At 41.0% G+C, this 72,089-nt stretch overlaps 2 protein-coding genes across 2 annotated transcripts in view; both read right to left on the bottom strand.

The window, feature by feature from the left end:
• Positions 1–35,384, bottom strand: part of LOC107216153 (neural-cadherin-like) — a 53,651-nt gene extending 18,267 nt beyond the window's left edge. The window contains exons 1-18 of the mRNA XM_019005858.2: positions 34,373–35,384; positions 21,543–21,737; positions 20,873–21,098; positions 19,377–19,581; positions 18,879–18,990; positions 15,514–15,763; positions 14,455–14,597; positions 13,950–14,122; positions 13,434–13,602; positions 11,782–11,952; positions 8,299–8,471; positions 8,028–8,195; positions 6,870–7,119; positions 5,508–5,635; positions 4,131–4,317; positions 3,849–3,992; positions 2,233–2,516; positions 1–1,291 (exon numbers count right to left, since the gene is read on the bottom strand). The exon at positions 1–1,291 is cut by the window's left edge and continues 327 nt beyond it. Coding sequence (XP_018861403.2) covers positions 1–1,291; positions 2,233–2,516; positions 3,849–3,992; positions 4,131–4,317; positions 5,508–5,635; positions 6,870–7,119; positions 8,028–8,195; positions 8,299–8,471; positions 11,782–11,952; positions 13,434–13,602; positions 13,950–14,122; positions 14,455–14,597; positions 15,514–15,763; positions 18,879–18,990; positions 19,377–19,581; positions 20,873–21,098; positions 21,543–21,737; positions 34,373–35,384 — 5,281 coding nt within the window. The remainder of the gene's footprint in view (positions 1,292–2,232; positions 2,517–3,848; positions 3,993–4,130; positions 4,318–5,507; positions 5,636–6,869; positions 7,120–8,027; positions 8,196–8,298; positions 8,472–11,781; positions 11,953–13,433; positions 13,603–13,949; positions 14,123–14,454; positions 14,598–15,513; positions 15,764–18,878; positions 18,991–19,376; positions 19,582–20,872; positions 21,099–21,542; positions 21,738–34,372) is intronic.
• A 3,974-nt stretch (positions 35,385–39,358) lies between these two features.
• DPY19L4 (dpy-19 like 4) lies at positions 39,359–71,818 on the bottom strand. The gene is made up of 19 exons (XM_015618983.3): positions 71,762–71,818; positions 68,137–68,244; positions 67,057–67,181; positions 66,241–66,331; positions 64,348–64,469; positions 63,371–63,516; positions 61,637–61,760; positions 60,953–61,087; positions 59,657–59,788; positions 59,469–59,567; positions 58,210–58,283; positions 56,223–56,381; positions 54,501–54,620; positions 53,313–53,433; positions 51,867–51,923; positions 49,458–49,540; positions 47,588–47,720; positions 46,996–47,154; positions 39,359–44,695 (listed from the first exon to the last, which is right to left on the bottom strand). Exons 1-19 carry the CDS (start codon positions 71,769–71,771, stop codon positions 44,531–44,533), a joined length of 2,163 nt encoding a protein of 720 aa, XP_015474469.3. The 5' UTR covers positions 71,772–71,818; the 3' UTR covers positions 39,359–44,530.
• Positions 71,819–72,089: the final 271 nt, after the last annotated feature.

The following is a 72,089-nucleotide window of genomic DNA, read 5'->3' as shown; positions in this document are numbered from 1 at the left end:
CGACCTGTGGAGAAGCTGTGTTTTCCCAAACCACCGGGTTATAATGTGCCTCAAACTCTGGCCCATTGTCATTTACATCCTGCAGAGTCACTAAAACAGTGGCACTGCCAGTCAGAGGGGGTTGTCCCATATCAGTGGCAATGACAATGAGCTGGTACTGAGCCACTGTCTCATGATCCAGCACTCCTGCAACCATCAGCCACCCATCACTAGCCAAAGAGAACTGGCAACCTGGATCAGACTTGTTTAGCAGGTGGAAAGAAAACCTTCCATTCAGGCCAGAATCCAAGTCAACAGCAGAAACCTGAATAACTTTGGTACCAACTGGTATATCTTCTCCAAGTGCAGGCACTTCATAGAACTGAGGATAGAATACAGGAGCATGATCATTTGAGTCCTCCACGTAGATCACACAGTGAGCGATGCTGAAGAAATCCATGTCCTCTGCTTTCACAGTCAAATTGAATACCCTCTCATGAGGCTTCTCAAAGTCAATTCGTTTGCGTAGTCGGATAAACCCACAGTTGTTGACTTCATCTGTCTCTATGGAGAACTTGCGGTCATTGTCCCCATCAATGATGCTGAACGTCACCATGGCATTTTCTCCCTCATCTCTGTCCACAGCAGACACCACCACCACTTCAGTGTTAATACTTGCATTCTCAGAGACAAACGCTGTGTAAATCCTCTGCAGGAAGACTGGAGCATGATCGTTTACATCAGTCACCAAAATAGTGGCGGTGCCTGTCCCAGTGAGCCCTCCTCCATCTCTGGCCTCGACCACCACTAGGTACTTGTCCTCCTTCTCACGGTCCAGGGACCCGAGCACCGTAGAGATGGTGCCACTAACAGGATCAATGGAGAACAAGTTCAAATTAATTTCATTTTTGACGTTCTGAATGATACTGTATGTTAGCACAGCATTTATACCGGCCTTGGGGTCATCGAGGTCCGCCGCTGTCATTTCCATGATAGCAGTGTCAGCCGGAGAGTCCTCAGGGATGTGGCCGGTGAAACAGCCATCCGACACACAGAGGAAAAGGGGTGCGTTGTCGTTCACGTCCCTCACGTGTATGATCACATCTGCAAAGCCAGTCAGTCCCTCTCCGCCCTCATCCGTTGCAAGGACAAGAAAGCGCCACGTCGATCGCTTCTCTCGGTCTAACCTTTTGTGTGCGCTGATCTCACCTGTGTTCTCATTGATGCTGAACTCGCTGCTGGCTCCCTGTCCGTGCAGGGAATAGTTAATGGCATTCTGATCTGCTGCTTGGTCAGGATCTGTTGCAGAAACCTGGAACAAGCCACAGCAGGCAAGTGTTTATATTAAAAAAAAAACGGGAGATCACAGTTCTCTTCTTGATGGCAGCTGCTACAGTGCAGGCTAAATGAATAGCGAGCATTTTAACAGCAACCATCTACTGGTTTGAGTCACTCAAATACTCTCAGTTAACATCATGCACAGCCTAGAGAAACAAAGAGAGGGCATTTAGACAGATTAATACATTCTATTACCCAGTATGTTTTGGGAAGAGAAAAAAGTGTAGGAAGAATCAAGTGAAAATAACAGTTCTGCTGAGCAAATATGTCTTGTGAAATTCTTTGGAGCTGGAATACAAAGGTAAGCAGAGGCTGGTTCTCTCTGAGTGAACAGACTGCTGTGAGAACAGGCCATGCATGCAAACTGATGATCAGCACAGGCCAGAGAGAACTCCCAGCTCCTGATTTGCATCCAGGGATTGTTTGGGAGATTGCTAGTTTGCCCTATCGAGAACCGCTCTAACAACAAAACAATGAAGATGATTGAGCTGGAGTCAAAGAACAGTCCCTGGTAATGTTTATTTGGTAGCATAAATTTAACCATTACATGCATGAGGTACACATGCCAACCATTCTGTGCTTATGCTGTTACTCAAAATGTGCCAAATCCTCTTTGTAAAGGAAAGTTATCACATTTTTCAACACTTAGAATCACAAAATTTTAGGATCAGTTTGGAAAAGACTCTTAAGATCAAAAACCAATTAAGTAAATGTTATTTATGTTAGTCAAGACAGCAAGTAATGCAAAATTACCAGGCTTACTTCATTCTGTTCTTTACAGAAAGTTGCTAGCGAAGTCTTAATACCAGGCCTCGCCCACCCTAAATAAACTATCTTTTTTGGATTTGTATGTTTGGATGGGATTGAGCTGAACACAAAGCCAGGTTTTGCCCTGCTTTGTGGAAACTGCTTTACCTTTAGGACAAGTATAGGTAGATCTGTGAGCTCCTCCAAGACACTGCCCTGGTATTCATTCTGAGTGAAGACTGGTGCTTCGTCATTCTTATTGACAACATTGATGATGATAAGAGTGTGGTTTTCCCATTTTCCATCAGAAGCTACAAGCCGGAGCTCATAATGTTGTTCTTGTTCATAATCCAGAGGCTGAGCAATGAAGACAGTTCCAATCTCAGGTTCCACATCAAAAACCCCTCTCACATTTCCTGAAGTGATCTGATACCGTAGTTTGGCATTTGCACCTATAAGAGAAAGAAACAATTGCCCCCTTTGTTTACTCTATGAATGCTCAATCCAGCTATACACAATGGACATGTATCCAAGAGAAACCTTATTTTCCCAGACTGTTGTGGTGTGTGTGTGTGGGTGTGTGTGTGTGTGTGTGCGTGTGTATGAGATAAAACATAAAAACATACACAGAATGACCTGTGTATGTAATTTGAAGGTTTTGTGTGTGGTAGATGGGAGGCTGGATTTGCATTTATATTTACAAGTATAATTTACAAACACAGACAAGCACTTGTTTATTGATAATAGAGAAATTGTGTGCCTCTAAATTATTGTTCATTCATTTGCCAGTAATGAAAAAGTACATACAATGAAAATACAAGAAGCTGTTTTTGGTCAGTGTTTCCTAAGCCTCTCATTTCAAATGCCAGTATTCCTTAACTTATTTTTTTTAAACCACTGGGTGGTGCTAAAATATAACAGAAATCCTCTATTTTGAGAAAGAACTCAGAACATTCCACCTGTGCAACAGCAGTTGTTTGATTGCTGCAAAACTTTTAGGAAAAGCAACAAAACTTTTAGGAACAGCAACAAATAGTTTAGTGCTTTCTGTTTACTTATTTGGAAAGGTAAAAATTACATTGCATTCCAGTATACAAAGTAACTTCCTAAATTGAATAGGTGAACTGCTAGAAGCATAAAGAACTTTTAGCTTTTAAAGTTGTGAGACAACTGTGAATGAGAAGATTAGAGCAATATGGATGGCTAGAAAGTGAAAAGGCTGTGCTCAACATTAGTGCTTGGAAGGACTTGGCTGCCTTTGCAGCAAGAGTTTGAGCATCACAAATGGCCTCTTTACACCTCCCTCAGCGGCACTAAGAGGCACAGGCATTGCAGCACAGCCACAAAAAGGAATGGCCAGCTCTCACCTGCTCCGAGCAACACATCTCTCTGGTTCTCATCTGGGCTCTGGCACCAGCTTGCCTTCTTTTAATCAATGGATTTGTTTCTCTAGAGCAAGTTGACCTGTCCCAGCTCACAAAAGTAACCAAAATACAAAGACAGGGACTGACTAGTGGTACATGCTGTTGGACAGGCTCTGCCCATGTGGTCTCACCTCACTGTAGGGGCAGCTTCACGCCATCAGAGCTGGTGTTAGTGTGACAGTGTGACACAGTGTAAATAAAGAAAATGCTCACATGTGCCCCAAACTTCTCTCCCTACTTTTACAAATGTTTGAGATGTGGAATTGTCTCCTGAATACAGAGAACTGTTGGTCCATGAAGGAAGTAGCCCCACGTACAAACACACATTAACACTAAAAGGACTTTAAAAGGCCCACTCACCCTCATCTTTGTCATCTGCTGTTGCTGTCACAACAGGACTTCCAACATCCCTGTCCTCGTCTATGCTGACCTCATACACTGACCGAGGAAATGCCGGAGCGTTGTCATTCACATCGCTGACAAAAATCCTCACGTAGGCTGTGTCTAACAAGGAGATGCGAGAGGAACACGCAGAGTAGAAAAGGCAGAGGTGGAATACCTTATATTATTCCAAACAGCTCACATACCTGCCAAGCCTCTGAAAGTTAAAAAGCCCAATATAGAATTCCTTCTTAGTTTTACCTGTGTTGGGCTGCCCGTGAACACCAGGTCTAGCAGATTCTGTTAAGTCCTGAGACTGAACTTCAATCAAGTAAGAGGCTCTTTTCTCTCTGTCAAAAGATGCCTGGGTGGAAATAATTCCTGTCTCAGGTTCAATGGTGAAGAACTGATAATCTTCATTAGCATCTTTTAATATTAAGTAGTGAACCTAAAAAAGAAATAGTTAAAAGAGGTTACATTTTCAATTTTCATTTGTATGTCCAAGTGTTGTGACCTCCCCCTTCCTCAGTAGCCTCCTGGTTCTGTCTGCAAAGTAGCAAAACCCTGAGGAAAGACAGATCATCTAAACATAATTTTTATAAGTCTTTTGTTCATTTTGATATAAAAAGTGCAGAATTCTCAATGAGAAGAACATCTGTACCAGTGATATCAAGGCCCCTCAAGCCCAGTATCTCCACCAGTGGTCAGTAGGAGCAGTTAAGAAAGATCATGAATAACAAAAGGAGAGAGAATATGTAGACTGGCATTTTCCCTGGTGTCTCCTCAGCTTCTAGTAATCCACTGTGCTTCTGATCTCAAAAAAAAAAAAAACAAACCAAAAAACCAACCAAACAACAAAAAAAAAACCCTAATAATTTGGGTCCTGTTCAACAAGACTGCATAAATGCAAACATCCACCAATGAAAGCTATTCACATTTTCCCTTTAAAAAATGTTGTTCTCTGGAAAAACACCATTTCCATCTTCACCCTCAAGTCATGCCCAGAGCAGCACCAGACTGTTCTACCACACAGGCTGCTCTTCAGAAACTGCAAAATTACATTTCCAGAACAGAAGATCTCCACTACCTAGAGTTTCTTCACTAAGGAGCTAGTAGGATTTTTAGAAATGACTCAGGAAAATGCAAAGGAAATGAGTAATTCCCTTCAGAATTCTGCTTTTTCCTGGGGTTGGGCCATTATTACTATGACAGTCAAATGTTGGTTTGACTGATAATGGTATTTAATTGACTACATTTAAATGGTTGTGAATAACTGACAATAATCACTGATGCTCACTTTAAAAATGAACTAAAGAGCCAAGAGTTTGGAAACATGTCCTGCAGCCACATCCACTTGTCCTGACATGCGAGCAACCCTGAGAATCATGCAGCAGTGCTTTGTCATGGTTGCTGGATCAGGATGAGCTGCCACGCTGCAGGACCCTGAGATCACGAACAGCATCTTCTCAGCCTGCATCCCATGTGCTGTGCATCAGCCATGAGATAGACAAACGTTTGACAAGTCTTGTAAGAAGTGCTGGTGGCTCATTACCCTGCCATCTGCTGACTGCACATTCTCACTAATTACAATACTACAACTTGAGTATCGCCAGGAAAAGAGCTGGATTAAGGTCAAACCTCTCCATGCAGGCCAGAATCCAAGTCCATAGCTAACACCTGAACCACGGACGTGCCAACATTGGCTCCTTCTGGCACAGACACCTCGTAGTTAGAAGACATGAAGAATGGAACATTATCATTGACATCTGAAAAAGGAGGTGATGAGGATCATGGTAAGAAAATATTTGAAGACGTTTTTGTTTAATGTGTTTTTTTTTCCCCCTATTTGTATCTTGCTTGGAGGAAGAACTTACATTGTTTATAGTAATAAGCAGTCCTGCTCTGGATTTTCCTATTCTCATGGTAGCAGTCAGGGGGCATTTTATAGACACTGGGAAGTTTCTGGGACATAGTGGTCTAATCCCAGCTGAAATACTGGCTAATGATTTGACCATAGATATACTAAGTCCATGAATACCAGGACCAGGTGGGCTTTCATCCACAGCTAAGTTACTGGAAAAGGTTTTCTTCTTATGAGAAGAATGAAGTTTCTGCCAAATTCTAGTACCAATGCACTACTTTTCCCAAAGGAAAAGCCTTCTGGGACAGGGTCCCTAAGTCACAATGAGGCTCAGACCTTGTTCTACAGCCTGAAGGGGTTTTGCATTAGTGGATTATGAAAGACAGGATGATGCCATGATAAAGTGAAGCAGGAAAGTTGGATTCCTTTCCAAATTACTGTCGCCCCGTTCTCATTTCTATGGTGGTAGGCAAGACAAATGTTTTTGCTAGAGTTCACTTACTCATATTTTCATCTGAATGTCTAAAAAAAGTAACTCCATTAATCCTGCAAAATGCAGGGATTAATGCATTTACAGTTTTATGTGGGTCTACAGGAATAGAGCATTATGAAAAGATCCTACTATAAGGAGGTTTGGATCAAATTTTTGAAAATTGTACCTATCATAAGGACTCTTGCAATTTCATTTCTATAGTTTTAATTTCAGTGTGCAATGAAAAATTCTGAATGCAACAAAAACCCCTAAACATATATCCAACACAAACCCAGCCTACTTGGGCTGTTTCTCTTCCTATAGCACAGACCATTTCCAGTAATACTCATCTCCTTTCAATAGCTTGGGAACAAGTACTAGATTTCTCCTCCCTTCAAAAGGAAAATCTTTTTAATTACCTTTACAGAACCAGGAACTAGTGCTGTCTAAACATTCAGATAGCCCATTTTCACAGTATCACATCTCCACATTTGATAGTTGTACTTAGGAATTGTCCCAGACAGACCTTTTTAATGACTGCAGAGCTTTTTAGAGTATATAAATATACAAAGCATTCTGAGGTGGCTTGGCATTTCACAGATGCTACCTTAGTTTGAAGCATTATACTAAAAATAAGAATATTGTTCTGAACAGCAGCAAAGCTTACCTGTTATATTCACACAAACAGTGGCAAAGGAAGCTAAAGGAGTCATTGCTACGTTTTGTGCCCGGACTGTCAGGGTGAAAAACTTAGTTGTCTCAAAGTCAAGTGGTTCAGCGACTAGAAGAGAAGCAGATCCATCAGCTCTGTTTGGCTTCAGATAGAAACGAACTGGCATGTTAGTCTCTGGAACTTGACCCTCCTCCAGATTATACGTAACCCTGGGATCACCAAGAGGGGATGTGGCTTTGATGGTCTGAAGAAGAAAAAAGCCACCACATACATTCATGAAACACGGGGTTGGAAGTGTTACGTGTTGAGTTTGATGGCAGAAACATACATATATGTACATTCTCCAAGAACACACGTGCCTGTGTGACTCGGGTAACAGACAAAATAGAAACATTTACAGAGCTGAGCATTATTTTACAAAATCTAGGTTTGATTCAGGTGTTTAATCTATGGGAAATTTATCTGCCTGTAAATGTGCCAAGCCAGAACCACAGCACAGCTAAAGGAAATCCCTCCTCTCTCCTTCCAAAGCAAAAATGATCCAGACCATTTCTCCATTGAGCTGTACATCTTACACAGCAAGTTACAAAAAAAGAACCCAAATCCCAAATTGTTTCCAAATGCTTGAATATTATGTGCAGGAGGAGGAAGGCAGGAATTATGTGGCAATATATAGAAGGCACTGGCCTTAAAGACTAAGTATGAGTTAAGAAGGAATTGGTTTGAGTTAGAAGAGTCCAAAGCAAACTATGTCACTCCATGCTCTTGTGCTAAACTGAGAAAAGCTTTAAGAAAGACACAAGCAGATAGCACAGACCACTGAGGATGGAGGAGTGAGGAGCTGGCTCTTGGAGGGAACACTCAAGGATTTCCTTCTCTGGCAATGCACAAGTCTTGTTCCTGTGGAAGCACACCTTGAGGGCCTTTAGTGTAAGAATTCACTGGGAAAAGTGCTGCCAGCTGAAATGCCAGCCTATTCTGTGACAGGTACACCTGATAAACTTTAACAGGTACACAGCAGTGAAGGCTCATGAGGGAACAGTGCAATGCAGTAAGGCTGCAGAGCGGGCACCCGCGTACTTCTGACTTAGAGCATAGCAGAGGAAGAAGTGGAAATGAAGAGATAGGGCAGTAATCACGCTTTTAACATACCACAATCTTGGTGTCACGAATGGTGTTTTCGGGGATGGTTACCCAGTATGTGCTCTGCTCCCACTGGGGTGGCTGGCTCAGTGCACTAGTGACAGTCACCGTCAGCTCCACGGTGCTGCTTCTGTTGCCGCCATCTGTCGCTACGATATAGCGGCTAATGCGCATTGCCTACGAAACAAAGACAGAGCATACTTGAAAACCACTTTGTACAAACCAAGAGATTGCAATTAAGCCTCTGCAATGGATTTGAGGGGTTGGAGTCTCACATTACCTGGGGTAGTGGGCAATTCACATACACCCAGCCTGTGCTGGGGTTGATCTGGAAGTATTCCAGTTGATGTTCTAACATTGAGTAAGTGACAGCAGCATTCACACCCTGGTCACTGTCGTGAGCTGCAACTCGGAGGAAACTTGTCCCCACCGGAGTGTCTTCACTAAGGAAGTCTTTGAAAAGACAAAGGTATTGTCAGCAGGTCTGCTCTGGTTTATCAGTCTGTATTTGTAAAGAAAATGCCCCTGTAAAACATCATTGTTCCCTTCATGGGAGATTAAACGTTTCTGTACTGAGGCAGGCTATAAAGTATTGTCACCAACAAGTGCCTATAGTCCTCTTTTAGCTTCCCCTTCCCTCTCTGCTGCCACGCTGGGCTGTTAAGTGAGCTGCTGGTGATGCAGATTTACTGACATTGCTGCTGCCAGCACTTGTGCCTCTCCACAGCAGCACTGGCAAGCCCCACAGAGGCTCGCATCCCCCCTGCTTCGGATCACAGCCCAGCCTGCTGGGCTCAGCTGATGATAAAAGCAGTCTGGTATCAAAGGGAATTCTGTGTGCATTGAATTAATCTTGAATATGAGTGGTGCCGGCAGCACTGCCAGCGGGAGGCACTAGGTAATTGCAAAGCATAAAGACTCAGGTCACAGCAAAGATACCTCCAACCCCACAGTGTTTTGGACAAGCTGCCCAGGGCAAGGACAATCACCATATCCCTTTAATATGGTTTCACTCCCTGTTCCCAGAAATCCACCTCTGTCAGAGGTCATGTCTTTCTGCCCGTAGTTCTAGAGTCACCAATTCTTCTTTGAACCTGCTTGGATAATTATGATCTAAAAATCTGGTGGCAAAATCACACATTTGAAGAGCCCACTGCACAGAAGGGTAATTAATTTCTTCTTCCTAAAACCTAATTTCTGGAAGGGACACCTACAAAATGATGGGAAACCACGATCAGTCATTTCCTGCTCCCCTTCACTCTGCAAGTTACAGTTTTATATGATGCTATCACATCCCTGCCAGCTTCTTTCTTCCACACTTGTCTTTATATTACACTGATTTTTAGACCAACTCTACCCTCAGCCATCCCATCCCAATTCCTCCTTCAAGTAGCTGCATATGCTTGCCTTATTGTGTTTTTGAGCTGTTTCCTTGTACTAAAACTCCATTAGCTCAGTGTATTAAAACTGACAGTGGGAAGGCTGTTGCAGCTGAGTTTAGGCAACCCAGTCAGTCTGTTAATTCATGTCTTGTTCAGAAACCTTTTAATATCTTTGATGTCCCTTATATGTGTCTCCTTTAGCATTTTTGAGGTGGGATAATTGGAACTGCACACTATTTTTGGAGTGGTCATGTTTTCTGTTTTGGTCTTCTCCTTTAATGTCTACAGTCTGTAGTAGTGGTGCAGTACAGCTTTAAACAACAGCAACCACTTGTTCCATGAACAATAATTTGAGATTTAATTGGCTTCACTCATCCCTGTGTCATTTAATTGGCTTCACTCATCCCTGTGTCATTTAATTGTCCTGGGATTCTTGTCTTTGGTATGTCAGTAACAGACAAAGCTAATCTCACAAGAGATTTATCAGCACTAAAATAAATTAATGAAAATTGACTTAACTGCCATAAATCGCTGTAAAATACTCCTTTTTTGTGTTTATGTTTGTGTGTGTGTGTATTTATGTTGTTTTTAACAGTCAAATTCTGTTAAATTGCATTGTAAGAAAAAAGACAAAACTACTTGGAAGGGTGGTACTCTCTTATTTCGTGTGCTTTGCTTGCTGCTGACACAACTTGAACATTTACTGTACCATTCCTACTACAGTTAAGCATTTCTATAATGTCTGTTTTGCAGACAGATGATAAGATGCATGGCTAAATCAGGAATTTCACCAACATCCTAGTGCTGAGAGTAAAGAACCAGCAGTTTCCAGGATGAATAGAAACCTATGACTAATGGCATTTGATCTTGTTAGGGAAGAAGCTATTTTTAATTCTCTGACGTTCAAGCATTGATTACTTATGTAGAGATGTTAGGAAAGTGCTAGACATAATGTGACCTCGTTATCTGCAGTTTTGCCATCTCAAAAAGCTGCCTTTGCTTCTGCTGGTACCCTCTGTTCATGAAAAATAAAAAAAAAAATCTGCCTGCTCCTCAGAAGTGTCAAAGCTACCATAATTACAAATGCAATATCTCAGCTATTGGAAAAGAAAAAACCTGGGCAGTTACACCTGAAGGACAAGTGTGATGGTAGAATAGAAAGGTTCATCTTTGCACAAGCATTACCTCAGGGACTTGTCTGCTCTGCTCAAAAATATTTCTCTCCAGAAAGATCATTCCTACTCAGCTTTTCAGTGCTGCATTGGTCAGGTTTGCAGAAGTTGCTGGTAAGAATGTAGAAATGCCTGTTCCAAATCTACACATTTTAATGAGTTTGGTACTTAGAATTAGTCACTACAAGATACTTTCAAAGGTGCAACACAATTTTCCTTCTGTCCTCGTACATAGCTCTGAAGTGTGGATGTATATTTAGTTTGTTTCCCAGCAGGTCACTTCTTGTTAAAGCTCCAAAATATAAGCATCCAACTTATTTTTGAATCCTTCTAAAATGCTGGTATCTGTGATGTTAAAGACAATTTTCTTATAAGCCATCTTCATTTTAATAAGGCATTGGTCATTGCTTTGCCCTCCATGACATTTCCACACAAGTGGCAAAAAAAACTCCGAAGTGAAGTTGTTGGCAAATGCATCAGGAACAATTATTTTTTTTTTCATTTTCAAGCAATTATGCAAGGAAGGACCTGTTCTAGTCCAACAACTAGAGATTATGCTCATGATTTGTGGATGACATTAAATGTAGGGAGTCCAAATGTAATGAAATGCAGGACTCTACTGGAGAAGCATCAAATCAAATTAAACAAAAGACTGATGTAAAGCATATCATGTGGAGATGAAGAAGGGGGTGTCACCAGGGCAAATGGGAAGAGCTAGCTCAGCAGGACACATACAGCAGACATTGGCTCCCAGCCAAAGGCAGCCTAGAAACCAAGGATTTTGTGCTGTTTGACAAGACATAAATGCCACTTCAGTCTATTCAAACAGAGGTGCTGTGCTACAGAGACACAGATGACAATTGTACTTCTAGCCAGGGTTGATGATTTCCCAGCTGTCATGTTTTGTTTTGGGACATCAACTAAAAATTCAGTGTGGAAAAATGTTGGGCAGAGAAAAAGTGCAAAGAGAAGGATTCAGATCTGCCTCATCTGTAGGAGTGAAGTACATCAATGTTTTTAAGAGAACTGCAATGACTAAAGAGGACTGGCTAATTCTTCACATTTCCACTGATGATGGGTTAAACAGTAACTGGCTTAGCAGCAACAAAGGAAGATTGGTGGCCCAACAAACTGACCACTGTTATGAGGAATAACCTTCTAACAAGATTGATGTGGCGGTTCTGGGACAAGCAGTTAGGTAACACTCACACTGATAGCGGCTGTTCTCAAACTTGGGGTCGTTGTCGTTGACGTCAGCGATGAGGACGGTGACCTGGCACACGCCGATCAGCGGCTCCTGCGCCTGGTCAGTGGCAGTGACAGACAGAGCGTACTCCCTCTGCTTCTCCCGGTCGAAACTCTGCGTGGTGGTGATGACTCCTGCAAACACAGACCCCTCCTGTTCTGCATGTCACAGCCTCAGGGCTGAATTTGCAGAGAGGAATCTGCACATCTCCTGTGCAAAAGGAAGCTCTGACTGCATGCAACACAGCTGTGAAGCTTGATCCTCACCGACCCTCCAATGTTTACCTTGGACTAGACCAACTCTTGTCTTTCCTCTCCTCACATGTCATCTTTTTTCTGCTGCCCTGGTAAGAAGCTCAGTCTGAGCATCTTGTTATCTCATGGCTCATGGAGCACAGAAGGACTTTCTCCTTCTCACTGAAGGGCCTCTCTAGGTTTACTCCAGTGGTAGCCCAAGTAACTGAATCAGCTCATTGTCACTTTCAGGAGGGGTCACACCACAGAAGACACCAAAGTAATCTCTGCTACAGGAGTTTGAGGCTGCCTCATTGAACAGATTAAAATTGGGTAAAATCATACAGTGGATAAATCAAACAATTTTCTCCAAATCTTCAGGATTTCCTCCTTACTAATCAAGTCTCTCCCTACCTTAGCTATTTTCTTCTGGTTAGCAGATTTCAAACTGGTTTTCTTCAGGCCACTTCTAGACCTATTTCTCTGCTATGCTCAGAGTTCTTCAGCTCTCTCGTAATCCCTTCCAGTCTCTTGCACAGTCCTGGACATAACAATTTCCCATTTTCCTATTTTGACTATAGAAACATCAACAACTATATAACATCTTCATTTGAAATAAATCATATTTTATGACATTGTTGCCCTGTTCTGGTATGAGGGTTTTGCCTGCAGTGCACTGGATCTCCTATTTGTGCATGAGATGAGAAATAAACTGTGGTCACATCATAGGGAAGAAGTTAACCTGTAAAAGTCACACTTTCTGCTCTGCATTTTTAAGCTACCCTTGATCCAAACATGGAGGTAAGTGATACAGAACACATTTTTATCTTCTAATTGAACTGGGGTTTGTTTCCCTGTTTAATTTGCATTTGGGTCCCCCAATATAAGAAGGATGTGCGTCTGTTGGAGTGAATCCAGAGGAGGGACATGAAGATGATCAGAAGGTTGGAACATGTCTCCTGTGAAGACAGACTGAGTTGGGATTTTTCAGCCTGGAGAAGAGAAGGTTCCAAGGAGACCTTACAGCACCTTCCAGTACCTAAAAGCGGCCTACACAAGAGCTGGAGAGGGTCTGTGGACATATAGTGATAGGACCAGGGGTACTGGCTTTAAACTGAGGGAGAACAGGTTTAGGTCAGGGAGAAATTCTTTACTGTGAAGGTGGTGAGACACTGCCCAACAGAGGTTGCCCAGGGAAGCAGTGGAAGCCCCATCCCTGGAAGTGTTCAAGGCCAGGTTGGATGTCTGTCTATAAACTGTCACAGCAAACCATACAGTCACATTGTTAAGCATGAGCCCGCATGGACATACTGATACAGCAGCATTTTCATTACAATACAATGTCATTTTCATTTTTTTCTCAGTAACCTGAAGCTACTGACCTGTGTCTGGGTCAATGCTGAAGCCTTGGGAAGCTCCATCTCGGTGCATGAGCCCATACTTCACCTCTCCATTGATGCCAAGGTCTGCATCATAGGCTTCTACCTGTAGCACAGGTGTGCCTGGAGGCTGATTCTCCAGAACCCAGGTGCTGTCACTGTAGTAAGCGCACTAAAAATACACCCAAACATCCGACCCTAAATGTTACACAGAGTCACATGAATTTGCTGCACAGTGTCAATATTTTTTCCAGCAGGTCTGAGAAAAACTTGGAAGAAAATCACTACTATTACTTATGCACATGAAGAAATCAATCTCTAAGGGAGAGGAAGGAAAAAAGAGAATGAAGGCTTTGCATTTCCTCTATGAAGAAAGCTGACTGCTGCTCACTTACAGGTTCATTCTGCTCTGCACACACAGACCCTTCAGCTCACCAGCAATCACCAGTAGCTATGGAGACTCCATTACCCCAGTTACAGCTTAGATGAGAAAAGAGTATCTGCAGAAGGACGTCTTACCTCTCTAAAGACAGGCTTGTTGTTATTGATGTCGTTAACTCCTACAATCACCTCAGCAATGCTGCTGAGAGGAGTGGGCCCCCCTGAGGCATTGTCATCTATTGCAGTGACATTCAGGGTGTACTGTGGCCCTTTCAGGCTGGGTGGTGGGTTTCTGCGGAGTTTAATGATACCTGAATTTGGAAGCATAAAGTGTCACATTAATTTCCTGTGTAAACACAAAATCAAGTGAGCATCACATTTCTCCATCACAGTATCGCTGGCTCAGTTTGTATTTTGGTTGCAAAGCATAGGAACCTGTCATCTTATTCTGTGTAGCCTTGGAGCAGGATCCCAAGTTTTGGCTGATAGTTGGAAAACAACCATCATATCAAAGAACTAATCCTCACTGATACAAAGTATCCCCATTTGCAAATTATATAAATATGGTTTTTGACATATGGGTGGATCAGAGTCAGTAGAGATTAGACAGTAAATAACTGTTCTCCAAAACCTCTTTCCTTACCTTTCTGGCTATCCAGCTCAAAGTTGCCCTCCTCATTGCCTCCTGTAATCAGATAAAGAAGCCCATCTCCATCAGGGTCCTCTGCCCGAACAGTAGCCACCAAAGTGCCGGGACCAGCGTCTTCCGAAAGGAAAGTCCTGTAACTGATGGACAGAGGGAGCAATGGCAGCACACAAAGCATCAGAAAAACCATCACCATGTTAGCCATCAGCAAGATTATGAATTCATTATGAGTGGTTTTTTAAAGCTTTGGTCATGCAACCATGGAATCTTAAACTGGTTTAAGAAATGACTTAGTTCTTCTTTGTTCAACATAGGATACTTATTTTAGGATTGTAATCCTGTACTTTTGGTATACATAATTTTGAAGGATCTTTTGGAGGATAACAATATGCACCATACTGTGTTGTACTGTAGAACTGGATCATATATCTTCTAAACTTGAGAAAAAGGGCTAGTATGTGTCATGCAGTGTTTCTTATATCCCTATATATTAATGGAAAGCATCAGATACTACAGAGATAAATGTAAAAAGAATATTTAATTTGGTAAATAAATATATGTATGTTTTGTATTTAAAACATGCTCATACTTCAAAATTGTGAAAAGAATATAAATTGTATTGATTAGGGACAGGAAAGAAAAAGAAGTCTTAAACAAGCAGGGGCCCATGAAATTAGCTTAAAATACAATCTGTTGATGCTAAAATTAAGTTTTAGTGTTTGCTAACTACCATATTTATTTGTCACCTATTTATACATGGATAATCACTTTGAGACCTAGGAGTCAACACAGTCAAAATCATTCCCTGGATAGACAGGTCTTTGATTCATTCTGTTATCTCTCTATAAAGTCAATATACCAGTATCACAATGATGTATTTTTTTTTTAATGATCTAGAAATGAAAGTCCAGCTCCTAAAGCCTTTCTATATAGAAATTACCCTTCAGTTTCACTGGTACAGTTGCACACAACAAGTGACCATTTAGGCAAGTGCTATTTAGGTTACACTTGTGAACATGTAACCAGAAGCAAAAGCAGGAGTTCAAGGTGCCTTACACGGACTGGGAGAAGACAGGAGCCTCGTCATTCACGTTGGCCATTCGGATGCGCACAGATGCCGTCCCCGTGCGAGGGGGATGTCCTTTATCGACAGCTATCACCACAAACTCATACATGTGGTTTGCTCGCTCAAAGTTCAGCCTCTGGTTAGAATTGATGACCCCGTGACGTGTGATGGAAAAATCAGTGCTCTGGATGAAGTAAGAGATCTCAGAGTTGGAGCCAGAGTCGCAGTCTGTTGCAAGCACTATTAGAGAACACATTTAACAGAACAGTCATACTGCAAAGGAGGTTTGATTATACTGTTTCCCATCAAGCCAAATCTGTTTTTTTTGTTAGTTTTTGAGAGAACAGGCATCATCTAAATCTCTTTCATCCACAAAAGTTTTGGGGGTTTTTGTTTGTTTGTTTGTTTTTGATTTTTTTTGTTTGTTTGTTTTTCTGGTTAGAGTCTGGGAACTTAGCAGAAGTCTGGGAGTGAAAAATCAAAACAATTCTTCCCTCTGCTCCAACGCAACCTGAGTGATCACAGCCAGGTGAATTTGCAAGAGAGCTGTAATCCTAGCACCGCACAAAATGCTTTGTACAAATTGCAGTCAACACTGGTAATTAGCACACAATCAGTATGCACGTTGGTTGAACATTATCAGTCATAAACCAGTTCCTCGCTCTTTCCAGGAATGCCATGTTCAAATTTAATTAGCTCCCAGCTAGTTATACACTTTTTAATTACCTGGTGCTTCAAGGTATGAAGAGTGATTAAACATTCCTCCCCAGCAAGTGTTTATTCAGTGCGCTGAGTGTCCCATCTGCTCAGAAGCAGCAAACCAGCACAACAAAGACCTGGAGCTCACAGCATAGCATCAAAAAAGTGATTTTTGAGAGGGAAGCTCACCTCTTCAATTACCTTGCAATTTTTCTAGCCTAACAATGAGGCTTTGTATCATACCCACACTGGTAATAAACAAACTCCTTATTCTACCAACAGGATCCAGATGCAGCCGCTGCGGTAGCACACAGCCTTTGGGAAGCAGAACAGTGATTGCAGTGTGTGGACACCCCAGCAAACAGCTGCAGCATCACCCACAGAGGGGTGGCAGAAACAACCCATGCCTATCAGAATATTAACTCAGGATAGGAAAGGAGCAGAGAATGATTTCAAAAGCACACTGAAGAACTGTTCCACTTAGTCACAAAAAATTTCAACTGCATCTGCCTGTGGAAAGTTACTCATCTTTGTTTACAGGATATTTAGAGTAGCTGTAACACTTTGTTTAAAATCTCTCCAAATCCTGCTGTGAATAAATGTTTGTGTGTGTTACAGACTACAAAATCAAGGGCTTTAGAGTTAATCACCCTCTTGCTGCACCAACAGACAAAATATATTAAAAACCCAAGAAAGACTAAAATGACAGTGATTTAAATCTGTCAAATATATTGGGTAAGTATTGTTTTTAGAAAGGCATGCAGAATGTGAAAAACTTACTTGATTTGAAAAATTCTGATTTAATCTACAGTCATTAGTGAGCCATTGTAACCATTCACAAAAATACATTCTATGTGCTCAACTATATGCTTCTTTTCCCCCAGATGTTTTATGGCAAATGGGGAATGTGGTGCTTACTTGTACACGACAGAAACGTGCCTTAAGTCCCAACTGGGAATTCTATTCCCCTTCATTTCATTCCTTCCTGGGAACTGGTGTGCATTGCAAAGGACATTTTAAGGATCATATGCCAGCCACAAGCAGTTCTGTGCTGGCTTTACACGTGTTCTGAACTAACTCAGTGCAAGCTAACTGGCTCAAGAGCTGACTGAGTTGCCAGCTACAGCTCCAAGCCTTGCTCTGCTGGCACAGCGATGCAGCTGAAGGCTGAGGGCCCTGCTGAGAGCACCCTCTGTGCTTCAGACTTCAAGTGGGCTAAAATAAAAGTGGCCGATAACTGAAACCTACATTTGTGTCATCCACAGTTTTAACAAAATCACATACCACACCACCTTTTTCACTGCCATCAACAGCAACTACAGGTGTGTCCAGAATGGCAAAAGCTGTCTCATATTTGCATTTATTTTTGTTTGTGGGTATTTCTGAGGCTGTAACATCCCACCCCTCAAGAACAAGGGTAGGAGCTGTTTGTCTTTTCTTTTTTTTTTTGGCAGAATTAGTGGCACAGGTCTCATCCTGAAAAAGGTACAGCTTCCTTGCAGCCCTAACAACCCTCCTCAGTTGTCCTACAGCAAGTGAGTCTTCACACACCCATTTCCACTGACTGTCACTATACTTCCACCTCACATTTTCTTTTCAAAGGTGGCTTTCTCTTGAAATGTACCCCATGTGGCAAGACAACAGCATGGGATGCAATTGCACAGCTTTGACATTCTGCTTGCTTTGGACATGGGGCATACATTTTTTCCCCCACAAGTGGAATTTTGATGAGCTTTACAAGTCCTCTGGACAGAAGAACATTCATCTCTTTAAGGAAAATCACATGCTTAGGAATTTTAGGATTTGGATATTCTGACCAATTTCTTTCTTCCCAAGAGCAATTAAATCTAAAAATTAAGTATGACAAGCTCTGAACACTCGTATAAAATATTTAGAGAAAGCAGGTTCTGCAGCCCATTACACAAGGGAAGCTAAGCTTCTTACCACCTCTGCAATCTGCAGAATTCAGCTCCAGCTTTAGGAAATTTACATTTTTGTCTTTTTGCTAAGTCTTGCCTTGGCACATACTCATTTCTCAGGGTTCATACCCCCTGAAGTCTTTTAACAGGATACTATTTCAGGCTCTAAAAATGTCATCTGTGCACTCAGGGTTTATATGCAAGTGACACACGGCCATGTTGAAAACAACAGCCATGGGATGATGACTGGTAAGCCACAACCATAAATATAAGTTCACAGGCTTTCAAAATATTTTTCCTTTAGCACTTTGCAAGTCAGTTATACAACATTAATGCCTACTTGACAAAACTACCTGCCCATTTTAAAAAGCCTTGTTTTTTCTTAACACATTAAGAAAAGAAAAACTAATTGCAGCAGCTTCTGGGAGACAAAATTATTACCAAGATGAATTAAAAGACAGCTACAACATTTAAAGAAAACTTAGCCACTTCCTATCAGCTGCTTTAACTGTCCTTGGATACCACAGGATCTCTCCTTGGGCACAGTACAGTGATCCTCACCTGAGGACATTCACAACTCTACTTCCAGGGTACCTAGAAGGCATCCACAGACCGCCAGGAAAGCTGCCATCCACATCTTACAAAGGCAGTGCCTGTGGAGGAGAGCACTTCCTCATGGCCAGAACATGAAAAGGTAACTGGCAAGACTGAATGAAAGGTGACAGGATGGTCCCCACCTTGCAGAAGAGACGTTCCAACAGGAATGGTTTCGGGGACGTTGTCTCTGCTGTAAATGGAGCGCTGGAATTCAGGAGAACAGTCGTTTTCATCAGTGATATGGACCATGACCTGAGGAAAAAGGACACATTGAGAATGGATTTTAGCTTCTACACTGCTAAAAGAGCACCTCTTTCTCGATACTGCAGTGGCAGTCAGTGCTTTTTCTGCTCTTGCATCCTTACACCTCTGATGCTATTCTCCTCACACTACTGCTATAACACAGAGAAGTATTTTCTCCTCCACTCCCAAGACTGGAGTTAAAGCCAAAAAATAATAACAAGAGGTATTTGTAGAGCCTAGATGTGAACCCAAGTCAGAGCCCAGATTTCTGTCTGTACTGCAAGGCCTCCTCCCTGCCCAGCATCTTCACGAGTGTTCCGGGCTATCCATCTGTGTAACTGGTCCTGGAACAAGGGTTTTGAGACCATGGGTAGGACATGAAGAGATTAATGTACCTCAGTCACACTGCTGAGAGTGCTCTCAACTTCCATGGCTTTCAGCAGGAGGTGGTAGAGGTGGTGCTCGCTCTCGTAGTCCACAGGGTGGGTCAGGCTGAGCTCTCCGCTCTCTTGCCTCACCCGGAAGAGCCCAGAGGGGTTGGTCAGGAGAGTGTAGGAAAGAGGCTGGCTCTGGAAAGAAACAGCCTCAACAACTGCGACTCTGCAAAGAATGAGACAACAGCCCTTTGCTTCAAAACAATAGCAACAGAGGCTGTCTCCTCAGCACCTAGAGGAGGAGGATAGGATGAGGAGAGTTGTTTTGCTCACTCCCTGTCAATGCTTGGCTCAGCTTTGTACTCAGACTGGAAACCCCTTTTGCTACAGGGAACCCCTCTACCTTCTCTTCTCTCACCAAACTTATTCACTGACATAGCAGTGCTGAAATAACAACCCAATAAAACATCTTTTTCTTCCCTATTGCAGTCTTTTAAATACTTGACAGCAGTTACTGGTTTACCCCCAGTTTCTCAGTTATAATTTCTCAGAAATAAATGGCCTACTACACTTCTGAGTTTCTCTGTAGTTGTATATTCAGAAAATAAAGGGGTTCAGACATAGATGGGAAACCCATGGAGCACAGGGCTTTCCAGATCCTGCTGTCCACCTTGGCAGGACATCAAAGGAATGTTTGCCTTCCTACTGTGACTTATATTTTGAAGCTCCACCTCTCACACCAGTCTTTCACCAGCACAATACACTTTTAACTCATCTCACTGAAAGCTCCTGGGAAGTAGAGAAATTTCCCTCCTCCTTCTCATTCAGTCTCTCTTAAGGATTAGTGGCACATCTCCAGCAATTTTTCCTAGGTCATCAGTTTATTTTGAGGTTTCCTGCTCCTTAGAGGCCTTATGGCACTGTTCCACCTTCTCCTTAGAGGCCTTAAGCCCATTTTGCTCTCAAGTAGCTGAACAGTGACAATAAACCCAGAGCCAGCTTGAGAGCATCTCCCCACTGTGGCTTGGTTTAGCTACTCTTCATGCAACAGCAGAGCCCCTTGGAGATTGAGCTTTATCTATTTGTACTTTATACTGGTGCTGTTATCTCAAGAGTCTGGCAATGATCTGTCTTTCTAGAAATTTAAATACAAGTCAAATGGGGCACAAACAACTCCAGGTCCGGTTATTCAAAAGACTATTTTTCAAGCATTTGTTTAAATCACCAGGAGATGCATAGCCAGTAGTTTGGATGTTCTAGTTCATGATGAACTCAGTTGCACTAAGACCCCAAAAGCATTGAAATAATTCCAGCATCCCAGACTACATCTGACACGTGGAGACTCATGTCACACTGGAGACACTGAAACATCAGAAGAGGCGTAACTTCTTTTAGAAAACACAACATTATTCTTAAAGTGTAATAGACAAATACATTTGCATAGCCCTGAGAAGCAAAACCGCAAAAGTTTCACTCTGTTGTGCAGGGAAGGAGTCACCAAACCAAGTACAACTTACTTTTCTCCTGCTGGAGTATTTTCAGGCACAAACACACTGTAGGACATGTTAGTGAACTGCGGAGGTCGGGAGCCTGCCAGGATGGAAACGGAGGCGTAGGGGCTTTTGTTGCCGTACTCATCAGAGGCTTCCACAGTGACCACGTACTCCTTGTTCCACGTCAAAGGCAAACCAGTCGTCATGATAACGCCAGTGTCCTTGTCCACTCGGAATCGCTCTTCACCACCTAGCAAGACGTGCACAAAGCCAGCCTCAGACACGCCCCACAGCAAGAACATTGGCACCTCACCATCTCAAGGTAAGCCATCCTCAACTCATCCACCCATGTCCTTGCATGCACTTCTTTTTACCTTTCCAGTTGTTCACCTTATCTGTCACTTACACTGTTTTGTTGGCCAGTGTAAAAGAGACAAGAATGAGTAAGAAATGGAGCCTTAAGCTAACAGTAAAGCTGCCATCAATTTCAAAATAAGCAAAGAAAATGGCAACGAGAAAGATTCCCATCCACATAACTTTTACTTACAGCACTTCCAGCTTCTACTTGCTGTACTTTCTGTACCTTTAAGGATTCCCCAAGGGAAAAATCTACCAACGAAATTATAAAATGGGAACTAGGTATGAAACATCTGCAACTAAACAGAATTTTACCTTTTTTTCAGGCCAGCCCTACCTGCAGTGAGTGTGTAAGTTATGCCAGCAGTGGTGTTTTCACGGCTGCTGTAACGTGCGACGAGCTGGTAGATGAGAGTGCCTTTGCGCGCGTCGGGATCAACACGAGCCAGGTACGGGTATGGGTACATGCCCCAGGACAGGAGTTCCTCTTCTGGGGCAAGGAGTGTCACGTGGCAGAGGTACCAGTCATCATCTGCAAAAGACACATGGATTTCTAGACAGCTTGGTCACAAACTTTGGTTTGAAAATGTTAGTCAGGTATGTTAAGATCTTATCCATTAGTATCTATAAACAAACTGAGAGGGAAGCTTTCACTGCAAAGGACATGTAGAGATTTAATTACAGTATTTTTAGCTCTAGGTAGACCTATATGCAAGTCTTTTTAATTCACAGCAAGTCACTAACAGATGATAAAGGTATATATGGGCTTCTTGAAGAAATTTTCCTAAGCACATTTGTGTTCTGAAAGTGACCTTAAGATTTGACTTCAAATTAAAATGAATGTATTACTAAATGTAGAGAATAAATTTGAATAAAAAGACAAACTAAATGTAGAAAGGGGGGTACGTAGAAAGGAACATGGGAGAAATGCACATTTTCTGCCTGTTAAAATATGATCACATACTTCAACCAACTGCACTGAGGTTGCAGGTCTGTTAAGGGCTACACCACTACAAAATGAAACACCCACCCAGGTGTATGTGTGTCTCATACAGGAAATCCTTCATCTCTACCTTCAAGAAGGTAATTTCACACAGATGGAAGAAGACAGGAACACGTGGACAAAACCAGCACCAAAGGTAAGAAGTAAGCCAGAAATTCCAAACAATTTTAAGTGTATGGTCTCAGGGATGTGCCGCTAAATAAAAGACTACCCAGAGACAGATATTCCCTGACACACCAGACCTGTATTTACAAGCAGCCTTAGCCCGCAGTAAAAATACATGCCAGGCAGATTTCCCAGAGACAATCATTCCCAGGAAGGGAAAAACTTAACTGAAGCTTTGTGGGCTTTTAAAGTATTTAAAATCATTTAAGACATGGTTTCCTTAATTTTTCTTAGATCGCTTGATTTCTGCTTTTCTCATGTACCAGCCTTGCATACAGGAGAACATTGGTTCACTTTTTTTTCCCCCCCTCTGTATTGCTGTGAGGGACAAGGCACAACCCACAGCATGAGGTAATAGCTCATAAGAGAGCTGGAGTGGTCACTGTTCTATCTGTAGCCAAGAAGGAGAAATTGAGAAGTTGAGAAATACATGTCCTAATTCAGCCAATTACAGACAGTGTTATTTTGCTAGTAAAGGGATGAAAACTTGTAGGCATGGGCATTTAAAGATATTTTTGTTCATTTATTGACCTAATTTAGGCAGTTCTCATTTCTGCAGAGATTGAATATCTAGCCAAATATTTTTCCCATTTAGTGAAACCTGGAGAATGATTTAAAAATTATAATTATACAGATTATTCTTAATATCGCTCCTTGTAGGTGATCCAGTTGTTAAGTACCAATCAATAATGAATGAGGTCCTAATTCTGCTGTAGATATCGTAAAACCCACCAAAAGTCAGAAATAAAACAGATCTATGTTTTAAAAATGACAAGTGAACAAATTTCACTGAGTTCAGGACAGCATGTCAGGGGACATTTGTGTTGTTCAAATTAATCATAATTTTCTGGACTCTTAAAAACACCTTCTCTCTCTATGAAAGGTTTATTTAAATAGAAACATAGAAGAATTTAGGTTTGAAAATACTCTAGGATCATCAAGTCCAACCATTAACTTGGTACTGCCAACTACACAACTAAACATAGGATTCAGCACCCCTGGAAATGTTGAAAAAGCATGTGGACATGGCATTTGAGAACATGATTTAATGGTGAACATGGTGCTGGTGTTAGACTGACAGTCAGACTTGATAATTTTAAAGGTCTTTTTGAACTTAAAGAATTCTACAATTCCATGAAACCACATCCCTAAATGCCACCCATTGTCTCCCCATGTCTTTTAGATACCTCCAGGGATGGTGACTCAACCACTTCCCTGGAAAGCCTGTTCTAATGCTTGGCAACCCTTTCTGTGAAGAATTTTTTTCATTAATATTGAATCTAACCCTCCCCTGGCACAACTTGGGGCCATTTCCTCTTGTGCTATCACTTGTTACTTGGGAGAGGAGACTGAGCTGCTCCTGGCTACAGCCTTGTTTCAGGCAGTTGCAGGGAGCAGTAAGATCACCCTGAGCCTCCTTTTCTCCAGGCTAAGCACCCCCAGCTCCCTTAGCCGCTCCTCTCAGGGTTTGTGCTCCAGATCCCTCACCAGCTCCATTTCCCTCCTCTGGACACGCTCCAGCCCCTCAATGTCCTTCTTGTTCTGAGGGGCCCAGAACTGGACACAGCACTCGAGCTGTGGCCTCAGCAGTGCCAGGACAGGGGGACAATCCCTGCCCTGCTCCTGCTGGCCACACTATTGCTGAGCCAGGCCAGGATGCCACTGCCCTTCTTGGCCACCTGGCACATGGTGGCTCATGCTCAGCCCTCACTGAACCTTGGTAAAATTTTGACACTTAGCAAAGCCTCAGAGCACAGACTCATGTGATGGGTGAGGGTGGCAGGACCTCTGGAGATCATCTGGTCCAACTGCTCTGCTCAAGCTGGGCTACCTAGAGCTGGCTGCTCAGGAAAATGTCCCACAAGGCTTTTGAATATCACCAGGGAGGGAGACTCCAAAACTTCTCCAGGCAATCCAGTGAACTAAAGTTCTAGAGGCTGGATTTCAAGAAAGACATGGACCATCTGGCAAGTGTCCAGAGAAAAGCAAGGAGCATAACCAGAAAGAATGCCCTTCAAGAGAGGTGAAAAGACCTGGAGATTTTCAGGAGACTGCAAGAGACATGCAAAGAGTGATTTAAGAGGCTGAAGGACTGAGGTATGAAGTCAGTCAGCTATCCCTAAACTGCACACCAAAAAACAACCAGCTCTCATTCTGAAGGAAAAGACTGGCATTAGGTGATGGGCATGGGATCCCTCAGCATGTTTTTAATGATAAGGACAATGAAGGCCCCCGACAGTGGCCAGAGAGGTGAGACAGCATCCATCACCGAGATCTTTAAGACTAAACAAAGATCTGTTGGTAATCACTTTGTTGTGACAAAACCTGCCTCTAGGCAGGGGCATAGAACCAGCAAGACTATTAAATCCTTTCCATCACACATTAATCTCCCTGCCCTTCAGCTTTTGCATCTCATTGATTTTTGAGGCATGCATGTCCACATGTCACTCATTCCCCTGCAGCTTCAAGGAACTTCTAACATAAACATTCTTTGGACTTTGTGTTTTATCTTTGCTGTTTGCTTAAGGGTAAGAAGTGAGAAAAGGAGTGAATGGCAGTCTAGAAACATCCAGTACCACACATGAAAGGAAAAAGCTGGGATGAAGCCAAACCTGGAGAGCTGTAGTACAGCAGCAGGGGTAATAAACTTCAGCTATAGGGTGGAAAATCTTTTTGCAGCTGAGACCTGGCTCACTCCTTCAGGCCCTCAGCATTTATTTCAGATTTTCACACTTGAAGCTGTTTTCTCCATGTAAGTAAACAAAATTTTAATTTAAACAACCTGCAAGCATTCCAGTCCAAAGCAAAATAGTCCAGGTTATATCTATATAGATCAGAGCTCTAATTCTAGCAAGGCATAAATGGAAGAAAAGATAGTTACAAAGAGCAGATTTTATCAATTCAGGTCCAGAACATGAAAAGCAGTGTTGAACACAGTCTGGAGACTATCAGGTGGGCAGTCAAACAGCACTAATTTCCCCTATGATCCAGAAAGAGCTGATCAGAAGCAGCACTATGAGTAGGGACATTTTTGTTATGGTCGTTCCCCTTTGCACACACAGCAGATGTGAGAAACTCAAGGATTTTAAGGTATTACAGACACATGGCAATCAGATACTGTGTAAAATTATCACACTGTCTTGAAACAAGACAGGGAAACAAAACCAGCCTTGACAAATTAGAGTTTTTCCCCAGGAATGCGTTGTGTTTTCAGCTGTCATAGCTGCAAAGGCATTAACAGATCAAGCCTCTGAAATCAATAGTGTTTTATTTTGTTCCTGACACAACCACAGCTTCCTATTAAAACAAAATGCAACATCACCCAGTGATGTTGCAGTTCACCTATTTTGTCAATATGAATCATCCACTGCAAGGAAGGAAATAATCAGGAAACCAGACTATCGACAGGATAGTCTGGCCTCTGCACCACACTTTGGAAAGAGTCTTGGTAGGCAGGATCAGTCTGGAAGAGAATATTAAAGATTGCTGATTTTCCTGGGGATACTGGTGTATCCCCAAGGCTTCAGTTTTACCTCCTGCTTACACCTGAAAAAGACATGTAAACAAAAGGGATGTCAATCAATCACCAGTTAAGAGCATCCTAAGTAAAAATGTTAGGATGTAGCAAGTGCAAGAACAGGGGGAATGAAGAGATGCTAAGTTTGCATCTTGGAGAGTTAAACCCTCTTCAGCAGATCAGAGTACATACACCCACACCTTCCTTGGACAAGAATATGAAAGAAAAGAAAGAACTGGAAAGGGTTTTGAGACCGCAAATGGCTATTCTTACAAACCTACGTCAATTTCACTCCTTTGATCATTTAGTTTCCTCCCTTACCAAAAGAAGAAAGGTAAGAGAAGAGAATCTCTTTTCCTAAGATTAGGATTAGAACAGTACTGACTGATGTGGGTTTAAGGGGACTAATGTTGGAAAATTAAGAAGTAAAAAATGTGCATTAAAAATGCTAGTTTATGTTTTCTTCCTATCCCCTCAGGCAAAAGAATCATTTGAATTGAAAAGAGAGAGTGTGGTATGTGAAGAAGTTTCTGAAGTAACCAGCCTGAAATAGGACTCCAAGGTGGGATGCCTAGAAATTTCCTCATTGTGCTGTCATGCCACACCACTAGTCCTCAGCTTTGGCTCATTATTGAACCACAGCCAGGAAATCTACACCTGAGAAATGGTTACTATCATGCTAAAACCCCCTTGTCATCTTTAGGACCATAGGCATAATCTGCTTAGGGGTACTGAAACTTAAAAATTTATTGTGGCAGTATTTGATCTTTAACCACAGTTCATCATCACTTTCAGAAATGTTTTGTTTTTTTTTAATTTTGCATTTTAATTACACTGTTAGTGATATTTACACAGTCATGCTGTCCACTCTGCTGCTCACTGCTGCCCAAGTGGCTTTTGAATCTGGTGGTGAATTATTCCTATGAGTTTGAACATCAGCAGCTGGCCAGAAGATGAGCACCCCAAATAAAGGTATTCACTGAGGTAAAGAAGAAGAGAAAGCAGCTTTAATTTGGTCTTGAGGACTAGTCCAGTCAGCAGCACCTATGATGCTCATCCCTCTGCCCCAGCTGCAGCACGTGCTGTCACCCCCATTGAGAGAAGTGCAAGGGCACCAAGAAGTTCTTACAATGGGGACAGACTTCACAACACAGATCTCCCCTTCAAAACTGAAGGCTTAATTTTATTATTTTCTTTTCTCTAACTCCCTTAAGCAAAGTTGTATGGGAGCACCTTCAGTCCAGCTAGTCTGCTGTCATGAATGTGATGGGTCAGCTCCACCTCAGACATTGATGAGAGATTCCTGAACATGATGCTTTTATTGAGTAACAGATTTGGTGTCTCACAAATACTCCTAAGGTTTGGATACAATTCCCAGGAGTATCATACTCCTTTGAATCACACTAGGGCACTGATTGGACTCACACTGGACCAAGCAGTGAGTACTGTGTCCTGAAGGCAATAAAAAGGGTAAAAATAGAAGTGTAATACCCTCACCATCAGTTATGCAAAGAGGCCTCTTTACTCTCTTGGCAGTCCACAAACCACTGCAGCAGCCTGGGGATAAAGAGCCCTCAGCCACAGTACACCTGGGCAATGTGACTGTCTCAGCTAAAGCTATGCTAATTTCAATTTTCCCTCCTCAGCTGACCACAGCCAGCAAGTTTGGAAAAGAGCAGCCTGCAGAAATCATTTTGCATTATACCTATTACATATTTCTTAATATACACCAGCACCTGGACACATTTTCAATGCATACACACCCTTGCCCAGTTTAGGGGCCAAGGTCTTGCTTTTCTCAATACTACTTGTGGACTCTCCCAGAGGGACCTTTGAGCTAAAAGGCAACTGCAGGTGCCACTGCACACATGGACAACAAAGAAAACTCTTCAGCCAATTTTTCACTTTCTGTGTGAATGCACAGCTTCAGTGGGTACCTTCATCACATGGGATGTCTGAGAACCATGGCATTTGCTAGGCAGCAAAGATAATTTCCACAGGCAGATGTCTGTACACCACAGGAAAAGCTGCAGGCAGTTATAGGAACAGGACTTCAAAATCCATTGTATTTTTACTGCTATCGCATCATCTTGCCTGTGGTGTCATCCTCTAGTTTTTAAAATCTGTTTTAATTTTGTTGTCCATTTCTAGAGGAAAGCTCTGAAGCACTCTCAGACCTGTGACTACAGATGTAGCATTTCTGTCTCAACCCTTAAATCTACTGCATCTGCCAACAGCTGCTCATTACCACACTATCAGGAGAATTAGAAACACAGCACCACAGAGAAAGTAGGAGGTACAACTATTTACAGGATTGCAAAAGCTTCCATATAACAGATTCTACACAGAACAAGTTTTTTATTACAGTTTGCCACGTTAACAGCTGACTAATCCTCAGTAAAAATGTTATTAAATACTATACAAAAAATAATTAGTTGCAAGCACATCAGCTGATGAGGAAGTCAGATCACACCAACATATTAAGAGTAGCTGAGGAGTCAACAGCACAGAGGGCATTCAGGGGATCTTTTATGGCTTTTAAAGAAGGAAAGTGTAGTAAGACACAGCTGCAGTCACCCAGCACAGCATCTGCTCTTCCTCATTAAAGTGGTACTTATTAAGTTTAAAGTAGTTTGTGTGGGACATAAAAAAATCTTGTTCCTGAGAGGCTCTAGCAGAGTCTGATTGCTTCAGTGGTTAGGAATCACTTTGCTTTGATGTTCAGTCTTCCTGTGGAAAAACTACAGGCATCTATCAGTGTTGTCCTTTAATATAATTCTCTTCTCCCTGAAGGATGTTCAAAGGTTTTTAAAATAAAAAGTTGCTTGCTCAGGTGCCAAGCAGTAACACCTGTTCCTATGACCATACTTAAAGTGTATAAAATTCTTTCCAAGCTTAAAAAGATAATGTCACAAGCAAAATACAATAATTTTAGAACAGCAAATCTGTCTGACAAGTACAAAAAGATGCCAAAAAACCTCGTAGCAGTATTAACTTTACCACCACTGGGAGCAGCTGTGAGGAGCAGCTCAGACCCAGCAGCACGTGCCCCTTTGGTGAAGCTGGGCAGCAGCACTGTGAAGTTTGGAGTGAAGTTTGGAGCAGCAGCCTCCAAAGGAGCCATGTGCTGGCAACTCTGCTGTGTCCTAAGAAATGAAAAGGTAAAATTGCCAGATCACCTTCCAGTTCTCCATATATAATGAATTGCTAAACAGATTTTCTTCCATAGATGTGGCCCTTGACACTTGGCTACTTCTCTCTCACAAATCAGGTCTATGCCATACATGGGGTTCACTTAGGCAAAAGCTCAGCCACCCATAGGAACTAATGGCTCCTTATTTTGTTGTCATCAAGCACTGCTTTTAGGGCATTCCATCAACACCATTCATGGCAGGAGCAGAGCTCAAAATCCTTTCCATCAGCCTGTTTCCTCAGGTCAGGTTTTTAAAAGCTTTTCTTAAACTTTCTGCTTTACTTTCTCTTCAATTTTGGGCAGTTTCCACCAGCAAGCCAACCTCAGTGCTCAAACTGCAGTGCTGTTGAGTTCTGCCCTAGCCAAGGTCTGACTGCTGTAGCAAGGAACCCCTAAAATGCCCCAAAACCCCAGGTGTGAAACCACTGCTCCCTGCAGAGGACACGGCTCTCCAAGCCCTTCGGAGATGCACAAGCAGGAGCAAGTTCAATTCCACTCCATTCATAGTTGCAGAAAAGAAGGCTTCGTGCACATCTGCCATGGGGAGCTAACACAGACAGACTGCCTGTGCAAAGGTGGCACATGTGTGTTTTGTGCCTCCCATGTGTAATGCAGGTGTGCAAAGGCAGCCCCAGGTCAGCTGGCTCCTGCCAGTAAATGAAAATCAAACACTGCTGTGCACTGCACAGTGCTCCTGGAGTGAGAGACAACACCAGGAGCGTGCAGGGGTGTTCCTGGCATGGTGCAGCTTTGATCTGGGTCTAAAACCAGATTTTTAAATGCCTTCCTGCTGTTGAAATGTAATGAAAACTTAAAATATTAAATCAAAGTCTCAAGACGCTAGTCTTGAGAATAAAGGCTTGAATATTCTATTTTTAAGGTTTCCCACTGCTTTGCTCTCAAACTTGATATGATAGAGACTTTCTAATCATTTAAATAGCCTATGTAACTTACCAAGAATACTTCTAACATAAGCTTTACATTTACCTCTTCAGTTTTAAGCTGTTTGTTGGCTTTTCAACATGTCTGATTTTATCAGACATTCTTAAGACTTATCTATTCCCTCTGTATCATTATATATGTTTACATTCATTTTTCTTTTTTTTTTACAGCAAGGTTTTTCCAAAAATACATACAGATGGGGTAACATAATAACCTTCATCCCTGGCCATTAAAATGGTTTCATCGGTTAAGTGAAGCAAGCTTTTTCTGTCAGTACCTGAATTTGGAGGCATGGTAATGGCATCCACAGATGGTTTTAATCAGTTTGATACAAGGAGGGAACACCCCCCAATGCCATCAGGGAAAAAAAAAAAAGCAGTATATAATAAGACCTCAATACTTGATCAGGTCAAATTTCTGTTTCTGGAGTGAGATTTTTCTAAAAATGTCGGGGGGTGCCAGGAAGCAGTGGGCCATTTCTGGCTCTGGTAACAAAGAAAAGGAAAAAAAACCCCACAAACCTAAGCTATGTCTTGATTTGAAATCATGGCCAGCAAAATACATTAATTACTTGTTAGTTTTTATAAAAGCTGTATTATGTGGATTGAAAGGTTTCTCTTCCCAGTAGTCATCCTGATGGAAGTTTCTTAAAAAAACAAAAGGGACTCAAAGCACATATTCTTTCCATGTGCAGTTCAGGTTGTATTTACAGGAATGTCATGATCTGACAGATGTATTTTTAAAATGCAGCTTGCTTCCAGTGAGTCATAAGGGTTCAACACTGATCATATTCTACCATAAGACACCACACCGAAGGAACTGCATTATGCCACAGCCTCCTCAGTCAGATTTAAGATCTCCCTCCTTGGAATTCACTTACAGTAGTAAACAGCTGTTATCCCACCTGAAAGAGAAGGGGAATGAGATATCCATCTCACCTCCAAAGCCAGGAAAATACTGAACAGCCTTGCAGCTGTTTTGCTCACTTCAGTCTTAAACTACCTGCTGGTGTTTGCCCCTCTGATGTCTTGAGGCACCCCAGAGTTAAAGGGTTGCTAACACCAGCCCTTTAACCCTTCAGTGCACTGCAGACACATGGGAGGGGAAGAGATTTGTCTTGCCATGACTTTTTGGAGTTCCTACTGTTGCCAAACAAAATTACCCTTTGTAGATTATGGAGAGACTTCTTAGAGAGTTGTTTTCAGTTAGCTGGCATGTGAAGTGTATCTGCAGTGTGTGTGTGGACATGGACATCTACCACTGGGTCTCACTATTCCAAGACAAGGCAGTGTGCACTCTGTAAGCCCTTTGTGACAGATCTTAAGTTTAAAGAAACAAAAAAACAAACCAAACAAAAACACCTCTGAAACAAACAAACAAAACAAACAAACAAAAAACCAAACCAAACCAAAAAAACAGAACAAAACCAACAAAATAAGCCCCCAAACCAAACCGAGAGCTAAAAGTCTTCTAGAAGAATAGGGGTAAGAAACTGTTTTTGAAGCATGATAAAGTCCTAAATGTCAAACTTCTATGCAGTGTGCACCAGTACCTATTGCCAGCATCAGAGAAGACAGCTGAAGGGGCAGAAGATGAAAGATCAAGTGCATGTCCTACCCTAAGTTGGTATGAGAAGTAGGAAAACCTGTAGGTACTTGTAGGTGTGAATGAACAAAGGCAGACTTGGAAAACAAAGGGAGCTTCAACTCTTCCTCACCATCCCCAGCCTTTCCATGCTCAGGCCCCACAGTGTTCTGATGGTGCAGTCAGTGTTTCCAGGATGGGAAATGTCCCAAAAGAAGATCTGGATGAGAAATGATGGGTCTGCAACTCCTACCTTTGCAAGAGTCTTGTCTAAACTCCAGGTCCAATCCATAATTATCCATGCACAGAGCCCAGAACAGCAAGGCTTTGACAGACAGATGGAGGCTGCCAGATTCCTAAAGAAAATGCGAACTGCTCCATGTAGGCAAATAAGAGAAGCCACAAAAATTGTGCAAAAATCTTTCTGATGCACAGTCCATGTACCAAGTGTATATTCAATAGGAGAACAGCTGTGCTTTCACAGTGCCTGCTACAGGGTCCCCACAAAACAGATGGCAGCCCCCTCCCAATCACTGCTGTGTGTGCTACTGAGCAACTGGGAAGGTTCAGAAGGTGATGGTACTCTAAGTTCAGTTTATTTCAGTATTTCAACTGTGCACAAAAATACCTTGTCTCCCTAGGACTATTGTTGCAGAAACAGTGCTTTAAGTTACTATCTGACCTGTTGTTTTATTTTTTTAAGTTTGTTTTTTTAAAAAGCTTTTCTTGAAAAAAAAATAAAATTAGTAAATGCATCCAGAACCCTAAGAGACGTGCTTCCCTGGAGAAGCAGCACCTGTGAAATGCCTAAGTCCATTCATGTCTTTTACATAAGAGATGGAAATTAATGAAGGTCTGATAACTTTGTTTTTCAATTAAAGAGGTGATTAAAAGTTTGACACATGTTCTATAATATTGATTGCTTTGTGAGTGATTGTTAATTACATTTAGTAAGAGACGTGAGGAGAAATGAGGAGCAGACCAAAGTTAATTCTGTTTGACTTTTGACAGTTTGTCAGGTCTCTTCAGATAAAAAAAAAATGGATGCTCAAATCCTCTCAACATTTCACCATATTTTTGTAAAATAAGCAGACAAAAAAATATCCCAAGTTTGTTGCTGTACAAAGTTATAAGAGAGTTTTGATTTTCAAAGTAGCTTAAAGGAGTGTCTAAATGACCTTGTCCCACTTGATCATTGAATTTCTTTCTCCCTGAGGCTCATCTCTTGTCAATACATTATTAGTGCACAGACAGTGGTAAAAACATGCTGTACACCATCAGACTGGAGAGGACAACACAATTAATCATATACTGAACACTGTTCACAAGGTTATTTGTTTTCATTATAAATAAGCAAGACAGTCAAGCTGTGTGTCCCCTTCCCAACTCCATCTTTAGCTTGAATGAGAAATTCTACTTTAAACATCAGGTGATTTGTTTAAAGTTAGTAGCTGGAAATACTGTGCAGAGTTTTTCTAATGTTAAATGTTTGTCACTTGCACAACACATCCCATTCCTGCAAGAATAAGCTTCTCAGGTGGGGCAGGCAGCTCTGGACTTGCCAACTGCACACAGCAGTCTGGTAAAGATCACAGCCCCCAGCGTGCTTCAGCACATTTGTTTTTCTCTATTTCAGCTCTATGCTTCACATTTCCTGAGCACTAGGCTGTGAAATTCATTGATATAAATTGGTAAATATTCCCTCTTTAGTAAAGGTGCAAGTATCTAAGAAAAAGACAAGCAAACAATACAAAACAAACCTAAGCAAGTGATAACCAGTTATGTTATTAGCAACCTGAGCTGCACTTACAAACGCACTCTAAAACTTACTTTAAGATGAAAGTAACACATGGGAAGGATAGCTCTTGCAACCATAACACACCTCAAGTTGTTTAAGAAGTTTATCAAGTAAGTCTAGCTATTCTTTTTGCTGTCTTATTAGGAAATCCATACACAACAGTATATGAGCTCTTGACATATAACTACAATATCTCCATTTGGTTCTCTATGCCAACTCCTAGGACTTCTGATTCAGAATTATTATTTTTTTCTTATCCTAGGCTCGTTAACATCTGTTTTGTAACGACTCCCTTCCCCTCCCGTGCGCTGCTGTGCCAGTGCTGTGCCTGACTCCCGGCATCTCTGGGCGCGGTTCAGGGAGCGGGCGCAGCGCGATCCTCCAGCGCGGTGGGCTGCAGCTGCAGGTCTGTAAGTGCCCACATCCAGGACAGCGACACCTCCTCCTTCCCAGAGCCTTCCAGCAGGACCAGAGCGACAGGAGAGGCTCCCTGCTAACTGCCCCACTATGAGACAAGCTGTCTATTGTGGTGCGGCCCCTTCTTTACCGGGCCCTTCTTGTTAACGCCTTACCAGACACCTCTGGTCCTACAAAAGTGACAAGAATTCCTTACGAGACACAACCAAAACAACATTCCCTACGTTTCCAGCTGCTCCTTCAAAGGCAAAAGGCAGAAGCTCTACGGGCGGTACCGAGGAAGGAAAGGCACATTCCCACTTCACCCTCTGAGCTCCCGCAGCCGGAGGGCAGCTCTCCGCAATTCACGGAGAGCATCATCGCAGCGGCCGCATCTCCTCGAATGGCAAACGCCCGGCACGGCCGTGCCTGCTCAGTATCCCCCTCCTTCGGGGCAACCCTTCATGCCCACCCGTCCCTTTCGCGGCCATCCCGACCCACCCAGGCTGCGCCCCGGGGAGAACCGACCCATCCCAGCCTCCCCGCCCCGTCCCGGGCCGGGCCGCTACCTCCTCCGCCGCCGCGGTGCACCTTGACCAGCACCTCCGCCCGGCCGCCCGCTCGCAGCTCCCGCCGCAGGTAGAGCCGCCCCGACGTCCTGTCGACCGCCACTGGGGCGGCGCCGGGAGAGGCCAGCTCGAACCAGCCGCCCGCCGCCCGGTCTCGGCTCCTCGGGACGGTGAAGACGGTGTCGCCCACCCGCGCCCCGGAGGGCAGGCGGGCCGTGTAGCGCCGGGCGCCGGGCCCCGGCGGCTGCAGCGAGCGCGGCTCCCGCGGCCGCCCCGGGCCGCCCGCCGCCCCCCGCCCGCGCACGGCCAGCCGCAGGCACCGCGCGGGGCTGCGCAGCGGCCGCGGCCGCCCGTGGTCCAGAGCCGCCACGCAGAGGCGGAGCCGGCGCAGCCCCAGCAGCGAGCCCACGGTCAGCACCTGCCCGCTGCGGGGCACCACGAAGAGCAGGCGGCTGCCGGTGCCCGGCGGCCAGGGCCGGTAGGTGAGGCGCGCGTTGGCGCCCTCGTCGCCGTCCGAGGCGCGGAGCCGCGCCACCTCCGTGCCCAGCGGGACCAGCTCGTCCACCTCCAGCGGCCGGGCCGGCGGCAGCCACGGCCGCTGGTCGTTGCGGTCCAGGACCCGGACCCGCAGCAGCGCCTCCCAGGAGGACCGTTCCGCCCGCCGCCGCAGCCGGAGCCCGTACTCGGGCTGCGTCTCCCGGTCCAGGGGCTCGGCCGTGCGGAGAAGCAGCAGCCCCCGGCCGCCGCCCGGACGCCGCTGGAGGGAGAAGCGGGAGGCGCCGTCGCCTTCCAGCGCCCACTCCCCGGCCGGCTCCCCGGGGCCCAGCAGCCTCCGCAGCGGCACCCGCAAGCCCCGCACCCGCGTCCCCGCCGGGCTGTTCTCGGGCACCTGCCCGGAGAAGCGCAGCAGGCGGGGGGAGCCACCGCACCCCGGCCCCGCCGCCCCGCCGAGCAGCGGCAGCAGCAGCAGGAGCGGGAGCAGCCCGCAGCCGCTCCGCCGCGCCCGGCCCATCCCGCCGAGCGGAGCGCAGCCCGGCTCTGCTGCTGCCGCCACCGGCACCCACGGCACGGGCAACCCTGGCCCGTCCCGCGGCCACTCACGGCCGTGGGCGGGGACGGAGCGAGCCCGCCCCGCGTGGTCGAGCGGGGAACCCGCCCGTGGCAAAGCGCACAACGCTCCCCCTATTCTGTGGCAAAGCGCACAGTGTTGCTTGGCAAGTTCCTCGTCTTCCCCCACTTCACACTGCCCGCGAGGGTCATCTGTAAGTGATCTCTCCCTGTCCTGTTCCCACTCGTGAACTTCTTGTTGTATTTTCTCTGCTCTGTCCAGTTGCAGAGGGGAGTGATAGAGCAGCTTTGGTGGGTGCCCGGCATCCAGCCGGGATCAAACCGCCACATGCAACCAGCTGCTCCCTCCGGGTCTTCTGCAAGCTGAGCAGACACAGGATGAACTACAGTTCCTGGGGGGGGGTGACTCGAGGAAAATTGGTTATCCTTCCTCTCCTGAGCTTGTATGTAAAAAACCCACCCAGCCAAGCTACAAGAACCACCATAAAAGAGGAAGAAAACACTATTGCATAGGAGAGAGCAGACCTTGGGACATTCGAATCATAAGAGCAGATGTCACCCAGCAGACAGGCTTCTCTGTTGCAAGCTGGGTTTGTCTTGGAAGCACAGACTCTCAGAAGTGCACATTCAGGTTGCTGCTCCTTCAGGAAAGATGCAGTATTTTTGGGACAAGAACAGTGTGCGCTTTTGTTGAGAGCAAGACTGAAATGGTCCTTCTGAACGAACCTTCTGAGCAAACACATCAGTCCCACTAAACACGCACGAAACAATCTGGGCATGGAACTCATCGCTCTGGTTAGTCTGTGGAAGATGTGTTAGATCAGTGGAAGTGTGAATACAAGCCAGGCCACTCCAGTGTCAATCACTACCCATCAAACCAAACAGTACTCAATTTTCTCATCGCTCCAAGCACGAGTTCCCAGCAGCCAAGATGCCAAGAACAAGAGTATCTCCCTTCACACAGTGAAGGTTAACAGCCTTTTGCAGAGTCTCCACATCCAGCTGCTCAAACTGTGTTAGGTGTTGCTCCATCAGAAATGCTCCCTCTTCCTGCTTCAAACAGGCTTGCTAGTTTTACCAGAAGTTTGTTAGGAAGGCAGGGGTGTTTGTTGCCAGCTGTGCTGTAACTTCAGTGATGACATATCTAGGCTGGAAGTGAAGGTCTGCACAAGAAAGCCAGAAGCCATTTCACTCGTGTTTAGTCAAATATCACGGGCAACAGTCAAAGGTGACACCCAACTGTTAGACCTGCACCTGCACCACCCAGGGAATTACCAGTTTTATGGAGAGGTAATTGTTGGGAGGTCACATCCCATTATTACAAGCTGTCAATCTTTATTTTTTACCCCCTCAAGGTGAAGGGATGATCGCTTCTAAAATGTGGCACAATGCAAGATTTCAGACTGGGAAGGGAAAATGTAAACCCAAATAGCTTTCCAGAATGGTTTAGCAGTGAAAGTATAAAAGTAACCATCCAGATCCTTGCCTGCTTAATGTGCTGTAGCAAGCTTTGAATATGCTGTGGTTGGTCTTTGTGCCCTAATTCCTCCCTTCACAAAGGCATTAGAAGGCTCATTACTTTAAAACACTTCATGAGCTAGCCAGACCATGCAAACAAGTGTTCAGTTTAGGACAAGCTTAGCTCTGTATGGACACATGGCACAGCATTCCCTCTTCTGAAGTGTGTTCATCCTCACACAACTTCAACAAGCAAATTAAATCCTCTCAAAATCAAGTCCCATTTTTAGTCTACATTACAGGACACACTATCCTTTCTATTCTCTTCTATTCAAGCACTTAGAAACATGCAGTTTCCCCTACAGCTTATGAAGATATAAACTAGATTTTATTCAGTGTTCCCTCCCACCTATGAACCCATGTATTTCAAATACATTAAGACAGCATTTTGGTAATGGAAATTCAGGATTCTCCTGCATGTCACTCCCACTGCCAGAATTTATGGCACACCTTAAAGAGCAGAAGCAGAGCCAAGCTTGCCTTGTGGATACTCACTAGCACGGCTGTGTTATTTTCAATATCGTTACACAAAACCAGTGTGACAATGAAACAAATATACAGGTATTTGTGGCCACAAATCCTACCCTATCATTTAAAGAGATGCAAACACACTTGAATGTAGCCATGTTTTCCAAAGGAACTTGTCTGCTCCTGCAAAACTGAGGCAGAATCCACAGAGACTGATCCAGTGTTAATCCAAGAGGATATCTCAGTAAAGATACTTGGAGATGGCTCTTCCCTTCAATAGGAAACAACACAGACAAGAAATAAATTCAAATAAATAAGCTCCTTAGACATTGTCTAAACCAACACAGATACCTTCAGGACATTGTCAGCTTCTATAGCCAGAGAATCACACTGAAATTTAGTTTGAGGGTTCTTCTTAAGCAAAGCTGATCTAGTGAACTGTGAACTACAACCACTAAATCTAAGAACTGCCATTCTGAGGCCAAAACATCAGCAAGCCCAACAGCTTTCCTCTGGCCCTCCCTCGCAGCTGGGACAAGCCCCTGGAATGCAGCCAGCAGTTTGGACTACAGTTCAGATAAAATGGGCCAGACTGGGAGGAGAGAAAAATCAAAAAACAAAACAAAAAAGGAAGAAAAAAAGAAAGGAGCAGCATTTATCCATGTGCTAACAACGCTGAAATAGATGAAAATGTGACATATTATAACTAGACATGACTAATGTGACATACTAGTCTATGACAGTGTTTGAACTGCATGTGTTTTAGAAAGAGGATTTCATGATGAAGTTAAAAACAGGCTTGATTTTAATGTACCTTTATAAAATTGCATAAATGGTTTATTCACTTCTGCTGCAGTGATTTTGTCTTACTGCCCAGAACTGAAATCAGATCAGTCACAGAAACCATAGGTGCACCTAGGAGTTACTCTGGGGAGACCACAGCTTCTGTGCTCAGAGTCTCATGGAGAGTGTAACTGCTCAAAGTTCTGAAAGTAAATCTATGTACTGATAGTGTGTTACCACCTACTGAATAACTCTCTAATACTCAGGATTGCTTAATGTATGTATATTCTATATATGCAGTTTAATCCATAACAAGATGCATCTCATCTCACCACTATTAAAAAAAACATCCATTACATTTATTACCTAAGCAACTTAAAAGCGTACAGGGGTTGAAGTATGATAGGCTGGGTCATTGTAAAAATGGGAAAATCTGGGAAACTAGGTCCTACAAACAGATTCCAGAACCACTATTTAGGTGGAAAATAATCCAAACCAACAGTAATTTTATCTAACACCTCTGAATCATTGATTATAAATGGAATATATATTTTGCAGAGATACAGACTCACATAAAACACATATACACCTACTTACAGACACATATCAATACAAATTCTTTTATATGTAATAGAATGTTCTCTGTTTCATAGATAGTAACCAAGTCTCAGTTTTGCATAAAGGCATAGAAGAGTACACAGATACCAACATGAATTTCATGCTGCCAGTAAGCTCCATTCCCCTTTGAGCTAAGCAACCACAAAAATCCTGGTTGCTTGAATGGCTAAACTTGGATACTTCAACATCAGCTCATTTCCTGACTAGCTTTAAACAAAGCAGTCTGATAAATGCTCAAACTCAGAATCATTAAAGATGTAAACACATAATTTTTTTCAGGTGCTAAATGATCTTTGGAGAAGTTTTTGGAGAAGTACTCTGTAGGGTATTTCTACTGGAATTTAACTTTAAAAAAAAAATCAAGATTTTTGTATCATTACATATTAAATTATTACAAATCTGCATCTGAAGATTTCTACTAATAATATTGTATAAAAAACAATAGAGGGCTCCAAGATATTTAATCAAAACCTGTAAAAATTCAAGGCAGATAATACATTAGTAGATTAAAAATAAATGTATCAGTAAGCATTTGACGTTGCATAGCACTTTATTTCCAGGTGACATGCTTGCTGTAGGAGGATCTTTAGGGAGAAAGTCACAGAGTTCAATAATTCCATATGAAGCAGCTCACATTTTGCTGTTCATCCTCACACAAGTATGTCTCAACAGGCAGTCACAGTCAGCACGACATATGGATCCAGTCTGAGCAGGCTGCTTGTCCTCAAGAGCTGCGAGACTGTTTATGCTGCCCATCAAGACAGATATTTGAGTTATGCTGCACAGTCTTCCCTTGTCTTCTCAAAGGATAAAATGGTTTGTGTCCCATACAATCCATACTTTCTGGACTTGGCTTTTATTTTTTTTTTTTTCCACAGAAAAAAAAAAAAATACAAGAGAAAAATATTTACTATGTATACATTATTTTCATAAAAAACTGCCCAAGACAACAAACAGGATAAAAGGAATTGTTTTCCTTAGACTTGTTATTAAACAGCTGCACACAGATAAGTCCATATGCCATATACACTACTCCTAAATGTCACTGTTAACAAGGAAAGCACCACCAGTAATTCTGCATTATTGAAGTAAACAAGTTTGAAACTTTGAAAGGCATTAAACCTTCTGTCCCATCAAATAAATAGGTAACCTTAAACATCGCTTGAAAGGCAGAAATACATTTAACTATGCTGAAACCAAAACCATTGCCAGATTAATTACATTTAAACACATTGTTGAGGTACAAAACAATTCAGAAGACCTTTAGGCATCACTAGCTCTGCATTTGGCATAGTTAAGAATGCAGCAACATAATGGCGATTGCTTTTTCAGCTGTACTGATGAAGTAGAAAAGATTACTAAGATAACACACAATATATGTCTTAGAATTTCCACTTTTTCCCCCTCTATGGTTAGGTTTTAAAAAGAGTATTAAAGCATGATTATGCAGATTTATGTTGAGGTACTATTTCACATGGAGTATTGCTTGTGTTGGAATAAAATTCCGCTTCTCCTTCATCTCCAATACCACAGTACTCCAGAGTCCACCTGCCCATCAATATTTACCAGACTTACAGATTCAATCACCATTACTGCTAAGAGAAGTTCCTCATTCCATCTCCAAAACAAAATAGTAAAACAGACACCTGTAAATGCAAACACATCACGTGTGCACATGCCCACACAGTCACAAGCACAGCCTACGCTTTCTCCTGTTGGAGTTTTGGTTAAAGGACGGGTTATATGAAGTTTTAAGTAAGGATTGCAGGGATACCTTACAATCCCTACAACCAGATGTTGTAGCTCCTTTTCTTGTGAATTGCATGGAAAAGCTGATAGTATGTCACGAGGTCTGGACACTTGAAGATGACTTAGTGAAAATAAGGTGATAAGAACAAGACTTGGTCCCTAGCCTCTACCTTTCAGTAAATAGTTACGCCACCAGAGCAAATAGCTGGAAGAATTTTCAATGCCTGTGAAACCTTTTGGCCATCTTTCTTCCACATTTGTGTATCTTCTCCTTATTCCCCATCCCCATGGAAAATGTATTTAAGGTTGTATTAAACTGTATCTCCATTTACTTTGGAAGAAATGAAATAAATTATTTTTTAAATAAAATGAATAGAAGTTTATGTTCAGAAATACCTTTCCTTAGTCTCAAGCCCTGTCAAATCTGAGTTCAAGTATGTGGTAATTCAGGAAGTGAAAGAGCATTTTTTTAAGATTATGACAGAACTGTGTATGTTAGTTTAGCTGTGGGTTGGTAAAACTTTGATTCCCAAGTCCAAGGATAACAGGTGGGTGCCTGAAAATACTATACAATTTATTCTTTCAAGGTAATTTTTCTGCATTTACTAAGATCATCAGAAAGTGGAAATGTGAAGGAGGAAATAAGCCAGCAGAATAGTCACAAGAATTTCTATACAAATTCTCATTCTTCCCAGTGAACAGCTGTTAGATGGCTGGCACATATCCCAGCTGCACCACTTGGGCATCTTCGGAGGCTGGCGTATTAACACACAACAGAACTCTAGAAATCAGAGGGACAGGAATTTAAAAAAAAAATCTTCACAAAAAGAAACATGAATTGAGGTTTTTGTTTGTTTAATAAAAGCTTGCAAGGCACATGTTTCAACCAAATTGCAACATCTACAGCAAAGCAGATCAAAATTTGTAAAACTTTCCCACAACCCTTTCAGGGAGTTAAACCTGTGATCTGGTTGAAAACCAAGCCAGGGTTTTCTGCACAAGTCTGGTGTAATTATGCCCTATTGTTGTCCCACTGAGGGATATCACTGGAACTTAGTATTTTTCACAGAAGCTGGAGATTAGACAGCATTTTTGCTAGTCCATAGCTGGATAAGAAATTAATTCACTTTCTTTGTAAGATACGACTCTTTCATTCACTCATTTCAATTATGCCTTTTTACAGGAACAACCACAATGTTCTCCCAAATAAAAGGCTCCTTCTGTTACTTAAGGCTGCTGTGCCAACAGTGCTGCAATATAATTTTCTCTAATATAAAAAGCAAGGTAAAAATCTTAAATGATTCTCCTAAAGCAGAATCAATTGAAGTATCAAGAATACATCTTAAAAACTATGACAAAACTAATAGCAATAACTAAGTCACAGTTCAAATAAAGTTCAACTCGTTCATTTAAACATGTATAAAGGCCAATGTGCTACAAGACAGTTTTGTTTAGATGCGTGGGTAGCCTCAATTTGTGGTTTTCTTAAAATGTGTGCTCTACATGTAGGTGTTCAAACTATATTCTATGTGGTAACACATACAACATTACAGTAAAACACAACAGGCAGTTGAGGACAGTTGAATGTTGCATCTTGGCATGGCAGTCTAAGGCATGAAGCCGTAAGCTCTGCGACCTCATCTACCCAAGTACAGTTGTAACCCTGAAGTTTGCACCTGGGATGCCTTATTGCTGATATGAAGTGATATTCATGAATTACTAACTTCAAGAGATTAAATGACCGACAGACATGTAATTCCTTGACAGTGACTCAAGCAAATTTAAGTTGAAAAAGGAACTCTAAACTTACTTCCAAATACTACTTCTATACCCACACATACAGAGGGAGTTCCTGCAGGCCTGCCATAGCTCAAGTTAATACACAAACTTCTGTTGGTATATGGTAACTGAGCAGTGTGGAACAGCCCAGTGCAGTAAAACATGCACCTGTGCACAAGCAAGTAAATGCAGCCTGCACTCCAGCAGACACACAGGCACACACTATCCCAAACACAATGCCCGTATGCCCAGAAAGGATATTTACTTGTAACTTGTAACTCAGTTATATGGATGTTTCTCAGTGACAACATCCCATAATTCAATGGATTTATCTGAACATCGGTTTCAAACAAAATGTGTAATTTTTGTCAAGACTTGTAGGCCTAAAAATATAACCGAAAGTAAAAACCAAATTACAGACATGTTGGCTTTTAGAACAATAAAGCTTTTTTCCTTTAAATCACTCCAAAAGTGGTAACAGTTTTAAAAAATCTCAGCACTATGTGTCAGTGTAAAGTAAGCAAGTGTATCTGCATAAGCAGAGAAGAATCATGCACATACAACATGCTGCAGTTCCTAATAATTTCAGAGTTAAAATCTCCAATTTGCCATAAGGATTGTTTTGCAGCTTCCACTTGCAGAATGTTTTGCAGAATTTTTAGCTGAGGGTTCATCCTATTTTGCCAGATCCTTTATTAAAGACATCTGTGCTCCAAAGGATCCTTCCCACATGCCTGATAGACTGGTCTCTGGGCCAAGTGTTACATTAGTTTGTAACTGCAGGTAACTCCTAAGGGGTGAGCAACTTCTTCCAAAACTTAGCGCTGGCTTTTTGTCCAGTTACACCTACATTAAGCAATGCTACTGTTGCCTTTTATTGGAGTTTCCACTCTCATCACTAGGTTTAGGCCCAGAGTTGTAATTAAAACATCATTCATTTTCTTGAAAGTCTATCAGCCAGCAATAAACAGGATGAACAGATAATTTGTTAAGAAAAGGAGTTGTAGAGGCAAAGAGGGTCATGTAGCAAAGACAAATTTTAGAGGGAAGTAAAACTGCAGAGTACTTTCCCAAATTTTCAAGAATCTGTGTATTTGCATAATTGATATAAAAATAGCTATAAACATCTGTACCATTATTTACTAATGGTGGTGATTATAGTGTTTTAAATGACAGTTATGGCACTATCTTAATATACCTACTGCATAATAAGTTGAATGAAATGAGTATCACCCATCCCTCCACACACACACACACACACACACAACCCATACCAGCACACAGACAGGGTGAAACTGAAGTGCAGAAGTCTTAGTAGCAAACCTGGTTGTCCTGCTACACCTGACTGAAAACAAGTATGGCATACTGTGGTATACTGGCCCATTCTGGTAGCTGCTAAGAAAGACACACTTATGCATACATACATACACACTTAAGTGTGGAAAAACGTTGAAAACAAGTTCTTTCCAAACTGAAGATCTCAGCTTGTCAGCTTCTATTGTTAGGTCTAATTCCTAGCATTTCCACCAACATGTCTCTATAGACAACAGAGACAACACTGTAGAGATCAGTGCCTTAATCTGTGGAAGTGTTGTTTAAGTAAAATCTTCCTTATTTGATTTATACAAACAATATAACTATGTGGAAGATGTATAAATGTGTATTTGATAAACACAGGAATGTTTACCATGGAAGACAGGAAGAATTAAAACAAAAGAAACCCCAGACTAAAAATTCAAACACTTACTTGAAAAGACTTGGGATAGTGATTGCTTTCCTGCTAAAAATTAAAAGCTATATGACTTAAATGAGCTCTTAAAATAATTTTGCTGTATTTACTGAAGTCTACGCATACCAACTCTCTAACACAAAAGTCAGAAATCTCATTTACATGAAGATTAAGATGATTTATAATGGGAAGAAAAATGTAAAAACATGGAAGACTGTAACACATTATAGAGCCTGTAAAACTGATAAATGTTCCCGTTTCCTTCAAGGATGGTGTATGTGTCTGCTGATCTGTAGATCAAAGAATTTCAGTTTGGTAAAATAAAACTGTCAGTACACTGCATGTGTGCACATCTATTTGCAAAAATAAACTTCCTTGCTCAAAAGGAACTTTTCCAACCAAAATTCATTCACAATCAATCCTTAGAAAGAAGCTTGCATGCTTTTTCATGACTGGAAGGATATCACAGTGTTGATTCTATATACAAAGTAGGATCTATTCCAGTATACTCGAGTGAAATAATTCACATATGGAGAATAGTTCATTTTGATTTCATGACAAAATCGTCCATATTTTGAGTAGGCATAGTTGTCACCTTCCTCACAAACCACCTGTCAGAAAGAAAAAGATCTAATTATAGTAGTGAAGTGGTTACAGAATGTAATTCTGTACATTTAATTAACTTATGTATTCTGTAAATTTCATTTATGATAGACATTTAATTTCCACATTGTACAGTTCCAATAAACTGAAAACACATTCTCCTGTAATTTGTTTAACCACTTAAAACAGCCTTTGTGAATTAATTCCTTCGTTAAGGTAGCAGACATTAAAACCAGCTTATTTCATTCATATTATAAACAACAGCAGTGGAAATTATGCACATGCCCTGTTTACCCAGTAGTTCAAACCTGACCTGCACTGGGCATAGCAGTATAAAGGAAACAAAAATCTTCTTTACCTTTCCCAGCCCAAGTAAGTTTGACATACTTAATAAAGACCAAAGACACACAGACATCACCCTACAAATTCCAACCAATTGACTTGGAAGCAAACTGTGTGTTTTAGCATTTACTGTCTGATATCCCTGAAGAAATCCCTTCATTATTCCTTCCAATGGCACAAATTTACATGGTTTTAAAAAAAGGTGGTAGGACAAACTCATGAAGAAAAATTTACCAGTGGCTGCCAAACACAAAGGTAATTGCCCTGAGCTATGGTCCTCCAGCAACAGACTGCTGGAAAATGTTTGTCTTTCCCTATCAGTAGAACTATGCTCTCAGCCAGTGTCAGAAACAAGACATTGGACTAGCACTACAGGATGTAGCACAAGCTAGAAAGTAGTACTTATCTTCTCAAACACAGCAATTCAAAACACATCCATAGACCTGTCAACACACTGTCTGTCCACTTTACTTTAGGAGTAAGTAAATGCTGCAGTTGCAGTCTTCAAATATATATGCACTAGCTTGCACTACTTTGGAATGTCTTGATAATCTTCCAATATGACTTAAACAATTTTTGTTAGCAAGCAAATGGAGAGATTTGTTTAAAGCTTCCTGAGACAATGCACTTTATTAACTTTCCAGAACAAACTAGGTCAGTTTTCTGAAAAAATCCCCAATACCCAAACCAACCACTCCCCCCAAAACAACAACAAAAGAACACAATAAAAAACACAAGAAGGATTATGTGTGAGAGAGGAGTATGCAGGAAGCATGGAGATGAGAGATGCAGGGGTATGAGAGCACGGAATCCTGAAACTGTGGTTAATTGCTCCAGTGGAAATCCTAAGTATGAAGAGGAAACAAGATCTTACTCATACAAACACATATCTGAGAAGAAACTGAGAGGTAACGTGCAGATTAACAGTGATGGAGGTTATTCATACACACACACTCTAGTTATGGTACAGTGTATTGGATATATCCAGGAATAATCACAGCATACAATGATTTTAGCAGCAAGACAAGGAAAGAAATAATAGATTTCAGAAATGGTAAGGAACTTAATAGAAAAATGGAGACAATATCCTTCATGGATAAAGTAGTTAGGAAACCTAGAAGTGAAACTGACACCAGCTGTATATTCCTGGGAAAATATAAAGTAATCCCCTAATAACACACCACTCTTATATCTCTTAGAGGTAACTGGTGACTCCCTCTTTCCTGTTGACCTGAGAATAAGCAATGAAACTCTCAGTGAGTTTAAGGCCACCCCCTGCCTTTCTGAAATCAAAATTTTTGCTGGGTTTTCAGGAAGCCAGTGAACAAGTGGTAGTGAGATCACCTTATAAACCCCACCTTAGCAGCAAGAGCAGCACTACCAACATGCAGACAGAACATGTCAATGACTGAAGCAGCATTAATGGTGCTGAACCAATCTTTCTAGCAGATGTGGCTTAAACTATCTGTTGGTGTGCTAACCTATCTGCAAGGCTGAACTGAGTAGACTTGCACCCTCATCAGAACCAAAGAGTCTATGTTGAACTAAATGGCAGGCTGGTCCTCTTCCCAGCCACAGTTTTAGGAGAACTGAGTTTATCCATATTAGAATTTAATCTTCAAAACTAGTAAAGAATGCCTTCTGAGGCAGGGCTTCACTGCTTTTGTAATAACCTCTTCAGGTGTCAGTCTTGAACATTTATATACAGATAAATGGTACTTAATGATTGGCAGAAAAGCAGCACAGCTAGACACCTCCATGTGTTAGGAGGGATTAGGGCAGTTAATAGTATTAGGTAAGACTACAAGTTTAAGAAAAAGACAATCCAAAACTTAACTGATCACTTTTAAAACTTGAGTCTTTGTCTACACATCAATTACAATAAGAAAAATAAGACCAGCATTACAAGATTTATTTTTAATTTAATTATTTATGCAAACATTCATTTTTTCTCAGCAATACTTACATGACCATTAGCAATGTCCAACAGATCTTTAACTCTACATCCTCTTACAGGTCCCACTTCATTGCAAATTGAATCTTCAATAACCAGAAAGTTGGCTTTGTAAGATGTGAGTATCTTGTAAATATCCTCAGCTGACCTCTTTGAATAGATTTGATAAATCTATAAATTAAGAAAACACGTTCATGCAATGCAAAAATCAGTGATGACTTAAATACTGGGACACACACACCCCCACAATGATGACCTATCTGCAACAACAAACTATATGTACACATCAAGCTATAAAAAGTTTGGTTTTGAAATCTCCAAAACAGTGAGGCAATGGCCAGCTGAATGGGAAGTATCTGTATTTGATGCTGGCAAGTTCTCATCTTACATACTTCAGGTGGCCTGAAAAGTCTTCAGAAATAATATTTTGATATTTGTTTCTGTGCAGAGTGAAGCACTGGTAATCTACTTGATAATCCCTTCCATGTCTGCTGGACTCCTATGTCCTCCTTCCTTCTAATACATTTGATTTCTTTGCATTACATTTGGGTGAAGAGGAAGACAGCTCCTGTGAGATGCCACATTTATGGAACTGGATACTCACATTCTCATTTCTTTTCAGAAGATCATCATCATTATACAAAGGCAAGCTTGACACCATCCATCCTGTACAGAGCTTAATCACACCCATGAGCTGTGGGCTGCCTGCAAACACTGCAGCCACAGGAGCCTGCCGTCTGCAAAAGCAACACCAACAAGCATGTCTGAGTACTGGATGCACTCATCAAAACAACTTTGTATACTGTGGGGTCTGGTAGGGTGCTGCAGAATGAACTGGAGTACGTGAAGGTATCATTGGGGGGTCTCACTACAACTGGTGATGGTTTTACTGTGGCAGTACTTTCCCTGCCAGTCAAAGTGCAGACCTGCAGCAACATGGAGTTTGAAAAGAAGGGTTCCTGCTGGGGCAAGGGCTGATGGCTGTTCTCCCCTCCTTGCAATCCACCAAGCACCATTCAGAGTGGTCCTGGAATGGATCCAAGTATTGCTTTTCTGAATGGTTGCCGACTCATGACAAAAAAAGCTTGAGAGAGACAGTAGGTGGAAGGAGAAACAACATGATGTTATCTTGTAAGGGAAAGATTTGTGATTGTTGTAACTTGTTCTCTGCTATGTATTTCATATGTAATCTCTGATTATGTATTTCATAATCGATGAGAAAACAATGCCAGCATACAGAATAATGTCTACAGTAAAGATATTTCTGGGTTTGGTATGATTTATTGACTATTTGTATTTCTGTATTAGTGAAAGAAAACAGTCATTGTCATACTTTATTACAAGCTTTGGCAACTTCTGTAGAGAAAATTCAAATTAAATTCATATTATCAGAGAGAAGACTTTGAGAAATAACATTGAATTAAAATTTCAATGTGGATAGCTAAGTATATCCATAAGAACAAAAAAATCTTTATTTTCTTTAAAAATAAGAACAGCTGCTACAGATAAGGGTAGTCCAATTGCTCGTAGATGAGTGCATCTCAATGAAATTCACCATGATTAATTATGTACTTGAAGTATATGCAGACTAACATAAAAGCCATTAGGTACTTGGCATTATTCTACTTGCTGCCTTAAAGAGCTACAGCAGTGACAAACAACATACACTACTACAACAAGAAGAAATTGGCTGGAACACTAATTACCAGCCTTGCCTTTTGTGAAGATGAACAGGTTGACATTAAAGACTACATAAATACAGAAAGTAATATTCTAAAAAATACAGTTAAAGCTAAGTTATCTGAACACAAGGGATCTAATTTTCAGAAAAGTGCAGTTCCTAATGACATAGTTTGAAGTTAAATCGAATGAGGCAGAATGCAATTCTGAAACTTTTGGTGGCAAGAAAAATTTATCTGTGAAAGTAACTTGACTTGGTATTAGCTGTGTATACGTTCAGTGTGAGCTGTGTAACACAGCTCCAAACTTGCTGTGGTCAAAGGGGAAGTCTGAATCACACGTGTTCCTCTCCCTGTATCCTGACAAAAGTCTCTAAATCCTCACATTCAGGTATTTCATTTTGTTGCCTCAGACACATAACATTTCAGTGTTTTTGTCCCCTGCTGACATTACAGTCAACACGAATCCTGTAATCTAATGAAATGCAAGCATGCAAAGAAGCAAGATCTAAGATCTTCCTAAGACCTCCACCTCTATTTGGAAACTAGGTCTGCAATGACATTAAACATGACTTGCGTGTGTGTTTCAGGATCTTCTCTTGTAATCCATGATAAACTCCTGTTTCTTTTCACGGGAACAATACCAGACTTAAAATATAAAATGTCTTCCCCCAAGCACCATTGAATGACTTAGCAAAAGAAAACCCAGCTTGATAGAGGTAGCTCCACAAACTGCTGAGATAAAAACACCCTTACAAAAAGCAGTAAAATAGAAACGTTGGACTTCGTGCTTACTTTATCCATGTCATAAGTTCTACTGTATCAGGATCATAGAATTCTTGCAGTTCTGTAAGCTCTGTCATTATTCTAGGGAAAAACTGATGGAAATGTTTTTGGTTACTTACAGTTTAAAAAAATATCTACAGAGCATCTCACCATATTAAGGCCTTAAGTAACACAACAGAAAGGGGTTTCAACAGTTTTCCCCCAACTGGTACTTTTGCTTGAACATTTTGCAAAACTCAGACTACATTTACTTACCTGACAGCAGGAGACCCTCTCCAAAATAAGTATGTTAAACAGAAGTTCTCATCTCTATTTTCTTAGAATGCTTATAATTAAAAATAAATAAACAAATAGCAGCAACAACATTCATCAAGTGGCCTTAAATGCATCAAAACCATAGTTCAGATGGTCATATGCAAATGTCTACAAATAAGAGCACTGAACCAAGATGATAAATCTCCCATGGCAAACGTGCTTAAGCAGGAGGGATTGGACTGCTATGACTTGATGGAAAGATGCAAGCAAGACAGGAGAGAAGAAATTTCCTACACGAGCCCTGGTAATGTGACCTGGACCTGCTTCTGACTTCAATCACTACAGTGAAGGAAAAGTACATTACAATGTGTGAAGTGGGTATCTCAGTTTAGGCTCTTTAAAAAACATTTTGGGAAAAGCAGGGATTCTGTGAAGTGAGAATGTCACCTCTTTCAAACCAGGCCAGATTGCAACCCTGCATCATGGCTTTCCTACCCTGTCAGGTTTGAGGTCTCTCTATTAAGACGGGAGATTTTGTCAGCCCTTGAGTCATTTGGAACGTTTATCTGAAAAAGACATGACTGGAAACAGGCCAGCCTTGAGGGGCTGGAGCAAGTACATGCACATGCTGTTGTAAATGCTAAGTGAAAGTTACTGGTTGTTAGCTCTTTTGGAAGATGTTACAGTTTACAGATTATGCCAGATTAAAGAGACAACTTACTTTGGGACAGCCACAGTGGACAGCCAGAAGTGGGAGCCTACTTCTAATGAGGAGCTTCTACCCTCACTACCTGGACAACTCAGCTGTCAAGTGACAACAGTCTACAGCCAGCACAAGAGCAGCTGCCATATGTTTGTGTCAGGGACAAACAGCACTGCTGTTACACATACATTGGAACTACTCCCAGAACAGAGGGAAGGAAAGAGGAATTGCTACTGCCACCCCAAGGAGAACCTGCTTTACTCATCAATCACAGCACCTGGAAAAACCTAGTTAGAGGAAGGACTATGCCAGACACAGTCAGAAGGCAGCCAAGCAAAAAGATGCTGAGCTATACACTCAGTCTTTCATAGCCACGGTAGCAGATTAGAAGTCTCAAGGCATTTTTGCTGCTCTGTTACTTCTAATCAACATTCTCAACCTCAGGATGAGTTATGAACGTGGAGAGCAAACTGTTCACAACTACTTAAAAGCAGAAGCTGGATCTGCAATGGATGAAGCCCCCTAGAGTCCAAACCCCGACACTGCTTTCATTAAAACAATCTGAAAGAATTACTTGGTTAACTAAATTAGTTTCCTCTATTGTAATATATTTCATAACTTTTTTGAGCAACTCTAGCTTTTTTTACAGACAGTATTTATTGCTCCATCAAAAACATGTAAAAAAGGCTACAATGGAAAATGTGGTTGCAATGTAAGATAAATGCTACAAAATCTGTTAAAATACTGTTGGGCAAGACTGGCTTCTATATATGAATTCTCAGACTATCCAAACTACTTTAAAGCTGTGTCAGTATAGCGGAGGATTACACTTTGAGATGTTCAACATATTTTTTTCACTCACAGGAGCTTAAAAAATAATTTCCAAATACTCTACCCCAGTCTGTATATGACTTGAAATAAAGAACTAAGTATTTATTTTCAACATGGAAACATCTGTGTCTTTTCTTCCCTGTATTGTAGTAGGTACACATCTTAACACAATGGTCTGCACAAAGAATTTAACTCCATTATAATTTGATGAGAGCTTCTCAAACAGTTTATTTGGATATAGCCCCCTGTAATTTTACTTCATCTAACTTTACTCCTTCTCACTTAAATTGAGATTGAGGCAACATAGTTTTCAATATCCTGAGTTTTAATTTGGCAGTATATTCTTTGTTGAGCCAGTTTATACATTCAAAGCTTAACAGCTGAATATAATAAATTCTTAATTTAAATTTAATTACAATAAGTGATTGTTAAAAAATTAAATTGTCAAATACCTTATTCTAAAAAAAGTGAAGTTTTTTTATAAAACTAAACATATTTTCAGCGGATGACAGCTTCAATTTCGTCACATATATTTAATTTCAATGAGTACATTTCATTATATTTGCTCATCATTTTGACTCATATTGTGCCTATATACAAAGAAAACTCCACAAAGGTACTTTTCTTACCTCTTTCCACAAGCTGAATCCAATTATAGTGGGAACTGCCATACTCAGAATAAGAGCCTAGAAAGTACATGTTAGAGAAAATGGATTATGCACCATTCTCCAGCATTAAGGTGTCTGTTGATTCTGCTCATACAGTGAGCAACATTTATGCCTGAAACCATAGAGTGACAGTAGGTGAAAATTTGTGGTTTTCTACCAGGCAAAAAACTTTCCTCAAACAAGAATTTGCCTAATTTAGCACGGAAGGCTTCATTTGACTCACAAAAACTTTACTATCATTTTTAGGGACAGTTAATTACTACTCAAGTAACATTGATTCCATGTGCATATAATGTAGGAAACAGAAAAAAGTAAACAACTCACATTCAAATGCTATGAGAGAGGAAAAAAAACAAGCACTTCAAACCTCTGATTTTGTTGATGCTTTTGTTCAGATTCACATTATTGATATGCAAGACCCAGAAACCCATCTCTCAGCATTCTAGCTGATACAATTTTTGCTTTGCAAGGAGAAAATAGCTTGTATGGTATAGAAAACATTTGGTAAGGAATGCACACAAAGAATTCCTTTGATAATAAGCAAACACATCTACTATTTTAATAGTAAAAAAGCAGGTCTACATAACAGAATACATGAAGTATTTAAAAGAATGTGCTTACCATGTACCTGAACATATTGTTACTCCCTGACTGAAAGAACAGTCAATGTTTCTGATATAGCAGTGCATAGTATTTTCACAGGAGACATAACAAGCCTCTAATATATTTATTCCTATATGCCTCTTGAATTTAGGGTAAGCAATATCCTATCCCTATTTTATTAATAATGCACAAAGCTCCTAAAAATCACACAAAGCAATTCTTGTAATATTGAGACTAAAGCTTGGAAGCAGAGGAGTTGTTTGCTCTGTAACACAAGCTTATCTTCAGACACACACTTCTCTACAATGGCCATACATGAACAAATGTTATACAAAGTAACTTCACTTACCATCTCTTATGAAGCAGTTTTACTCTCAGCAGTTAAATACACCTTACCACCCATTTAAAGACCCATTTCTCAGTGAAACAAAGCTTGCATCTCCCCTGTGTGAACCAATACTTTTTCTCCTGCATTCCTCCTAAAAAGTGCATGACCTTCTTGACCAATCCCAACTAGATATGACAGAGAGATCAAGGTCTCAAAGATTTCTTAAAAGAAGTTGACAAGAGTGAAAGGGAGACGAAGACAGCTCTGCTTTTTATGAGGAATGGTTGTAACATCATCAGGTACCAGAGAACATGTGAAACTAAGAACAAAAGACAGAAAAAGCAGACCATGTGCGTTCCACTGCTCACAGAACCACCTGTTGTTTTCATGGGTTCTTTCATGGGTCTTAAGTCATTGTTTGCAAAGCTATATGCTTGCTAGCTGTATTTTCCAAGATTTTGGCAACAGCAACTCACCAGCAGTATTGGGTGCACAGCTTTCAGTCGAAGCCACTTGAAAAGTGTCATCCAAAGTTCAGGAGAGCACACACCAAATGCAGCAAGCATGCAAACATAAGGTGTCCATAGATATTTCATTCTGAAAAACACTGCAATAACTTAGTTGGGACCCTGTGTATGCCTCTGTACTCAAAACATTCAGATGTTTTTCTTATGTCTAACACAGTCTCGATGTTCAAACAATCTGAGGACAACTTTGATAGTAGGGCAAACCCAAGGAAATCTCTAGCAGAAGAGCTAGCACCTGATTATCTTCTGTGAGATGGAGGAGCAAGATCCTAGGTAAAAGATGACAAAATCCTTCACAGATTTCAGGGGAGGATGAAAGAAAAACAGAGAGAATAGCAAAGTCACTTGGCTGTTGTGGTTTTCCAGCCAAGAAGGGATAAAAAGCAGCTATTTGGCAAAGCTGTACAGACAATGTACTATAAGAGAGTTCCTGAAGAAAGGAAAGGAAAATATTTAATTACAATTTATGATTTGCTAATGTTGTCTGCCTCTTAAGGGTAGACTAGTCAGCTTAAAACAACTACAGGATAACACAGCAGCCTGCTCATTTTAAGCAATATTTGTGAATATTTAGATTTTAGGATGAGGAGCCGAACAGAAATAAAAGCCTGACATCTTCAAGATGATTAAGCTGAGAAACAAGATTAGAACAATTATGTCTTCCAAACATCAGCTTCTCTAGCTTTAAGAACTAATACAATACTTTCAAAATTAGTTCTGCTACTGCTTTAATGTGCAAAGCAAAGGTACACTTCATGGCAGCCTACATATAAGAGGGATAAGAAATCTTCCATGTCCCAATATTCCAGCACTATTCTGTTTGTTGAAACACTACACAAGCTCTTGCTAAAAATAATTACAGCACAATTCTACACTTAAATACCATAAATGTGATTCAATTAATGTCTTGGACCTTGGCTGCCATAAAGCTTGGAAAACACATTAAAGAGACCAAGCACAAGTGTTCATATAACCATATCCAATTTATAAACAAAATTATCTTTGACTACTCTTAAGTATTATTACTATATGATAAAACTATTTCCAAAAAAGAGTGAACTTCAAAGGGATAAAGAGCATATTATGTCCAGTAAGGAACTCTTTCTTTGTAAAGAGATACATCAAAATCACACTTACCCTTCCAAACACATCGCTAGACAACCAAGCAAAATTGTGTGAATTACATGATAAACTATTTCTGGCCTCTCTCCAATTCGACCATCCTCAAGTTTAACTGTCTCTTTCAGTGGTTCACCACTGCAGTTGGAGAAAAAGAGACATGACTTAATTCAGATATTATCCCAAGTAAAGGTGCCAAAATACTTTTAAGTCACAGTGCACTGAGATCATTCTGTATCTTAGCATATAATATTGTTGCACTATTTACTTGCTTGTTGTACTTGATCAGTGACCTATCAGTACCCACTGTCCCTTGTTTTAGATTGCAACCTCTCCAGAGCAATGGCTGTAAATTAATACAATGGGATCACTGCCTTTGACCACAAATCTTACTTTAAGGTAATTCAGCACCAAGAGACAGTCTAATTAAGAGCATGTACACTACAAACATTTAGACGAATCATGCTGAACATGCATTTTAAGTTCCTTCATACCATTAGCTTGTTAAAGACTTCTGGAATCAGTAGGATGATAATTGTCTGCAGAATATGTGTACAACAAAGATAACAAAACTAGCTTTTAATCACATTATTATAAGTTCAAGTAATATATTATGAATAAAAATCATGGCCAAAATCTTGCAATGAAAGGTTTTCTACTAACAAGATAGCAAGGCACAGAAGAGATAACAATTCTTTCTACCCTGGTATGATTTCAGGCTACATTTTTATAATAAGCTTCCTTATGAAATTAGAAAAAATATTTTGAGATTATTAACTGATTCAAAAATTTAAAAAAAAAGAGAAGGTTTATTTTAAGCTTTTATTTTAAATAAATAAATAGTTATTTCAACCGTTAGCAAACAGTAAGTTGGCTCCATTGTTCTCAATATCCTATCACACATCCAACCTGACAAACATTTTCATTTACAGCAGCATGATCTTTATATGCTAGAAGCCTTCATTCTCGAAATAAACCTATTGATTTTGCTGCAGACAAGTAAGAAATTTGTTTCAGTATCTGAGCAGTTACACCATTCATCTTCTACCAGGAAGAGATAATTTCCTAACCACTAAGTTTCCAAGACAAGTTATACTAGGATCTACCGTGTTGGTATTCTTAGTCTTTTTACAAAGACAGTTCCACTACCCCTTCTCTCAAGGGAACTGTGAAGCACTGTGAAACTAAAACTAATTGAGTCAGTTTTACTTCAGCTCTGTTCCAAGCAGCAAAGGCTAGAGGACCTTATCAGAGTAAACAAGTGTTTTAAAAAACTAACAGTGGAGCATTAGAAATCCAAAGTCCTCTCAGCTCCACCCATCTCATCTTTCTCAACATGTAAACTTGAAAAAAACCCAGAAACCCCAAATCTAAACCAGAAAAAAAAATTCTAGCAACAATTAGGTAACTTTTCTGTTGGAAGGAGAATTACAGATATAACATCTTTGTCAGTGGGAAGAGACAAACACATCAGCAAACATTAGCCAGAGATCTGCAGGAACTGCACCTGTGGGGAAAAAAACCAGTGACAGCTCCCTGTCCTGACAGTAGGGATGCTCAAGAACCTCCTCACTAAGGGACTTTTCTTTAGGAGGCTGTGGTAGGCCTTCCCACTGGTGCTCACATGCTGACAAGCTCAATGGTACAACAAACTTTGGCCAACAAACATGATGACCATTCCCTGAGGCATACAGGAGTCTCTTATTTATAACTTATTTTTAATAGAAACAAGGTACTTACCAAATTCTCCTAAAAATGACCTGAGTTACAGAAAAAAGGCAGATAATTAATACTAAAATATAAAAAGGCAACAGTGATGACTGTGTTAGTCGCAAAAAAAAGTCTTGGGAGGGTGCCTGAAGAGATTCTTGACAAAGGAGCCAATTCATTGTAAAATTCCTAGTAAGGAAATAACATTCCATTAAAAACAATAACAATATCCCATAAATTAGAAAAAAAAAAGAACCAACCAACAACCCTGCATGAAACAATCCCAGTTTAACCTATTCATGTCATGGGAAACTACTTGAAATTCATCTTTGAAAAGCTACCTTTTTATCATTTGAAACTGCTTTGCAAATACTCCTTAGAGTAACTGTCAAAAGTTTAACTTCCCAAAAAGCATCTGTGATCTGAACAGACCTGACTACAGTTCCTTATATCACAAAAGCCCAGCTTCCCATATAACTCCATTATGGGGACCAAAAGAATCTTGTTGTCACAATGGATTAAGATTTTAGAGATATTGATGCAAGAAGGTATGCTTGTCCTCATTCCAAGCAAGGAGATGAAGAAGGGAAAGTGGTCATCTGAGATCACAAAGAAGCCTGAGGCACTGCCAGGAATAAAATCCTTAATGTTGAAATTCTAGTTCTGTAGCTGAAGCCACCTGAACACTCTTCTTTCTCAGTCAGCAAGCAGGAAGATAATACACTCTGCCCAGAAGCACTGTCAGTGTGTACTCTCAACTGGAACTGCTACAAGCATGTGGTGCTGTGAATGCATTCTTGTCTTGTTTTGCTTTCGTCCCTCTTTTCATTTTCTCCCAAGGGAAGACTAGAGCACAGAACCACTTTCAATTAGACGTTTTAAAGATTAGCAGCTGGGCATGTCCAAACTGGCCTTAAAAGATAGATCTTCAAGCTCTTGTGCTGCAAATTATAACTCCAGTACACAGTAATGCAGTGTTCCAGGCGTAAAGGCACCCAGTTTCTCTCATTCTCTGGCTTCATTGGACAGCCTGAAAAGCGAGGTTGAGCAAGGTCCCAGGGGGAAAAAAGGGAAATCTCTTAATACCTGGGAGCTGAATAAACTGAAATCCTGACCAGGAGTCCTTTCTTTTCTTGCAAAACACTTAAAAATGGGTACGTGTGTGTGTTAAACAATGCATCGTAGTCAATGTCACTACATCTTCTCTTCCAAAAGCTCCCCAACAGTTTCAGTTGTGTGTGATGCCATTTTCCACTTGTTCCCCTGAAATGTTGTGAAGTAGTTTTTTGTAAGAGATGCAGCTCTTCAGAGAGAGTTCCAATCCCTGCAGAGAATTGCAAGTCTTGGCTTGGTTCCAGGAGTGTGTCAGTCCTTCCTAACACTCCATTGGAAGTTTTCCAGAAAACCTGTTGCCATGACATCTTCTTGCAGTCCAACATCCAGCTCCTTTACAGATACTAATGCTTTTTCTTAGAACCATAACAATTCCTTCTGACTTTTAAGATGTCCCTTGTCCTAATTTCTTCCAAAACATTACAGGAAGTATTGGGGATACCCACAACCCAAGTCTCTTTTGAGATAGTATCAATAGTTTATGACTCTTTCCAGAGCCTTTTTTCCAGGCTATTAAAAGCTCATACTGCTACCTTTACCCTATTAGCTTTGTTTTCAAGTCTTATTAGAAACACTAGACAGGACACAGAAAGTTTTCACTCTTCAACATCACAAGAGAACAGAAATCCTTTCTTTCTGAGGCACTTCAGTATTTTTCATGCCTTGGGGTGAAAGCATTTCATTTCAAGGCATGAAAAATACTGAAGTGGAAACCTTAATACCTTAAGTAAATTCTGTACGTGCATGTTTTTTTACTTCAGTCTTAAAACCAGACAACAAATAACTAAACTATTTCCCTAGCTCCTCTATAAAACTCTCACAAGACAATGAAATATTACACTTCTCAGAGCAGTTTCAAAAGTTTGGATATCTTGGGAGGTGTAAAGAGTTTAAATAAACTTACTTAGTTGTGTTTAAGCCAAGTTTTACTTCAATGAACTTCAGCAAATGCTCATTTTCTTTATGAGGAATGAACATCTGAAAATTAATTTATCAGAGAAAAATCATACAAAATGCTGGAAGCAGTTTTCACATAGTCATTCAGATTATAAAAGGTCGGGTAACTAAATCTACTCAAGACTTAGTTAAAACTAACAAAATGTATTAAGTGTGCCAATTAAGGTACTGGTACAGTATTGTAAATCTTCACTTCAATAATCTACATTTAGGGTCTACTTGAGAATATTACTCCCTTCATTCCACTCCCATACCACACCAGGAGGGCAAGTGAAAAGTTGCCAATAAGTTGTCAAGAGACTACTGAGCAGTGTAAGGAGGATTATGAAAAACAGACACAGACTTACTCACAAGCAAGCCTAAGAGTGCTGTGCTTGGCTCCACTAGAAAATAGGACTTCAGCTGAGCAAAACTCATGAGCATTTGTAATCTTCATACAGATTGTCTGAGCTGCCTAAAGTTCTGTAACTTACTCACAATTGTAATTTAACTCACATTTTTCAAGATTAGACTTAATTTTCCTGGAGATACCGTAAGGCTAACCATTTTGAATGGCACAAGAAAATAATTACATGTGAGCGTTCTTTCAAGCCTTCTAGGGTTCAGTAGTTTGTTTACTTTTAAGCTAATACTGTTAATTAACACAATTATGGTGAGTTTGAGATGGAAGAAAAGCACAGTAATGTGTGTAAAAGGCCAGCAAGAGGGAATTGCTAATCAAAATACAAGACCAGGCTAAAACCCCACTGTGTAATCTCAACTCCTAACTGATTCCTACATAAAGTGAAAACCTCTGTTTCCATGTTCTACTTGAAATGTAGTAGAAAATTAATATCTACCCTGAGACTACTCATAGTTGTTCCTGGCTATTGTGTTATTATGCACAAGAATATAATTTTAATATTTAGACAAGTCTGTAGAGGCCATCCAAGTTATAACAAACCCCAAATTTATGCAATAGATAAAATGTCTTTTAAAGAGTATTTCTATGCTGTTTCAACCCGAAAGACCAAAATCCCAACAGACCAAGCTGTTTGAGCTGCTACAAAATGACTCAACTTTTAGCAGTCATACTAACTATGAATTAAGCTATGGACTAGCATATCAAAAAAGACAAGCAACACTTCAAAAGATTTTTTCAAAATTTATCTGCAACTTTCAATTCAGATTCTGAAATTAAAAATCACTTTTTCAGAGTAATCTTACCTTTAATAAGAAGTTTAGTGTCACTGCTACCGTAAGTACCAAATAAATATACATTATTTTCAACAATCTTGACACAAAGGTACTTTTTTTCATATTCATCTGCAAAAATATTTAAAGAATGCTGTATCATTTTGGAGTTCAGTTTATATTTTAAAATTACACTCAGGATTAGAAGAAAGTTGAGTTACCTGAAGGGACTTGGAGAACATTAAAGCTACCACAAGACTCAGTAATGGTGACACTAGTAAGGCTGAATTTTCAAACTGCAGAAGGTAGCCCCCAATGAGAGAAAACAGGTAGATTCTGTATACCTCATGCACCTGTTGAAGAAAAAAATAAACAATAAAATAAAACTATGATGGATATAAATCCTGCTTTTTAGAGCAGTAGATAGCTCACTTCCTCTGTTAATCAAGGGATTAACATATCTCAATCCTTCTGAAAAGTATTGCACGTGAAAATTATTCTGGTCAGCTTCAGTAACTAATGGACAATTCACAAGAATTCCGTAAAAATGCCAGAAGCAGAAATATTTTACCAGGTCTCCCCATTCAGTAACACCTCCCTGTGATACAGCATAAAGCAGTAACTACAAGTCACAAGGCACACACAATTTGTGACAGAGCTCACCTGCAAACAGGTGCTTTCCTTGCCCTCAGAATAACTTGTTCACTAACCTGTCTCAGGAATGAATACTCAGACTGTTATCTATACTTGCTGTTATTTACTATTTGATAAGCAGATCTTATAAACCTTGATGCTTGATTCTTCAGACTTTTACCAAAACACCCATTTTCTCTCTTATATGCCCTGCTTTGAACTACAATAGATCAAACATTTCCCACTGCTGAGGAACAGAATAAAAAGAAACTGAAAGAAGAGGTGAAGAATTAAAATCCCATGCAGTTTGATATCTAATAAAACCAGAAGGCACACAAGTACAAAGGAGCATATATACCACTGGAACATGCAGAATAAAAATGCCTTGTTGCAACATTTCTAAGAAACATTTTGCAGAATGAATTTAAATAATATCTTGTATTGAAAAATCAATTTGCCTTCAACATCTGTCTAGTCTATTTATTGGCAAATCAGTGCAGGACAGGCCACTGAGGGTGAAAATGAGCCCTTTGACTGCACAGAGCCAACAGAGCACTTCTTTCATCTGCCCACCCTGCTGCGAATAGGTGAAAGAAGAGGCAGCTAGACCAAAACAGAGGAGTATCGTTCATCACTCTTTTAGCTCCCCAAGGATGTTTCAGGTCTCAGAAGCTTTGTTCTGAGACACAGCAGTCCAAAAGAGACTCAGTTTAAAGTTATTTTATTCTTCTGGTGGATATCACATGCACTTCAGCTGGGCCCAGGCTGCAAGACACTCATCATTCAGTCTCTTGTGCCCTCTGGAGCTCCTGAGCAGTATGAATGGCAGGCAACTCAGAGGCTGCCTGTAAGTCCCCAGTCAGTAGGCTGAAAAGTTCCAATACCTTCTCTGTCTGTGCTAGGGCAAAGCTGTCCAGCAGGAAAAGAGAAACAGCTTGGACAAACAGGAGATAATGACTGTATTCCCACATCATCATGAAGGTATACGTTGAGGCATTCACCAAAAGATAACAAAACTTCTAAAACAAAAAAAAAATAAAAGAAAAGGCATTAATTTTGTACCCATGCATGTCTGTCACCAAGAAACTGCGGTCATTAAAACATAAACTATGGAAATAAATTATTATTTTGGGAAATAATTAAAACGCTGACTTCAGACGTGCTTAACTTTCAGAAGGAACACAGTAATTGTTGAAATACTCAAAAACATTTCAAGCCAATCAGAAGAAACATTTTTGAGAGAGAGTCAAGGTAAGAAAGTAACAGCCATCTTCTTCAAGAAAAACAGTTTACATGAGAAAAATCCTGCCTCAGTTTATTAAAAAAATGCAGCACATGGTCCATTACCACACTGCTCTCTCTGAGCCCTCCTGGGCGCATAACAAGGGAGGGCACAAGTTGCTTAGCAAAAACTGCACATGCCTAGGTGACATCCAACTGGCTCTTCAGAAAAGAAGAAACAAAACATTTACTGTTTTCTGCCCAGAAGGGCAACAATAGCAGAAGTAACTACCCTAGAGTACAGTTTTACCAGCAGCTCTTTTATTAAGAAACTAATTTTGTTTTACCTCAGCAGAACAGTTTAGGTTCTTTTTTAAATAGCCTGTGAGAGCTGCTACTTGACATGCAAAATACGGCAAAGCCCAATTTTCTCTTGATGGTATAGAGTAATCAATTCTTGTTGTATCTGTCCTAGAATAAAGTACAAAGAAACAAAAATATTAAAATATTTATGGAACAAAAATATCAAGGAAAGCCTAAACATCACTTCCAGTTGTACATGAGGCCTTGCAAGCAAACTTTTCCTGATTTTGGTGCAAAGTAACACTGACACCATTTTCCTGCTTATACAGTTTGCAAATTTATTAACAGAATGGAAGGCCAAATCTTTACTCATCAATTTAGCAGGTGTCCATGTTAGCTATCATTTACAGTACTGAAACCAAAAAAGCATCTGCCTTGAGCCTTTTCTGACCTGCAATGAAAATCAGCTCATAGCTGAGAGAAACTATTCCTTTCAGTTCTCATATAATATATTTTAAACAAGTGATTTAGGTACTTGAGCACAACATACTCAGGACAAACTGGTGCTCTCTCACAGCAGCAGCAGCAAATATTTTGTCTACAGGGAAAATTCTGCCCAGCAAAACAAGAGAGTAAAGATGGATAGGGAGCATGCAGGGTTTTATCATGGAATGACTTGACAGTATCCACACAATTAGAGGTGTAGGTGAAAGTTTTTTAAAGTGCTAAAGTGACTCAGAAGCACAAGCCACACTTTCAAATGTGATCAAAGGCATCAGTCTCAGAGGTACATAGTCTTCTTTGTGTCTACTATGCCTTTAAAAAGGAGCCTCAAACTCCTTTATCATTCAGGTATTCAAAAGCATCACCTTTCATTTTTTCCTCTGAAGCCTCTTACAGAGGCATTTTTGGATCTTTTTTAACTACTAAACCTTTCATTTTGTTGACACTGTTTGATGTTATTCACTGTTGAAAAAAATTACAGATTTATCCACCATTTTTCCTATTTTCTACTGTTCATACCAGCTTGATGAATAGTATTTTCAGCTACTAATCTCAGATTCTGTCATGATGACTTCACACTCCTAGAAGATGCTTCCCAGCTGTTCAACTTTAAAGGTAAATCTCCAACATTTTGCTCCATATTTCAGGTGCTTTCAAGTTCACAGAAAGCCCCAGAGCTCCATGGTGACAAACCATGAGCATGAACACAGGTTTACATTGCCCAAATGAGGATCCCTATTATTGTGGTGCTTCATAAGGAGAAGGGGAATTCCAAACAAATTGTTTTAAAATAAAAAAAACCTTAATATTAAGATAATCTAAGAAAATTCCACTTTGCAGAAAAACCCACTACAAAAAGAAGATTAAAAAAATCAAATGTGACAATATTTAGAGCTGGCCAGAGAGTGCAATTCCGTTTTACAGCTGTTTTGGACATTTGTCTTCGTTCTTCATCAGCACAAAACCAAACCTCCTGAGGAATTTTTTTGAAAAATGAAATTGTGTGTGAATACTCCTGTATTCACACACATACATAAAGTCAGTTCAACTGGTAATGTGGATGGACAACAGGAGGCCTTTCCATTAAAAAAATAATTATGAGAATCAATGAATCTCTTGCAAATGTTTTCTATTCACCATAAGATATTGTTCTCACAGTGAGAACAAAAAACTTAATAAAAGCATTTCAATGCACTAATTAAAATCACTTCAATCCACTAATATTTTACAATGCCTTATTGACAAACTAGATTGTATAAAGATGTTTTTCTTACCTGTTAATAATGAACCATGCTACAGTCAGCATTCCTGCCAGCCAAGTCCCACTCATAACCCAACTGGTTACAAACAATGCAGTCACATAAATTCCCTGCAGTCCAAAAACTATACCAATGTAGAAATACACTGGTTCAATAACTTCCTGAAATTACAAATAAAAACGAAGAGACATAGTGGCAACTGAGCTGAAGCTGGAAATTATTACTATTTACAATTTGTTACTGCTAACAATGTGCTAGGTGCTTTACAAACAGGTAAGAGACGCCTCCTATTCTAGAAAGTACTGGGCATGCTTTTATTTGGGGCTCAGGAAGAACAAAGCAGTGTGAATTAAGTGCACACTTCAGGACTCAGCTTGCCAGTGCCATGATTTTTGAATTTACTTTAGCTTGAACACTCTATGTGTCAGATTTAATAAATCTATGCTGCAGTGGGATATAAAGATCAAAGGACTACTAGAAGAAGTTATAAAAGGGAAGAATTTGAAGAAGTAAAGATGTGGCAAAAATGGTTCCAAAATAAGTAAATAATAAAAAAGGAAAGATGAGAGAGGACATAAGTACACAGCATAAGCAGAACAAAGCCTGAGTAGAGTGTAAACTGACAAAAGGGTAATTTACAGAAGTGCTTTTCCCTATGGGCATTGGCCAGACAGGTACCACTATAACAGAATTCTGTACTCCAAAGGAGTTAACTTTCCTGTTTTTAATGGATAGCACAGATACTCCTGACATTTCTAAGTAGTCTGTAGAAGTAAAGAACAACAGATAAGGTTAGTGGTTAGTGTTAAACCCCAAAAATCCTATGGCAGAGACTGATCAGAATTGAGGAGAACCTGGACCTGGTGAGAGCCTTAGCTCAACTCATTCAACCAAAATGTATGTGTTCATCGAATCCAGCACAGAAAGTCTCATACTCACACACACAGATACAACCATAATGAAAGTACAGGAAGTAGGAGAAATGCACATACTTCACTACCAGATGCTTGATATAAAACACTGGCAATCAACTCTGGGTACAAAGTCATTTGCTGAACAGCATTTATGGTCTTCAGTGATACTGTCTTATTGTTGTGTGTCAACTCATAAACACCTACAGACAAAAAAAAAAATATTATTCTTGGAATCACTTACTACTGCTGTTCCTAAAAGAGGCCACAAAGTGTATTCAAAGGTAGGGGAAAACAGATTTGATCATTAAAGTTGCTGACTGATTCACCACACCTAGTTTTAAAGGAAGGAGAAACTTCCGTGTTAGATGTCATTCCACTCACTGATTTAGCTAGAAAGTTATTACCCTTTTTTCATCTAGTCTTTAAATAGAAAGCCCAAAACTAATCATCTGAAGCACAGTCTTTTCAGTAACACACTGATGTTACTGAATGCAGTCCTGGAACTACTTGCCTATAGATCATCTTCACAGGAAGATATTAAGGAGTGAGACAAATCTAACAGGGATGAGCAGGATGTATTAAACCCATCTCCAGAGGGACATCAGGTATGATGGCTTCATCACCCCTTTCAACTCTGCATTTCTGAGATTTCTAAGAATCATTCACCAAACACAATGTGCCTTTCTATGAGATTAAGATGGAATTGAAGCTGCCATGCTTGAAGGATCACTCCAAGATCATTCCAAAATGTTATAAATAAAGAAAAGACTTGTCAATACTTAGGACAATAGAGCAAAAACAATCTAAATCAAGATATGGGGGAGAACAAAAGGCTCAAAAACAATGCAACAGTCAAACCAGACAATTGTTTCCAGCTCTGAGCATATCTTGCTGTATGGTCTGCTGCTGGTTCTCTGTAGGCCAAACAAAGTCTTTCAGGACTTGTAACTGGGCTCAGCACAGCTGTAATACACTCTTGAAGACTGGATGCCTTGTGATACCTTGTAGACACATGAGTCTACCTGTTTGCAGAGACAGCGTCCCTGAATGAGGCATGCCGTCCACTCACAGCATGGGCAATGTCCCCAGAGGTCATGAGGCACTGAGTGTACCAAAGACCTCAGATATTGCTGATGTGCTACATTTCAGCTGGGAAACTGTTCAACCAATAAAATACTAACCACGAAGTTTAGTTTTACTGACTTTAGTGAGGTTTCACTAAGGGACTGAACTAATTCACTGCAAGATAGGGCAGTTCAACCTCTTCTCTCCTGAATTCCAGCCCCATGCTAGTGCAGTTCTGAACTCCCTGAACTAGCATGGAAGTGCTCCTTCTTCTTTTCACTGCTTTTGTTTCCCTTTGGTTTAGGGACCTAGGGTCAGTGAGCCCAGAGCCAGTGCAGGATAAAGAGCAGGAGCACAAAGGAAGGAGAGATCATAGCCACTCAGTCTGTTCTCCTTCCTGTTGCTTTCTGTCCCCACCACTCAGTGCTCATCAGCATCTATTCATCACAGCTGACAAGAGTAAAAACTTCTGTCAGGGACAGGATGGAGCAGATCAGCTTGTGACAGAAACTGTTCTGTCTTCTGGCAGAGGACAGAAAACAGTAATTTTCATCCCTCATTCCAAAATTCAACATAAATTATATTTACACGGCAGAAAATCCGCTACTGTCATACAGGCAAACTGAATGATAACTTTGATACAGGGCATCATAAGAGTAATATTAACCCTATCCTTTATTTGATTATTTGAGTATTGATTAAAGGAAATCTGCTGGAATACAGGATAGTTAACCACTCTTTTTGAAATGGCACTAAAAAGTTAGGACAGTGTATGTATTTTAATTAATCTGACCAATATACCTACATAAGAGAATAAAATTAGTTTTCCCCAGTCTGCAGGAGTTTTTTACTGCCTACAAAGAGAAAAAGACTTTTCAAAGTTAATAAAACAAATGAGTTTTGTACCTCTTTCAAAGGAAGGAGCCTTTAGCAGTTCCTTATAGAATGAGTAATAAATGGCACTGTCACCCTGAAATGTAATTTCTCGTTCAAGTTCCTAGGAAAAAAAATAAATATTAATCTCGTGCAATCTCTTCCTAGAGAAGACTATCTATTTGCAGATAGACTGCTTCTGTAACACAGTACATGGTTATGACTTCACTGTACATCTTCAAAATACTCCACAAAACATTACTCTTCACAGCATTTCTATCAGGTACATAATGCTCTCTGTAACTTAGCAAACATGCTTGGAATCAAAGCAATTCAAATCCACATCGTAAATCAGCACGAAATCCACAGGATCTTTTCGTATTCACAAACCTGAATTTCATTCAACTTTCTATACTTCACTTAATAATGGAGTTCTTAAGAAAACAAAACCAAACCAACTAACCAAAAAATACAAAAAAACACCCCAAAAGCCAAAATAAACACAGAAAACCCCAACAGCAAACCCACAACCCAACCCAAACAGCCCAACGCATAATCCTGTTGATCAGCTTCTGCAATCCCATTATGCTTCAATTATTTTTCCATATTTTAGAAAGGTATTTTAAGAATAAAGGGTGGCATAGAAAAACATACAAAAGCATGACAAACCACAACTGTTAGCAGGAAGAAAAAAAAAAGAAAATTAAGAAGACAAAAAAAAAAATAAGCTGTTTCAAAGACAGAGGCCTCAACAGAAGAACAGGATTCTGCAAGTAGTTTCAACATTACATGGATCAGATTTGATTTCAAGGACACAATTTGGCTTTTGTTGCAGTAGTTTATCTTTACCTGCCTGCTGGAAAACCAGAATTTCCGTTCATGATATGTAGAGAGGTACACAGCATACATCATCCCACTGGTGACTGCTGCCAGACAGCCAAAGAAAAGCTTTGCAAAACGCTGGATTAACATATCTGAAAATGAACAGTGGAAAAGCTAAAGTAGTCCAGAGGATTATGAAACAAACAGTACATCCTACATATGACTAACTTCTGAACAACAATTGAACTTACTGGCATGAGAATTAGCACACTATCAGCAGCACAGATACATTGAAAACCGGTTTGTTACTTCTGTCCTGTAGTTTTAATTCCCAGTTGTTATTGCTTCACAGGACCTTCAGACAAAATACTCAAAAACTACACTGCAAATTTTCTCCAGCAAGCTTTGTTTTCAAATGAATTTCAAGAAAGAAAAGCATCTTCCAGATAATTATAACAAACTCTAGATTCTACCCAAAACACCAAAAACTTCTTAAAAATTTTAAGAGACAGAGGTAGCATACCACATCTAACATAATTTCTGAGACATTTTCCATTCTGTTTTTGAATATAAGAAAAAACAAATCTGAATTTTACCAAACTCATTCAAAGGGTGTCTATTTCATCTGCAGCTTCCTCGCGTTAGTATGTACTTTTAACATAAAAGCTTTTGGTAGCTCTTTACTTTGGGTGAGCACTTTACTAAAATTACACCTAGTTTTAGTTCTGTTTCTTGAAAAGCTGTAAGGACTTTTTGTCTGCTCTTGTTTCAGTACCATTACTTCATACATATCAGCTTACAACCAGATCATTCCAGGAGCAATAAAAATATTTATTTGTATGCAAATAGTAACAGTAAATTTCTTAACTCCCCTGCCTCTACCTCCCCAAGCCTGAAACAGTCCAAGACTATAATTTCACTCCCCAGTACATAAAATGTCATTATTAAAGAACTCTAACATGCATGCCTGTTTTCTCTTGAAATATTTAAAAACCTAATTCAAAGTAAGTGTGTTATAAATTACTGTGCTACAAATATCTTCCCATAAAATGTAAGAGAACAATGAAAAAAACAATCAAAAAGTCAGCTGAAAATTCTGTAGCTTACATTTTGGCGACCTTCCCAGCTTTGAATTTTCTTTGTTTCTCTCCTCTGGAACCATTTTGTCAGATTCTGTGCTGTTTTGTTTCTTTCTCTCTCGCAGGTCTGCTGCCCCTGAAGACATTTTTTTTTTAAAGTTATTGTAACACAATACCTAAAATCACACTGGGAAATCCACACAGCAGCAGGTAGCAGCCAGTTACTGCTACTGATTCAATCCCATGGAAGACAAATTGGACAAAGACTCAATTAAAGTATGTCATATGCCCAACTAAAATAACAATGTAACACTACAAAAATTAATTCTTACGTTACTCCTTAGAAAAAACAACAGTATTCTCTTGAGGCCATACTCTGGGATTACCCAGAACCCAAATTGGAAGCTAACTGGTTTAATCCATTTGATGAACAGACATGAAGGAATGAGTAGTTTAGATACATTGATACAGACACTGGGAGAAACTGGCGCCAATTCCATTCTACTCTCATCCTGGTTTTACGCTGTTATAGCAGTGTAATAGAAAAACTGAGATGCCTATTATTTATATGGCAAAGGCTTTCATAAAGTATATCTAATATCACTTTTTTCCAGCTTTTGGATCTACTGGAAATAAGCAGATTTACAAATATTTAGTCTAACATGTAATTAAAATGCCCAGTCTGCTCAGCCACACAGATCACATCACAAGACCAAGGGCTTCTGTTAACTTTTTTGTCAGCAGTATCAGTTTGAAGTCCTGGACCATTTATTTTAATCTGAAAGATAACAAGGCTAATTCACAGACTGCAAGTCTACATACAAAAAGACTCACTGCAGAAAGTATTTTATAATTCCTACATTAAAGATACCCCACAATATTTATCTCATTCTGGAAGTGGAATGACAAGGTTTAACTGTAACTCACACTCCAGAATTTTTAGCTCTCCTATTTGACCTACTGTACAGCATTGCTTGAAATTTAGCAGCCACCAATTTTCCTCTGGACTTAAAACATCTCCTTAATAAACCCATCCAACTTCAGACTTGAAGTGTCAATCTTCACACCCCACAACAAAGCTTCTAAGTACTCTGGTTGTATATTACTTCAATTCCAATTCTACAGTCTACTTTTAATTCCTGGCTATTAGATCTAAAAGTTAGAAACTACAGACAGAAATATAAATGGTTAAAGTGATGTCTGCCTGTATCAGGAGACTGTTGTGTTAACAGAGCAATTTATAAATCATCCTGAGCAAACCAAGATCTCAATAGTAACATTTTTGATGGAATGAACAGAAAATGTCTACCTTCTTAAAAACAAGACAAGAGCTGGAAAGATTCTAAACAACACAAGGTGTTCAGTATCACATTTATTATCATGTCAATCCAAAATTAAATGTATACAAGCATCTCTTCATTACATGTATATGAGAAGTTTATCAGCAATGCAAACACCAAGTGCACTGTAGTTAAAAATCATTTGTACTATGTGAAATAAAACACAGTGGGAGAAAACCTGAGATCACAAAAGTAGGCAGATACGTGATTGGAAGGACAACTGAGTGCCCCTGTCATTCTAGTTATGACCAAAGCAATAGCACTGAGAACACAGGAGGAAAAGGCCTTTGCATCTCTGGCAGAGAAGTGTACCATAGCAGAAGTGTAACAAATTTATAAAGTATTGCATTAACAGCAGCTATAGAAAGCTCCCAAAAAAGTAACAATTTAAAATTCTACTTCTGAAACAACATCTCAATCAGCAAATGATCTTCACCTCGATTTTCAAGACTGCTCAACATATTCCCCCCCCAAGCAGTAACACAAAAAGATGTGTGTTACTTCTGTTTCTTGCAGCTGCCGCAAACAAGAAAAATTCTTTCACTTCAACAAATCCTTCAAAGAGAGTGAAATGAAAGTCAAACAAGGTAACAACTAAAAATTACCTAGAATTTTGAACTGATGACACAGCCTCTAATATCTCTTTATCCAACACATGATTTTTCATCTGCTTTTCACTTCGCTGTAAGTCCCCAGTTCAAACGAGTTCTTGTTCAGAAAACATGTGTTCCACTTATTTTTGTGTTTCTACTGCAGAAAAACCTAACTCATTCCTCCTTTGCGCCACTATACTCATCTACTTTTCACCTATTAATTGAACACTGTCTGTAACTTTGTCTTCTTATCTAAAGAAGGATAAAATAGAGCTGGGAAACATTCAGAGAAGGGACATGAGGGTGATTTAAGTTGTGCAATGGCTCCCATACAAGGGACGAGGAAGCAAATTGAAGATGCCTCAGTCTAGATAGAAAAGATGACCAACAGAAGCATGTCAGACATCTACTAGTTAGTGAAGTGCACAAACACACTGAATAGAGAGCAGTGATTCACCTTTTCTAATACAAGAAGTTCTCAAACAAACCTAGTGAGTCAGGCTAAAAAGAACCAGCTCATTGCACATCACCTTCATGCAGAACACTCCTACCCAAAGAATGTTCTGTAAACCAAGAGTTTGCAGAGATTCATAAGAATACCGACACAGTTGTGGAGGATAAGCAACTAGAGACCCCTGAACATACAGAAACCATGTGCAACTCAGAAAGTATCCCTGCTGAGAACAACTGGAAGGCTGGAATGCGCCATGGGACAGATTTGCATATGCTTGTTTTGCTTGTTTTCCCACATTTTTCTGGGTGCCTATTAACAGTTTTGTTTCTGCTGATTTCTCCAAGAAAACTAAATGCCATTTCCTATCCTCTACTAAGGGGGTTTGCACTGAAAAGACATGGAGAAAAATGCTTGTGTAGGGGCTAAGTGAAACAGAATCGCAGAATACCCTGAGTTGGAAGGGACCCACAAGGCTGATCCATGTCCAGATTCTTGACCCTGCAGAGGACACCTCAATAATCACACCATGTGCCTTTCAAAGCGCTTCTCGAAAGCTGTCAGGCTTAGGGCCGCGTCCAACTCCCTTTGGAGCCTGTTCCAGTGCCCAAGCACCCTCTGGGTAAAAAAACCTAGCTCCCTAATACCAACCTAAACCCCCCCATACGCAGCTTCAGGCCATTCCCTCGGGTCCTGTCGCTGGTCACCACAGAGAAGGGATCAGTGTCTGACCCTCCTGAGCAAGCTGTAGACTCTGATGAGGTCTCCGTCAGTCTTCTCCAGGCTGAACAAACCAAGTAACTTCAGTCGCTTCCCCTCAAGGCCCTCCACCACCTTCGTAGCCCTCTTTAGGGTGCACTCTAACGAACTCTAACTTAACGAAACGAGACAGAAAACTGACTCAAACATGCGGAAGGATGCCAAAGAGAAAGTACACTCAGGGAGGCATCCACGGAGCCCACAGATGCTGCCCCGGGCGCTCTGCCCAGAGACAATGCCAGGCGAGAGAAGAGAAAAAGACCCCACGTCCCCTGGAAACCGGCCCAGACTCCAGCTTGGGGCTGCAAAGGACAGGCCGCCTTGGGCTGGGGCCCGGGAGGCCGCCTGTGTCCTGCAGCCCAATGTTCCACCTTCGTTCGTGCGCGGCGGTCCCGGCACGGCCCTGGCACAAACCGCGGGGGGCGGCCACATCGCCGGCCTGAGCCAGCGGCCTGGCCCCGACCGCCTCCGCCCGGCCCCGGCTCCGCGGCCTGAGGAGCCGCCCCTCACCTTCCTCCATCGCCGGCTTGTGCCCGCCGCCCGCCGCTGGCTCCCCCCGCCGCTCGCTGCGGGGCGACGCGTCCGCCCCGGCCGCGCCGCCGCCACCGCCGCCCGCCTCCCGCCGGCCGCGGGGGCGGGAATGCTCCCGCATCCCCCGGCGAGCGGAGCGGAGCGGAGCGGCCCCGCGCTTCCTCCCACCGCCGGAACTGCGGCTGCGGAGCGCGGGGGGCGGCCGGAGGCGAGCGGCGGCGCACCGGGGCACAGCGAACGTACGGGGGCACTGCGAATGTAGCGGGGCACAGCGATCGTACGGGGGCACTGCGAGTGTACCGGGGCA

This window comes from Parus major, chromosome 2 (assembly GCF_001522545.3).
Source record: "Parus major isolate Abel chromosome 2, Parus_major1.1, whole genome shotgun sequence".
Classification (NCBI taxonomy): domain Eukaryota; kingdom Metazoa; phylum Chordata; class Aves; order Passeriformes; family Paridae; genus Parus; species Parus major.
This window is presented reverse-complemented; position numbering and strand designations above follow the sequence as displayed.

Excerpts from the sequence above, each read along its gene's own strand:
- DPY19L4 (XM_015618983.3), bottom strand. Across the intron at positions 64,470-66,240 it reads GGCTCCTTCCTTTGAAAGAG|GTGTTTATGAGTTGACACAC; the intron begins GTACAAAACTCA and ends TTTTGTCTGTAG. Across the intron at positions 49,541-51,866 it reads GATTCAGCTTGTGGAAAGAG|TTTTTCCCTAGAATAATGAC; the intron begins GTAAGAAAAGTA and ends CATTTCCATCAG.